This window comes from Salmo salar, chromosome 23, assembly GCF_965601325.2.
Source record: "Salmo salar chromosome 23, fSalSal1, whole genome shotgun sequence".
Taxonomy (NCBI): domain Eukaryota; kingdom Metazoa; phylum Chordata; class Actinopteri; order Salmoniformes; family Salmonidae; genus Salmo; species Salmo salar.
In genome coordinates, this window is record NC_138313.1 from 24,964,905 (window position 1) to 25,036,993 (window position 72,089).

The window sequence follows — 72,089 nt, forward strand, 5'->3', positions numbered from 1 at the left end:
GAACAGCATCTAGTAGAGATGAGGTCAAGCGTATTGCCTGCCTTGTGAGTAGGGGTGACGGTGAGATGGTGAGGTCAAAAGAGGAGAGGAGTGGAAAGAAGGAGGCAGAGAGAAATTAGTCAAAGGTAGACGTAGGGAGGTTAAAGTCACCCAGAACTGTGAGGGGTGAGCCATCCTCAGGAAAGGAACTTATCAAGGCGTCAAGCTCATTGATGAACTCTCCAAGAGAACCTGGAGGGCGATAAATGATAAGGATGTTAAGCTTGAATGGGCTAGTGACTGTGACAGCATGGAATTGAAATGAGGAGATAGACAGATGGGTCAGGGGAGAAAGAGAGAATGTCCACTTGGGAGAGATGAGGATTCCAGTGCCACCACCCCGCTGACCAGATGCTCTCGGGGTATGCGAGAACACGTGGTCAGACGAGGAGAGAGCAGTAGGAGTAGCAGTGTTTTCTGTGGTAATCCATGTTTCCGTCAGCGCCATGAAGTCGAGGGACTGAAGGGTAGCATAGGCTGAGATGAACTCTGCCTTGTTGGCCGCAGACCGGCAGTTCCAGAGGCTGCCAGAGACCTGGAACTCCACGTGGGTCGTGCGCGCTGGGACCATCAGGTTAGAGTGGCAGCGGCCACGCGGTGTGAAGCGTTTGTGTGGCCTGTGCAGAGAGGAGAGAACAGGGATAGGCAGACACATGGTTGACAAGCTACAGGAGAGGCTACGCTAATGCAAAGGAGATTGGAATGAACACTCAATGACACTCAAATATAACTTTCCAACTTCCACTTTAGAAATTATAATTGATGTAAGCTCCAGTGGTTCAATGTTACCAGGAATAGGCTCAAACTTAGTTTATTCAGCTAAATAACTTGGTACAGTATTCTTCCAGTGCACCGTATCCTATGACGCCGTAGCTAACTAGCATGCTAGCATCCAATAACACACGGTTAGCACCAATACTTGGTTACAATAAACTACCAATGGATCATTCGTGTCCGTGTCTAGTACCTTTCATAACGCAGAAGTGATTACTTTACTGATTTCATGAAACGGGAGGAAGAGCAGGATGTCGGAGGAAAAAATAGAACTAACGACCTTGTGTCTATAACAACAACGTTATCAACTGCTCTAAGAAAGCTAGCTCCCTTGGGGGGTTGTAATCATGCTTATAAACTGGGTGGATCAAACCCTGAATGCTGATTGGCTGGTACAGGTATGACAAAACATTACTTTTTACTGTTCTGATTACGTTGGTGACCCATTTATAATAGCAGCAAAGCACCTCTGAGGTTTGTGGTATATGGCCAATATACTATGGCTAAGGGCTGTATCCATTGACCATATACCACACCCCCTTGGGTCTTATTGCTTAATTATATAACGGGTGGGTCTAATCCTGAATGCTGATTGATTAAAACCGCATTTCAGATGGTGTCTATTCCACAAGTTACCACCGGCTAAATCTACGATGTTAAAGTGCTTATTTACTCTGTTCCATCTGACTGTGCAATCCACTGTCTCATCAGCCCAGCCAAGCAATTTATAAACTTGATCTCCACTATAAAAAGCATCTAGACATTATCTCACATTTCTATTAGACTAACATTTAGTTTTCAACAGCAGAGATTTGTATAAACCTGTCTGTCTCTCCGACTTTTGCAACATTGTTTCAATATTCAAATTCAAGCTGTCCCATAGTAATGAACGTGTCAGGAGTCGGGATTACACGGACAGACAGGCAGTGTTTCTCAGCCAGTCGAAATCATGAATCAGCTGGCATACTTTTTATGGATATATAAAAAAAATTATGTAAAGGTAAAACTAAACGAAGTGCAGCTAGTTTGCAATCTTTCCAGCTTCAGTTTGAAGTGATTCAAATCAAATCAAATCTAATTGTATTGGTCACATACACACGGTTAGCAGATATTGCGTTATTGCAGTTATTGCGAGTGTAGCTAAATGCTTGTGCTTCTAGTTCCGAAAGTGCAGCATTATCTAACATGTAATCTAACAGTTCCCCAACAACTACCTAATACACACATATCTAAGTAAAGGAATGGAATAAGAATATATACATATAAATATATGGATGAGCAATGACAGAGCGGCATAGGCAAGGTGCAATAGATGGTATAAAATACAGTATATACAGCAGCAGCCTCTCTGTGTTAGTGATGGCTGTTTAACAGTCTGATGGCCTTGAGATAGAAGCTGTTTTTCAGTCTCTCGGTCCTAGCTTTGATGCACCTGTACTGACCTCGCCTTCTGGATGGTAGCGGGGTGAACAGGCAGTGGCTCGGGTGGTGGTTGTTCTTGATGATCTTATTGGCCTTCCTATGACATCGGGTGCTGTAGGTGTCCTGGGTGGCAGGTAGTTTTCCCCTGGCGATGCGTTGTGCAGACCGCACCACCCTCTGGAAAGCCCTGCGGTTGTGGGCGGTGCAGTTGCCATACCAGGCGGTGATACAGCCTGACAAGATGCTCTCAATTGTGAGGGTTTTAGGTGACAAGCCACATTTCTTCAGTCGCCTTCTTTACCACACTGTCTGTGTGGGTGGACCATTTCTCATCAACGGGGCTGTAGTGGAGCAAGTTGAGAGCTTCAAGTTCCTTGTTGCCCACATCAATAACAAACTAGAATGGTCCAAACACACCAAGACAGTCGTGAAGAGGGCACGAAAAAGCCTATTCCCCCTCAGGAAACAAAAAAGATTTGGCATGGGTCCTGAGATCCTGAAAAGGTTATACAGCTGCAACATCTAGAGCATCCTGACTGGTTGCATCACTTCCAGGTACGGCAATTGCTCGGCCTCTGACTGCAAGGCACTACAGAGGGTAGTGCGTACGGCCCAGTACATCACTGCCTGCCATCCAGGACCTCTACACCAGGCGGTGTCAGAGGAAGGCCCTAAAAATTGTCAAAGACCCCAGTCATAGACTGTTCTCTCTACTACCGCATGGCAAGCGGTACCGGATTGCCAAGTCTAGGACAAAAAGGCTTCTCAACAGTTTTTACCCCCAAGCCATAAGACTCCTGAACAAGTAATCAAATGGCTACACGGACTATTTGCATTGTGTGCCCCCCCCCCAATCCCTCTTTTACGCTGCTGCTGCTCTCTGTTTATCATATATGCATAGTCACTTTAACTATACATCCATGTACATACTACCTCAATTGGACCGACCAACCAGTGCTCCCGCACATTGGCTAACCGGGCTATCTGCATTGTGTCCTGCAACCCGCAACCCACCACCCGCCAACCCCTCTTTTACGCTGCTGCTACTCTCTGTTCATCATATATGCATAGTCACTTTAACCATATCTACATGTGCATACCACCTCAATCAGCCTGACTAACTGGTGTCTGTATGTAGCCTCGCTAGTTTTATAGCCTCGCTACTGTATATAGCCTCGCTACTGTTATTTTTCACTCTCTTTTTACTGTTGTTTTATTTCTTTACTTACCTATTGTTCACCTAATACCTTTTTTGCACTATTGGTTAGAGCCTGTAAGTAAGCATTTCACTGTAAGGTCTACACCTGTTGTATTCGGCGCACGTGACAAATAAACTTTGATTTGATTTCAGTTTGTCCGTGACGTGTACGCCGAGGAAATTAACTTTCCACCTTCTCCACTGCTGTCCCGTCGATGTGGATAGGGGGGTGCTCCCTCTCCTGAAGTCCACTATCATCGCCTTTCTTTTTTTGATGTTGAGTGAGTGGTTGTTTTCCTGACACCACACGCCGAGTGCCCTCACCTCCTCCCTTTAGGCTGTCTCGTCGTTGTTGGTAATCAAGCCTACCACTGTTATGTCGTCTGCAAACTTGATGATTGAGTTGGAGGCGTGCATTGCCACGCAGTCATGGGTGAACAGGGGGTACAGGAGCATGCACCCTTATTGGGCCCCAGTGAGGATCAGCGAAGTGGAGATGTTGTTTCCTACCTTCACCACCAGGGGGCGGCCCGTCAGGAAGTCCAGGACCCAATTGCACAGGGTGGGGTTGAGACCCAGGGCCTCAAGCTTGATGATGAGCTTGGAGGGTACTATGGTGTTGAATGAGGAGCAGTAGTCAATAAACAGCGTTCTTAAATAGGTATTCCTCTTGTCCAGATGGGATTGTGCAGTGTGATGGCGATTGCATCGTCTGTGGACCTATTGGGGCGGTAAGAAAATTGAAGTGGGTCTAGGGTGACAACGTAAGGTGGAGGTGATATGATCCTTAATTAGTCTCTCAAAGCACTTCATGATGACAGAAGTGAGTGCTACGGGGCGATAGTCATTTAGTTCAGTTATCTTTGCCTTCTTGAGTACAGGAACAATGGTGGCCATCTTGAAGCATGTGGGTACAGCAGACTGGGATTGGGAGAGATTGAATATGTCCGTAAACACACCAGCCAGCTGGTCTGCGCATGCTCTGAGGACGCGGCTAGGGATGCCGTCTGGGCTGGGAGCCTTGCGAGGGTTAACATGTTTAAATGTCTTACTCACGTCGGCCATGGAGAAAGAGAGCCCACAGTCCTTGGTAGAGGCCGTGTCGGTGGCTCTGTATTATCCTCAAAGCGGGCAAAGAAGGTGTTTAGTTAGTCTGGAAGCAAGACGTCGGTGTCCGTGATTGCCTGTAGACCCTGCCACATACGTCTCATGTCTGAGCCATTGATTTGCGACTCCACTTTGTCCCTATACTGACATTTTGCTTATTTGATTGCCTTGCGGAGGAAATAACTACACTGTTTGTATTCGGCCATATTCCCGGTCATCTTTCCATAGTTAAATGCGGTGGTTCGCGCTTTCAGTTTTGCGTGAATGCCACCATCTATCCACGGTTTCTGGTTAGGGTAGGTTTTAATAGTCACACTGGGTACAACATCTCCTATGCACTTCCTTATAAACTCACTCACCGAATCAGCGTATAAATCTATATTATTCTCTGAGGTTACCCGAAACATGTCCCAGTCCGCAGGATCAAAACAATCTTGAAGCGTGGATTCTGATTGGTCAGACCAGCGTTGACTGGTCCTTGTCACGGGTACATCCTGTTTGAGTTTCTGCCTATAGGAGGGGAGAAGCAAAATGGATTTGTGGTCAGATTTGCCGAACGGAGGGCAGGGGAGGGCCTTGTATGCATCAAGGATGTTAGAGTAGCAGTGATCCAGTGTTTTGCCAGCTCGGGTACTACAATCGATATGCTGATAGAATTTAGGTAGCCTTGTTCTCAAATTTGCTTTGTTAAAATCCCCAGCTACAATAAATGCAGCCTCAGGATATATGGTTTCCAGTTTGCATGGAGTCCAGTGAAGTTCCTTGAGGACCGTCACAGCTGTGACAATAACGGTAGAGAATTCTCTTGGGAGATAATATGGTCGGCAATTGATTGTGAGGAATTCTAGGTCAGGTGAACAGAAGGACTTGAGTTCCTGTATGTTGTTACAATTACACCATGAGTCGTTAATCATGAAACATACACCCCCCCACCCTTCTTCTTCCCAGAGAGATGTTATTCCTGTCGGTGCAACGCACAAAGAATCCCGGTGGCTGTACCGACTCTGACAACATGTCCCCAGAGAGCAATGTTTCCGTGAAACAGAGTATGTTACAATCCCTGATGTCTCTCTTAAAAGCAACCGTTGCCCTAATTTCGTCTACCTTGTTACAGTCTCTAGAGACTTGACATTAGCGAGTAATATACTCGGAACTGGAGGGTGGTGTGCGCGCCTCCGAAGTCTGACCAGAAGGCCGCTCCGTCTACCTCTTCTGTGGCGATGTTTTTTTGGGTCAGCCTTTGGAATCAGTTTGAATTCCTTGGGTGGTTCGAACAAAGGATCCGCTTCGGGAAAGTCGTATTCCTGGTCGTAGTGCTGGTAAGTTGACGTCGCTCTGATATCCAATAGTTCTTCCCGGCTGTATGTAATACGCGGGCAATATAGGAGTATCATGGCAAAAAATTGTCAGACTAGCCAATAGCTTCTTCCCTCAGACATTCAGGTTGTTAAATAGCCACTAGGCACTTAACTGCTCCCCCTATTCCCCTCTTGCCCCCCAGACTTCATACCCCCCCCCCCCCAAATACTATGAGTTTATTAATGAAATGATTAGTGTATAAAACTCAGAGATCACAAGACTAAGATATGCAAATAACAGGGTAGGGGTGTGCAGCAAATAGCTGGATATAGGTTATTCTTGGTGACTTGAGGAATACAGGGCTAAGGAAAATGGGTAAGAGGGCTGAGATAGGCAATTAACAGGAATGAGATGCTTTGGCAAAGGAAATGGGGTCTATGAGTAACAAATAGGGCATTTAGGGATAGGATATGGGTGATTGTATCAATATTAGGGTATTGACATGTGGCTGTCTAGCAATGGGGTAACAGGGCTGGGGTGTGTGGGTAATAGGGTTTAGGTGTATGGGTTAGTGGGCACAGGAATATACAGTAGATATTGGGGCTGAGGAATAGGTTTAAATGTCTGTTAATGTCTGTTATTATAGGCAGACCACTGGAGAGGAGAGGAGGAGGGGGCTAAAATGTGTTTGTTGATATTGAAGGAAAGGCTAGCTGTGTATTATGTAACAAGTAGGGGATAACTGGTTTGAACTTTTACAAATCTCTGAGGACAGTCGCCATCATTTATTCTCATTCTCTCCCTCGTCTTTTGAACCGCATGTGTTTCAAATTACAGACACGTACACATGCACTCACACACACACAGACACACAAATACAGAATGGATCTTATGTGCTGCATAAACTACCACCACTACTACTGAAACAAACTTTTCTTTGTCTTTGTTGCCCCTTAGAAGAAATAATTCCAAAGGGGTATTTGGCTATCCCCATAGGAGAACCCTTTTTGGTTCCAAGTAAAACTCTTTTGGATCCCATGTAGAACCCTTTGTGGAAAGGGTTCTACATGGAACCCAAAAGGGTTATACCTGGAACCAAAAAGGGTTCTTCAAAGGGTTCTCCTATAGGACAGCCGAAGAACCCTTTTCAGTTCTAGATAGCCCAGCTATAAGGATGCACTTTCATGATAGATTTAGGACCTAATATTGTAGCTTAAAGAGACCTGAACTGAAGTATAAAGTAGTCTTAAAACTATATACTTTTGTTTCGATACAAGTATCATGAAACCTGTAACACAAATTAAATTGACTTTGTGAAAATCTGTCTTTTGGACCTAATTTGCTTACCACATTTTCCATGTGCTTTCTTCCTTCACAGACTCCATGAAATGATGACCTCTTCCTACAGTGCCTTCAGAAAGTATTCACACCCCTTGACCTTTTCCATATTTTGCTGTGGGATTATAATTTATTTAATTGTAATTTGTCAACAATCTACACAAAATACTCTAATGTCAATGTGGAACAAAATTCTAAAATGTTCATTAAAAATAATGGAAAATAAACACGAATATATCTTGATTCAATAAGTATTAAACCCCCTGAGTCAATACATGTTAGAATCACCTTTGGCAGCGATTACAGCTGTGAGTCTTTCTGGATAAGACTAAGAGCTTTGCACTCCTGGATTTTACATTCTTTAAAAAAATCTGAAAGCTCTGTCAAGATGGTTGTTGATCCTTGCTAGACAGCCATTTTCAAATATTACCATAGATTTTCAAGACGATTTACGTCAGAACTGTAACTAGACCACTCACGAACATTCAATGTTGTCTTGGTAAGCAACTCCAGTGTATATTTGGTCTTGTGTTTTAGGTAATTGTCCTGCTGAAAGGTGAATTTGTCTCCCAGTGTTTTTTGGAAAGCAGACAACCAACTTTTACTCTAGGATTTTGGCTGTGCTTTCTGTAGCTCTATTCCATTACTTTTTATCCTAAACAACTCCCTAGTCCTTGCCAATGACATGCAAACCCATAACATGATGCAGCCACCACCACGCTTGAACATCTGAAGAGTGATACAAATTTTTTTTCTGCAAAAGCTTTTGCAGTACATACCTTATTGCAAACATGATGCATATTAGGGACATTTGTATAATGTACAGACTTCCTTCTTTGCACTCTGTAATTAATGTTAGTAGTGTGGAGTAATTACAATGTCATTGATACATCCTCAGTTTTCTCCTATCACAGTCATTAAACTCTAACTGTTTTAAAATCACCATTGGCCTCATGGTTTCCTTCCTCTCTGGCATCTGAGTTAGGAAGGGTGCCTGTATCTTTGTAGTGACTGGGTATATTGATACCCTATCCAAAGTGTAATTAATAACTTCACCATGCTCAAATGGATATTCAATGTTTTTACCAATCTACCAGTAGGTGCCCTTCTTTGCGAACCATTGGAGAACGTCTCTGGACTTTGTGGTTGAATCTGTGTTTGAAATTCACTGCTCGACTGAGGGAACTTACATATAATTGTATGTGTGGGTTACAGAGATGGGGTAGTCATTAACAAATCATGTTAAACACTACTATTGCACACAGAGTGAGGCCATGCAACTTTGTGACTTGTTAAGCAAATGTTTACTCCTGAACTTATTTAGGCTTGCCATAACAACAGGGTTGAATACAAAACGACTCAAGACATTTCAGTTTTTCATTTTAAATTAAATTAGTTAACATTCTAAAAACATAATTCCACTTTTGACATTATGGGGTATTGTGTGTAGATCAGTAAAACAAAATATTTTAAATTCAGGCTGTAACGCAACAAAATGTGGAAAAAGTCAAAGGGTGTAAATACTTTCTGAAGCCACTGTAAATATTTAGTCACACAATTCATTTTGTGTATGGTTTCCTAGAAACATGGGGTGGTTCAGCTAACCCTTTGGCACGATTTCCCCACTCTCCCCTACTGACCATAACTAAACACAGGTCACTACTTTCAAATCAACCATTAGTCATTCACCTCTGCATATCTTTATTTGATACAAAGTACACAGTTGTATGACAGGGAAATCAATACTCTGTTCAAAAGTGTAAAAAAAAGAAAGAAAAAGAAACACCACAAACACTATGTTCAGTACGTATATTGAGAGAATCTATAATTGGACCTGGAAAATGTGTAATTTTAGTAAATCTGCATTAGTAAATTGCTATTAGTTCAATATTGAGTTCTCTATAAATTGCAGTTACCTGTAGTTGAATCAATAAAATACACAGTACAAAAAATATATTATTTCGTAATGATATCCTGTAGTCTACTTCTCTCTGTCTGGTGAATCTCAACACTCACAGCTGTTTCCTGCTTCTTCCAGCCAGCCATTGTTTGGAGACACCATGTGTTGCTCTATGTTTTGATCAGAGTGAGGGGGAAGTGGTCAATGTGAGGAGGTGGTCACCGTGGCAGGGCTCGGACCAGGAACTCCGCTGGGGAGTGAGTGAACCCCAGGACACCGTCCAAACTGGGCATGGCTCCAGAGACCGGAGACAAGGAGAAACGCTGGAGCAAGGAGGAGAAGAACAGGAACAGTTCCATACGAGCCAGATGCTCCCCCACACACGCACGCTTACCTGGAGAGACACACACATTTAATCTGAGGAGACACACACGCTTACCTGAGGGCGAAAGATGTGTGACTGACTGGGTTTGAATCATTTGTCAAAAGCTCAGGAGTGGCAGATACCCTAGTGGTTTGAGAGGCGAGCCAGCAACCGGAGGGTTCAACTGAACAAAATTTGTCTGGAAGTGAGCTGGCATCAAATTCTAGATGCTATTGCCTACCGTTGTGACCTTGAGCAATGCACTTAACCCCACAAAACAACAGCTCCCTGGGCACTCAGTGTGGCAGCCCCCCCACCTCTCCAAAAACCTGTATACGTGTATCTTTCGGACAGGTTGTGTTAAAAGCAGATGTCAAATTTCAGTTGGACTTTCTGTACATTTGACCAATAAAGGGATCTTAATGTTAAGTTTTCCGGTCACAGGCAAGGTTATTCATCACACAAGTTTGTAATGAAAACATGAAAACAAACCCACAGAGATCATAACCTAAGCAACGAATAATAAATGTTGTACGGATAGTTTGTTGTATGACCTGCTGAGAAAGGCAGGAAGGCATCTCTCCTTCTGAACTGTCCTTCAGAATCCAGGAAGTGCTCTGGGTTGAAAGTGTTTGGAGTTTCCCACTCGTCTTTGTCAAACAGCACCGAAGACAGGTTGGTGTTGACAACCGTCCCCTGAATAGCACAGAGATACTGTAACTCACAGACTGCCCACCTGCCCAGCAATGTGCAGAGCAAGACTATAGCTTATAATCAGTTGTAGCAGCCATATGGTTAAGTTGGTACATTAATGACTAACTGTACAAATCATCCATGGATTTTGGTAGCTATTGTTTGTATTCCGCTAGCCTTGAGAGCTGAATGTCACAAAAGTTCAGGGACAACAAGTATCATTCACTTGATACATGGAGGGACTCAGGAGTGTTAATGCTGTATCTTACCTTGGGTATGAAATATTCCCCAAGTTTCGTGTCTTTGCTGGCCATCTTGGGGAAACCCAGCGGCAAAATGTTTCCTATCCTCTGTGTCTCATGGATGACAGCGTCAGTGAAGGGCATGTTGGGTCTGTCAGCCATGGTGGGCTGGCGGGACTGTCCTATCACTCTGTCTATCTCAGCCTGGACCTTCTCTGGAGGGATAAAGGAGAAGGGATCAATCAATAGATTAAATCAAACACAGGGATGCTGTGGAAGAGTCGACTCACCCTGTATCTCTGGGTAGTTCATCATGTAGACCAGGACCCAGCGTAAGGTGGTGGCAGCGGACTCCATCCCAGCCTCGATCAGGTCCAGAGTACACACCACCAGGGTCTCTGTGTTGAAGCCAGCTTTAGGGTCCTCCTTCCTCTGAGAACGTTGAAGGAGAAGGTGGATTGGAATGTGGCAAAATAAAAGAAAACATGACTTGTCTGGTAGAAGTGGTTCGCTACATTCACGTGATGTGTGTCTTTGACCTTTGTCTTAGTGTTGGCTACTATTCTGGTACCATACCTTGTCAATCTCTGTGAGGTATGTGTCTATGTAGTCCCGGGGGTCCTCTGGATCCCAGTCCTCCTGATGCTTCTCTATCTCTGCCTGAAGGAAGTCGGTGATCTGTTGGTAGTTGGAGTGGATGGTCTGGTGGGGACCAGGCAGATATTTCATGATGTGTGGGAAGGCATCATACAGCTGGAACAGGGAGGGACAGAGTTACACATACAGATCAAACTACAGGAGAACAGTTATGTTTATTTTCCTGTTTATACTGTATGTGCATAATAGTTAAGATAAAAGGATAGGATTTCTCAGGTAATTCCCCAAAATAGTTTTGTGATGGACAGGGACATGAGCTCTGACCACTGAGAGCTAGGCTCTAAGTTTAACATCCCATCTGAAGGAGTTAAGACCATTAACCTGCCAACAACTTGACACCCACCTGAGCCCGAGCAGAGCCGGATAGTATCACAACCTCGTTGTCCAAGCGTAGGACCTTCTGGAAGGTTTCATCGCTGTACTCGAAGCGATGGCCGAACACCACACAAGAGATAATGTTCCCCACCGCGTTGTTCAGGATGTAGTGGGGGTTGAACCCTCCCCCTGACAGTAACACATACTGGCTATGCAAAGCTTGCATGGATTCTCTCATCAACTGTTGTCCTGCATGTGTCTTTATTATTTTATTATTAGTAAGTTAAGTATAAGTGGACCAAAGGCACATGAAGGTTACACGTATTCTATAGGGGACACAGTTGACATGATATATTGATAGAGTGTGTTCTCACAATGTTACGACAGAAATGTGTACAGTACATGTCTGGTGTATGTCTACAGTGCAGTGTTGTTATTTCTATAAAATAAAAAGCAGTAACCCTAACCCTAAATATACATACCCTGCTCCTCTCTGAAGGCCTCACACAGGAAGTTGCTCTCCAGCTGGATGTAGTGCTCCAGTCCCTTCTTCCCTTCTCCGAAGTATCGCAGGTGGGTATGGGCAAACTTTCTCTGGTTCTTCCACATGTGACCGTTGCTTAGAGTGATACCTGAAGCCAGAGGAGAGGTGGAGATTAAGAGCCAGGTATTGGGTGGATCTCAATAGTCTAAAATGTCCTTCATCTCCTTGTCTCCTTTCCCCCCACCTGCAGTGATAGGTGCATTGGGCAGGTGGAAAGTTCATTCCTGGTAGGCATCCTTTTTCAGCTATTTCAGATGAAGGAGAGGAAGCGAGGTAGGCAAGCATTTTTAGATTATTGACAATATATACAGTACCAGTCAAAAGTTTAGACACATACTCATTCAAGGGTTTTTCTTTATTTTCACTATTTTCTACATTGTAGAATAATAGTGACGACATCGAAACTATGAAATCATGTAGTAACCAAAAAGTGTTTGTGTTATATTTTATATTTGAGATTCTTCAAAGTAGCCACCCTTTGCCTTGATGACAGCTTTGCACACTCTTGGCATTCTCTCAACCAGCTTCATTAGGTAGTCACCTGGAATGCATTTCAATTAACAGGTGTGCCTTGATAAAAGTTAATTTGTGGAATATCTTTCCTTCTTAATGCGTTTGAGCCAATCAGTTGTGTTGTGACAAGTTAGGGTGGTATACAGAAGATAGCCCTATTTGGAAAAAAACCAAGTCCATATTATGGCAAGAACAGATCAAATAAGCAAAGAGAAATTACAGTCCATCATTACTTTAAGACATCAGAAGGTAGGTCACTTTTATTAGAGTTAACTGCACCATTGCAGCCCAAATAAATGCTTCACAGAGCTCAAGTAACAGACACATCTCAACATCAACCGCTCAGAGGAGACTGTGTCAATCAGGCCTTCGTGGTCAAAATGCTGCAAAGAAACCACTACCAAAGGACACCAATAAGAATAAGAGACTAGCTTGGGCCAAGAAACACAAGCAATGGACATTTGACCAGTGGAAATCTGTCCTTTGATCTGATGAGTCCAAATATGAGATTTTTGGTTCCAACCACCGTGTCTTTGTGAGACGCAGAGTAGGTGAACGTGTAGCGGTATTTATTAGAGAGGGGTAAAGATAAAGATTTTGTTGGGGCGCCAGGCAGGTATTAACCATGCCGAAAGGAAAAGAGTAGAACAGAGAGAGTACCACTACCAGACCCACACACACGTCAGCAGAAGAGACTGCCTAGAGTGTTGCCTGTTAGCCAGTGGAGGGAAAAGAGAATACACACCCTATAAAACCCACATCACAGCACAGGGGTAACCCCACCAAGAATACCTCATATAATAATAATAATAATAATAATAATAATAATAATGGCAGAGCAATTGAACACCAACTTCATAGAAACAATTTACAAGAAAGAACCCAGTCATCAACAGAAGATTTGCAATAATCTGTATTATCTTCCAGGAGAGGAGTGCAGAGGGTATGAATGTGGGGGGTGTTCATAGACAAAACAAAGGCCTTAAAAATATCCACAATCTTCTCGGCCACATGTCATTAGTACACCCCACCTCAATACAATTCAAATAACAATCCACAACTTGCAAGTAACCTCCCTTTTAACTAAAATGTCGACCCAAATACTTCTGGCAGGGCAATAATAGTCAAGCTTTAATGAACATCAATGGGAGGTGCATTTGAAAAATAGAAAGTCTGTTGCAGGGTAAAGCACTGGAACGAGAGGGAAGAGAAAGAGAACAAGAGAGATCTTAGCTGTGGTCTTCAGGCTTGTAGTTGTCCTGTCTGACCCTCCGATGGTTTGTATGTCAAAGCTTCGCAACAATGTTGCTACTAATCCAGGTGATCCATAACAGCTCCTCCCCAGAGAACGGAAAGAGCTGTCTTTATTTCCTCCTTCCTTACTGCTGATGCGCTCTTAAAGTGGCAGCGCACACTTTTGCCACAAACGGATGATCTCCGTATGTGTGGTTCCCACCACGAAGCATGGAGGAGGTGTGATGGTGTGGGGGTGGTGAAGGCTCCGTGCAGGATTTCGCCACTATATATATAATATATATATATATATATATATATATATATATATATATATATATATATATATATATTTGGTCGTCTTACTACGATTTGCTTATGTCAAATGAGGTTTTTGGTTGAGAGCCTTGATACATTTTACTTATTTTCTCTCTCAATACCTGTTATAAGACTGGGAATATAATTATATACATCTGCAAGTGGTGCTTTTCTAATTTCAATTGCACACGGGATTCACTTTTTATTTTTTCTCTCTTTTTGCTGCTTCATCCACTAACACAAAATGCGCCTTTAAAGAGTTTGGGTTTAACACCGCACTCTCACAGACATACTGTGCGAAGAGAACATGTCCTATTTAGGCTTGTACCTTGTTTGGGGAGGTACTATCAAGGCTCTCAACCAAAAACCTAATTTGAAGTAAGCAAATCGTAGTAAGACGACCAAATATATAAAAAAAATAATTGTCTAGTTGGATGATAAGACAACTTACAGCCAAGACCAAAAAATGACGTTCAGTGCCTTGCGAAAGTATTCGGCCCCCTTGAACTTTTCGACCTTTTGCCACATTTCAGGCTTCAAACATAAAGATATAAAACTGTAATTTTTTGTGAAGAATCAACAACAAGTGGGACACAATTATGAAGTGGAACGAAATGTATTGGATATTTCAAACTTTTTTAACAAATAAAAAACTGAAAAATTGTCCGTGCAAAATTATTCAGCCCCTTTACTTTCAGTGCAGCAAACTCTCTCCAGAAGTTCAGTGAGGATCTCTGAATGATCCAATGTTGACCTAAATGACTAATGATGATAAATAGAATCCACCTGTGTGTAATCAAGTCTCCGTATAAATGCACCTGCTCTGTGATAGGCTCAGAGGTCCGTTTAAAGCGCAGAGAGCATCATGAAGAACAAGGAACACACCAGGCAGGTCCGAGATACTGTTGTGGAGAAGTTTAAAGCCGGATTTGGATACAAAAAGATTTCCTAAGCTTTAAACATCCCAAGGAGCACTGTGCAAGTGATAATATTGAAATGGAAGGAGTATCAGACCACTGCAAATCTACGAAGACCCGGCCGTCCCTCTAAACTTTCAGCTCATACAAGGAGAAGACTGATCAGAGATGCAACCAAGAGGCCCATGATCACTCTGGATGAACTGCAGAGATCTACAGCTGAGGTGGGAGACTCTGTCCATAGGACAACAATCAGTCGTATACTGCACAAATCTGGCCTTTATGGAAGAGTGGCAAGAAGAAAGCCATTTCTTAAAGATATCCATAAAAAGTGTTGTTTAAAGTTTGCCACTAGCCACCTGGGAGACACACCAAACATGTGGAAGAAGGTGCTCTGGTCAGATGAAACCAAAATCGAACTTTCTGGCAACAATGCAAAACGTTATGTTTGGCGTAAAAGCAACACAGCTCATCACCCTGAACACACCATCCCCACTGTCAAACATGGTGGTGGCAGCATCATGGTTTGGGCCTGCTTTTCTTCAGCAGGGGCAGGGAAGATGGTTAAAATTGATGGGAAGATGGATGGAGCCAAATACAGGACCATTCTGGAAGAAAACCTGATGGAGTCTGCAAAAGACCTGAGACTGGGACGGAGATTTGTCTTCCAACAAGACAATGATCCAAAACATAAAGCAAAATCTACAATGGAATGGTCTTGATGTGATTGGCCTGACTGAAACATGGCTTAAGCCTGATGAATTTACTGTGTTAAATGAAGCCTCACCCCCTGGTTACACTAGTGACCATACCCCCCGTGCATCCGGCAAAGGCGGAGGTGTTGCTAACATTTACGATAGCAAATTTCAATTTACAAAAAAAAACAATGACGTTTTCGTCTTTTGAGCTTCTAGTCATGAAATCTATGCAGCCTACTCAATCACTTTTTATAGCTACTGTTTACAGGCCTCCTGGGCCATATGCAGTGTTCCTCACTGAGTTCCCTGAATTCCTATCGGATCTTGTAGTCAGAGCAGATAATATTCTAATTTTTGGTGACTTTAACTTTCACATGGAAAAGTCCACAGACCCACTCCAAAAGGCTTTCGGAGCCATCATCGACTCAGTGGGTTTTGTCCAACATGTCTCTGGACCTACTCACTGCCACAGTCATACTCTGGACCTAGTTTTGTCCCATGGAATAAATGTTGTGGATCTAAATGTTTTTCCTCATAATCCTGGACTATCGGACCACCATTTTATTACGTTTGCAATTGCAACAAATAATCTGCTCAGACCCCAACCAAGGAGCATTAAAAGTCGTGCTATAAATTCTCAGACAACCCAAAGATTCCTTGATGCCCTTCCAGACTGCCTCTGCCTACCCAAGGACGTCAGAGGACAAAAATCAGTTAACCACCTAACCGAGGAACTCAATTTAACCTTGCGCAATACCCTAGATGCAGTTGCACCCCTAAAAACTAAAAACATCTGTCATAAGAAACTAGCTCCCTGGTATACAGAAAATACACGAGCTCTGAAGCAAGCTTCCAGAAAATTGGAACGGAAATGGCGCCACACCAAACTAGAAGTCTTCCGACTAGCTTGGAAAGACAGTACCGTGCAGTATCGAAGAGCCCTTACTGCTGCTCGATCATCCTATTTTTTTCAACTTAATTGAGGAAAATAAGAACAATCCAAAATTTATTTTTGATACTGTCGCAAAGCTAACTAAAAAGCAGCCTTCGCAAATGGAGGATGGCTTTCACTTCAGCAGTAATAAATTTATGAACTTCTTTGAGGAAAAGATCATGATCATTAGAAAGCAAATTACAGACTCCTCTTTAAATCTGGGTATTCCTCCAAAGCTCCATTGTCCTGAGTCTACACAACTCTGCCAGGACCTAGGATCAAGGGAGATACTAAAGTGTTTTAGTACTATATCTCTTGACGCAATGATGAAAATAATCATGGCCTCCAAACCCTCAAGCTGCATACTAGACCCTATTCCAACTAAACTACTGAAAGAGCTGCTTCCTGTGCTTGGCCCTCCTATGTTGAACATAATAAACGGCTCTCTATCCACCGGATGTGTACCAAGCTCACTAAAAGTGGCAGTAATAAAGCCTCTCTTGAAAAAGCCGAATCTTGATCCAGAAATTATAAAAAACTATCGGCCTATATCGAATCTTCCATTCCTCTCAGAAATTTTTGAAAAAGCTGTTGCACAGCAACTCACTGCCTTCCTGAAGACAAACAATGTATACGAAACGCTTCAGTCTGGTTTTAGACCCCATCATAGCACTGAGACTGCACTTGTGAAGGTGGTAAATGACCTTTTAATGACGTCAGACCGAGGCTCCTTATCTGTCCTCGTGCTCCTAGATATTAGTGCCGCTTTTGATACCATCGATCACCACATTCTTTTGGAGAGATTGGAAACCCAAATTGGTCTACATGGACAAGTTCTGGCCTGGTTTAGATCTTATCTGTCGGAAAGATATCAGTTTGTCTCTGAATGGTTTGTCCTCTGACAAATCAATTGTAAATTTCGGTGTTCCTCAAGGTTCCGTTTTAGGACCACTATTGTTTTCACTATATATTTTACCTCTTGGGGATGTCATTCGAAAACATAATGTTAAATTTCACTGCTATGCGGACGACACACAGCTGTACATTTCAATGAAACATGGTGAAGCCCCAAAATTGCCCTCGCTAGAAGCCTGTGTTTCAGACATAAAGAAGTGGATGGCTGCAAACTTTCTACTTTTAAACTCGGACAAAACAGAGATGCTTGTTCTAGGTCCCAAGAAACAAAGAGATCTTCTGTTGAATCTGACAATTAATCTGGATGGTTGTACAGTCGTCTCAAATAAAACTGTGAAGGACCTCGGCGTTACTCTGGACCCTGATCTCTCTTTTGAAGAACATATCAAGACTGTTTCAAGGACAGCTTTTTTCCATCTACGTAATATTGCAAAAATCAGAAATTTTCTGTCCAAAAATGACGCAGAAAAATTAATCCATGCTTTTGTTACTTCTAGGCTGGACTACTGCAATGCTCTACTTTCCGGCTACCCGGATAAAGCACTAAATAAACTTCAGTTAGTGCTAAATACGGCTGCTAGAATCCTGACTAGAACCAAAAAATTTGATCATATTACTCCAGTGCTAGCCTCCCTACACTGGCTTCCTGTTAAGGCAAGGGCTGATTTCAAGGTTTTACTGCTAACCTACAAAGCATTACATGGGCTTGCTCCTACCTATCTTTCCGATTTGGTCCTGCCGTACATACCTACACGTACGCTACGGTCACAAGACGCAGGCCTCCTAATTGTCCCTAGAATTTCTAAGCAAACGGCTGGAGGTAGGGCTTTCTCCTATAGAGCTCCATTTTTATGGAATGGTCTGCCTACCAATGTGAGAGACGCAGACTCAGTCTCAACCTTTAAGTCTTTACTGAAGACTTATCTCTTCAGTAGATCCTATGATTAAGTATAGTCTGGCCCAGGAGTGTGTAGGTGAACGGAAAGGCTGGAGCAACGAACCGCCCTTGCTGTCTCTGCCTTGCCGGTTCCCCTCTTTCCACTGGGATTCTCTGCCTCTAACCCTTTTACAGGGGCTGAGTCACTGGCCTACTGGTGTTCTTCCATGCTGTCCATGGGAGGGGTGCGTCACTTGAGTGGGTTGAGTCACTGACGTGGTCTTCCTGTCTGGGTTGGCGCCCCCCCCCTTGGGTTGTGCCATGGCGGAGATCGTTGTGGGCTATACTCGGCCTTGTCTTAGGACGGTAAGTTGGTGGTTGGAGACATCCCTCTAGTGGTGTGGGGGCTGTGCTTTGGCAAAGTGGGTGGGGTTATATCCTGCCTGTTTGGCCCTGTCCGGGGGTATCATCGGATTGGGCCACAGTGTCTTCTGATCCCTCCTGTCTCAGCCTCCAGTATTTATGCTGCAGTAGTTTATGTGTCGGGGGGCTAGGGTCAGTCTGTTACATCTGGAGTATTTCTCTTGTCTTATCCGGTGTCATGTGTGTATTTAAATATGCTCTCTCTAATTCTCTCTTTCTCTCTTCTGTCTTTCTCTCGGAGGACCTGAGCCCTAGGACCATGCCTCAGGACTACCTGGTATGATGACTCCTTGCTGTCCCCAGTCCACCTGGCTGTGCTGCTGCTCCAGTTTCAACTGTTCTGCCTGCGGCTATGGAACCCTGACCTGTTCACCGGACGTGCTTGTTGCACCCTCGACAACTACTATGATTATTATTATTTGACCATGCTGGTCATTTATGAACATTTTAACAATTTAACATCTTGACCATGTTCTGTTATAATATCCACCCTGCACAGCCAGAAGAGGACTGGCCACCCCTCATAGCCTGGTTCCTCTCTAGGTTTCTTCCTAGGTTTTTGGCCTTTCTAGGGAGTTTTTCCTAGGGAGTTTTTCCTAGCCACCGTGCTTCTTTCACATGCTTTGCTTGCTGTTTGGGGTTTTAGGCTGGGTTTCTGTACAGCACTTTGAGAATATCAGCTGATGTACGAAGGGCTATATAAAAATAAATTTGATTTGATTTGAATTTTGAATGGTTCACAAATAAACATATCAAGGTGTTAGAATGGCCAAGTCAAAGTCCAGACCTGAATCCAATCGAGAATCTGTGGAAAGAACTGAAAACTGCTGTTCACAAACGCTCTCCATCCAACCTCACTGAGCTCGAGCTGTTTTGCAAGGAGGAATGGGCAAAAATGTCAGTCTCTCGATGTGCAAAACTGATAGAGACATACCCCAAGCGACTTACAGCTGTAATCGCAGCAAAAGATTGGTCAGTTCTAATGTTGTCATTCTGTCTTCTTTTTAGTTTTTTTTCATGTACTTTTTCCAAGTATTTTACACCGTACATTATTACTCTGAGACAAGTTATTCTGGGGTTTTGGTCACTCTGCTTTTCCACACTATGCTCTAATGACAGGGTTGTATAATGGTGAGCTTTCAGTTTGGCCGAAATAATACGATCAAGTACATTTTGTGGAATATCAAAGGGGCTAACAACCATGTGAAGCGTAAGAGGATGCTGACATACGTAATTTGAATGCAAATTTTTCATTTCTACAAGAGACTCACTTGAGGACTGGTGAGCACTTTAGGATGCGTAGGGACTGGGTTGGTCAACTGTTCCACTAGTAAATCAAGAGGTGCTGCCATTTTGGTTGATAAATCTACTCCCTTTGTAGCTTCTTCCTAACCTTTGGAGGTGTACTTATGAGAGTATTGTTATTTCTGACCATTCACCATTAGTGCTTGACCTACAGTTTCCCCAGCAACCTCCTATGTGTTATCAATGGCGTCTTAACCCCATTTTACTCTCAGGTAAAGAGTTTATCAATTTAATTTCTTCTGAAATCACCCTATTCCTAGAAATTATTTCAACGCCAGGTATGTCCTGCTCTACCATGTGGGAGTCTCTCAAAGCATACCTAGGTGGCCAAATTATTTCTTATACAGCCAACAAAATCAAAGCTCGCTCTCAGCAGCTTTGAGACCTGAGTGAAGCCATAGCTACATTGGAAGAGAAGTATGCTACAGCTATTACCTCTGATCTACACTTGAAGTCGGAAGTTTACATACACCTTAGCCAAATACATTTAAACTCAGTTTTTCACAATTCCTGACATTTAATCCTAGTAAAAATGCCCTGTCTTAGGTCAGTTAGGATCACCACTTCATTTTAAGAATGTGAAATGTCAGAATAATAGTAGAGAGAAAGATTTATTTCAGCTTTTATTTATTTCATCACATTCCCAGTGGGTCAGAAGTTTACATACACTAAATTAGTATTTCGTAGCATTGCCTTTAAATTGTTTAACTTGGGTCAAACATTTTGGGTAGCCTTCCACAAGCTTCCCACAATAAGTTGGGTGAATTTTGGCCCATTCCTCCTGACAGAGCTGGTGTAACTGAGTCAGGTTCGTAGGCCTCCTCGCTCACACACGCTTTTTCAGTTCTGACCACAAATTTTCTATAGGATTGAGGTCAGGGCTTTGTGATGGCCACTCCAATACCTTGACTTTGTTGTCCTTAAGCCATTTTGGAAGTATGCTTGAGGTCATTGTCCATTTGGAAGACCCATTTGCGACCAAGCTTTAACTTCCTGACTGATGTCTTGAGATGTTGCTTCAATATATCCACATAACTTTCCTTTCTCATGTTGCCATCTATTTTGTGAAGTGCACCAGTCCCTCCTGCAGCAAAGCACCCCCACAACATGATGCTGCCACCCCCGTGCTTCACGGTTTGGATGGTGTTCTTCGGCTTGCAAGCCTCCTCCTTTTTCCTCCAAACATAAATGGTCATTATGGCCAAACAGTTAAATTTTGTTTCATCAGACCAGAGGACATTTCTCCAAAAAGTACCATCTTTGTCCCCATGTGCAGTTGCAAACCGTAGTCTGGCTTTTTTAAGGTGTTTTTGGAGCAGTGTCTTCTTCCTTGCTGAGCGGACTTTCAGGTTATGTCGATATAGGACTCGTTTTACTGTGGATATAGATATTTTTGTATCTGTTTCCTCCAGCATCTTCACAACGTCCTTTGCTGTTGTTCTGGGATTGATTTTCACTTTTCACACCAAAGTACGTTCATCTCTAGGAGACAGAACGCGTCGTCTTCCTGAGAGGTATGACCGCTGTGTGGTCCCATGGTGTTTATACTTGCGCACTATTGTTTGTTCAGATGAACGTGGTACCTTCAGGCATTTGGAAATTGCTCCCAAGGATGAACCAGACTTATGGAGGTCAAAAAATAAAATTCTGATGTCTTGGCTGATTTCTTTTGATTTTCCCATGAGGTCAAGCAAAGAGGCATTGAGTTTGAAGGTAGGCCTTGAAATACATCCACAGGTACACCTCCAATTGACTCAAATGATGTCAATTAGCCTATCAGAAGCTTCTAAAGCCATGACATCGTTTTCTGGAATTTTCCAAGCTGTTTAAAGGCACAGTCAACTTAGTGTATGTAAACATCTGACCCACTTGAATTGTGACACAGTGAATTATATGTGAAATAATCTGTCTGTAAACAATTGTTGGAAAAATGACTTGTGTCATGCACAAAGTAGATGTCCTAACCAACTTGCCAAAACTATAGTTTCTTAACAAGAAATTTGTGGAGTGGTTGAAAAAACAGTTTTAATGACTCCAAACTAAGTACATGCAAACTTCCGACTTCAACTGTACATAAAGAACGCCAGCTACTCCAATCTGAATTTGATGAGCTTCTACCAGACAAGCTGAACAATTAATCTAACGAGCTCCATACAGAGTGTATGAATAAGGAGACAGGGCCAGTAAACTCCTTGCACGTCAGATCCGTAAATCTGAGGCCTCACGTTTAATCCCACCAATAAAGACCCTGTCTGGTGCTACCACAGTTATGCATAAAGAAAGAAATGATCAATTCAAAAATTTTACTCTGAGCTATACACCTCTGAATCTCATCAAGACCCTTTGCTGATTGATTGATTATTAAATGGTCTGAATATGCCTTCAATTGATACAGACTCCCATTACTGTTTAGAAGAAGAATTTACACCTGAGGAGATTGCAACAGCAGTGTCCGCAATGAAAAGTGGTAAATCACAGGACGTTTTCCGGTCTGCTTTGCACATTCCTGTCTCGATTATTTGCAGAGTGCCTTAATACATCAAAAGCTACCGCCTAGTCTTTATCAGGCTTCAATTTCATTACTATTAAAGAAAAAACAAAGACCCCCTGGAATGTGGATCCTATAGCCCAATCTCGCTTTTAAACTGTGATTACAAAATCCTAGCCAAGCTCTTATCCACCCGTATGGAAGGCTCACTACACCAAGTAATACACTCTGACCACACTGGCTTTATGAGAAATAGGCATTCGTTTTTCAATATTAGATGCCTTATGAATGTACTGTACTGTACTCCCCAGCGTCGGGGGACCCAGAGGTTGTGGTCTCGCTCGATGCGGAAAAAGCTTTTGACCGCGTTGAGTGGGACTACCTAATAGCTGCCCTTTATAGATTTGGCTTTGGCCCCAAATTCATTGCGTGAATAAAGATTCTTCACTGCTGATGACCTCCTTTTGTTTATCTCCAGCCCTGATTCCACATTACCACATGCCTTATCTATTCGTAAAAAGTTTGGATCAATCTCAGGGTTGCCTAGCTGCATCTAGGCAAGAGTGAGCTTTTTCCTGTAAATCAGGCTGCTTTAAAGTGCTCTTTTACAAGCTTTCAGTTTAGGATTGTCTGGGATCAATTCACCTACTTGGGAGTTAAAGTGACAAGGACATATTCAAATTTATTTAAGGAAAACATTGTTGCTCTAGCAGACAGTTTGAAACAATCTTTTACTTTTTGTAAGTATCTACGTCTTTCTCTTATTGGAAGGATTAATGTCATTAAAAGGAATGTGTTCCCCAAATGTTTATATTTATTTCAATGTTTATCCTGTTTTATTCCAAAATCTTTTTTTTATTCACTGGATCAAACATTCATGTATTTTATTTGGGATGGCAAGGTACCACGGATTTGTAGAAAACATTTACATAAGCCTAAGGCATTGGGTGGTTTAGCTCTACCAAATTTTCAAACATACTATTGGGCTGCAAATTTCAGAACCCTTTTGTACTGGCTGCAGACCGATCCTACTGGCCCAAGACCACTCTGGGTCCAGATGGCGTCTGAATCGTGTAAACCTGCTGCACTTTCTTCTGTGTTGTGCTCGTCTCTCCCAGTGTCCCTAGGCAAAAGGTTGAGTGTGTAAAGCAGTCTCTTAAAATGTGGAATCAGTTCCATTTAGCCTTTGAGGCTTTTCTCTATCAGGCCCAATCAATCAGAACATGTTATTCATTGGGACTCTCCTCTCTAGCCCAATTATTCTTTGATGATACATTTGCCTCTTTTGCTCGGCTACAGGAAGAGTTCAACCTCCCCCAATCCTACTTTCGTCCGCTATCTTCAGACTAGGAACTTTGTCAGAGCTAGCACACCTGAATCTCCCCATAGGCCTGCGAATACAGCTGTAGAGAGCATCTTTGAGCTAAACAAGCTTCCTAGTGGTGCAGTTTCAGATGTACATGCAATCATTAATGACTTACAGAACCCTTCTTTGCTGCCTTTAAAGACTCAATGGGAAAAGGATTTGGGGGAGGAACTTGGGGAGACACCTGGGAATCTGTGCTGCACAGGGTACATTCGTCCTCTTTTAGCACTAGACACAGCCTCATTCAATTCAAGGTGGTTCACCGTATCCACTGGTCCGGGGCCAAACTTGGAAGAATATTCTCTGATTTTGATCCTACCTGTGTCCGATGTAAAACGGAACCAGCCACACTGTATCATATGTTTTGTGGCTGTCACATATTTAAATGTTTCTCTGATATATATGACACTGTTATAGATGCGTCTCCCATTAAAACCCTTTTTGGAGTACTGCTCATCAAGAATTCAGTTGGACACTGTTGCTTATACAACTCTTTTAGCTAGATGGCTAATACTCCAGAACTGGAAGTTGGCAGTTCCCCCATCTTATAAATATTGGGTGGGAGATGGGTTGTGCTCTTTGAAATTAGAAAAAATGTAATTCAATACAAGTGGGAATCCCAAACTGTTTTATGAGGCCTGGGTTCCATTCCAGTCTTACTTTGAACAGTCAATCCTCTGATGGCATTCTTATTAAAACAAAAATAACTCTGTATTTGACACCCCTGTGACTTAAGGGTTGGATGAGCATTTCTTTGTGGGGTTTTTTTGGGGGGAGGGGGGTGCATTAAGGTTGATGATGTGCCTATTGATTCTTATTGGATGTGACTTGTGGATGCCTTGTTCATCTTGCCCTGTCAGAGACTAAAAGGTGAGCTTGTTTTGCGCTGTTTTTTTTAATTTTGTTTACACCTACATTAAAAGAAAGCATTGTAAACTTTATTTTTCATCCAGTGGATGGTCGGTCTGTGGCCATGACTGTCTATGAGTGTGAGTGGTTGCATTTCTTCACCCATATCCCTTGTCTGTTTACAGGAACAATGGTGAGATGTCCACTCTGTCCCTGTACTACAGATTGCACTTTAACCTTTGTAGCCTTCTGCTCGGTGTGTTTAACTTGTCTAAAGTATGGTATCTTTATAGCTAGTCTTTTTTATTTTTTCTAGTTGTATATTATTTATATTGTTTTGTGTTGTCTTATGTGTGTAAAACTGAATAAACAGAGTAAAAAAACCCACCCTCTGTGTTCTGTTAGACAAATAACCATTTATCCACATTATAGCAGGGGGTGTAAAGCCATAACACATACATTTTTTTCTGCAGCAGACTATGACCGATAATGTCAAAAGCTGCACTGAAGTCTAACAAGACAGCCCCCACAATCATTTTATCGTCAATTTCTTTCAGACAATCATCAGTCATTTGTGTAAGTGCTGTGCTTGTTATGTGTCCTTCCCTATAAGCATGCTGAAAGTCTATTGTCAATTTATTTACTGTGAAATAGCATTGCATCTGGTCAAACAATTTGTTTTCCAGAAGTTTACTAAGGGTTGGTAACAGGCTGATTGGTCGGCTATTTGAGCTAGTACAGGGTGCTTTACTATTCTTAGGTAGTGGAATGACTTTAGCTTCCCTCCATGCCTGAGGGCACACACTTTCTAGTAGGCTTAAATTGAAGATGTGGCAAATAAGAGTGGCAATATCATCTGCTATTATCCTCAGTAATTTTCCATCCAGATTGTCAGACCCCGGTGGCTTGTCATTGTTGATAGGCAACAATCATTTTTTCACCTCTTTCAAACGGACTTTACGGAATTCAAAAGTACAATTCTTGTCTTTCATAATTTGGTCAGATATACTTGGATGTGTAGTGTTAGCATTTGTTGCTGGCATGTCATACCTAAGTTTGCTAATCTTGCCAATGAAAAGGTTATGCAAGTAGTTGGCAATATCAGTGGGTTTTGTGATGAATGAGCCATCTGATTCAGTGAATGATGGAGCCGAGTTTGCCTTTTTCCCCAAACATATCATTTAAGGTGCTCCAAAGCTTTTTACTATCATTCTTTATATCATTTATTTTTGTTTCATAGTATAAGTTATTTTTCTTTTTATTCAGTTTAGTCACATGATTTCTTAATTTGCAGTACGTTTGCCAATCAGTTGGGCTGCCAGACTTATTTGCCATAACTTTTGCCTCATCCCTCTAAACCAGGTATCCCCAAACTGGAGTTCGCGTACCCCCAGGGGTACGTACAATGCCGTCGGGGGTACGCCAAATATTTTTTTGTTTTTTATTCTCACATTTTCAAACAGTCCATTTATATTTTCCAATGGGGCTATACATTTGGGTGAGGTTTTTTTCTTGCCTGAGTAGCCTCGTTTCACTGCCAAATATTAAATGAAACCATCTAGTGTTCAGCGAAATAACAACACAATGTCAAATACAGGTAGCCTAGTCAAATAATTAACCTGTTGAGGACCCCTTCCCGCTCTGATCCCGGTACCGGGATTTATTGACAAGATACCATGGCGGGAAATTCAAAACTGCAAGAATCTAATCATTTCAATTTCTCAAACAATCAACTATTTTTCACCATTTGAAAGATAAATATCTCCTAAATCCAACCACATTGTCCGATTTCAAAGAGGCTTTACGGCGAAAGTATAAAGTTAGGTTATGTTAGGAGAGTACATTGAAAATAGCTGTGTGTAATGTTTTGTCAATTCAAAGACAGGCGTCACCAAAAGCAGAAAACCAGCTAAAATTATGCACTAACCTTTGACAATCTTCATCAGATGACACTCCTAGGACATTATGTTATACAATACATGCATTTTTTGTTCCACCAAGTTCATATTTATATCCAAAACAGCATTTTACAGTGGCGGTGAAATTCAGAATTTTTTTTCCCTCAAATGCTTCCGGTGAATCAGCGTTACAATTTACAAAATTACTATTCGAAAACATTGGTAAATTATAATATTGTCATTCAAAGAATTATAGATTAACATCTCGTAAATGCTACCGCATTGCCAGATTTCAAAATAACTTTACTGGGAAATCACACTTTGCAATAAACGGGGTGCTATGCTAAGAACAATAGGCTAGGATATACAGGTTAGCACCATCTTGGAACCATCTAATATCAATAATACTATTGTAAATAATCCCTTACCTTTGATTATCTTCATCAGAAGGCACTTCCAGGAATCCCAGGTCCACAACAAATGTGGTTTCTTTCGACAAAGTTAATAATTTATGTCCAAATAACTCCAAGTTGTTCCATGTTGTTAGCGCGTTCAGTAGGCTCCTCAAAATGTAGGGCGGGGGGGAAAAGTCACGACGAAAAGTAAAAAAAAAAATCTATTTACGTTCGTTCAAACATGTCAAACGTTGTTTAGCATCAATCTTTAGGGCCATTTTTAACGTGAAACATCAGTAATATTTCAACCCGACCTCTCCTGTGTCTTGAAAAACGTTTTGAAAAATGTCTCGCCTCACATGAACGCGCATGTGCGCGCAATAATGAAGTGAGGACATCCCAGGGACGTCAACTTCTCTTCCTTGTCATCCGGTCTCTGTTCATCATAGACGCTTCAAACAACTTTATAAAGATCGTTGACATCTAGTGGAAGCCGTAGGAAGTGCGAAATGAATCCTTTGTCACTGTGTGATCTATTAGCAATGACTCGAAAATAGTACAGCCACAAAATTCTCATTTCCTGCTTGTATTTTTCTCAGGTTTTTGCCCGCCATATGAGTTTTGTTATACTTACAGACACCATTCAAACAGTTTTAGAAAATTAAAGTACTGGACAGCTTTGTGACATCAAATGAACTTTGGTGGTCAAGATGTGTTGGTATCTGTACTGATGGCGCAAAAGCCATGACAGGGAGACATTGTGGAGTGGTAATGCTCGTGCAAGCAGTTGCTCCCAACGTCACTTGGGTACACTGCAGCATCCACCGAGAGGCTCTTGCTGCCAAAGGAATGCCTGACAGCTTGAAAGACATTTTGGACACCACAGTGAAAATGGTTAATTTTGTTAAAGCAAGGCCCCTGAACTCTTGTGTATTTTCTGCACCATGCAATGATATGGGCAGCGACCATGTAACGCTTTTACAACACACAAAAGTGCGCTGGTTATCAAGGGACAAAGTATTGACATGTTTTTTTTTAAATTGAGAGACGAGCTTAAAGTTTTCTTTAATGACCATAATTTTCACTTGTCTGACAGCTTGCATGATGATGAGTTTCCCACACGACTGGCCTATCTGGGTGATGTTTTTTCAAGCCTGAATGATCTGAATCTAGGATTACAGGGATTCTCCGAAACTATTTTCAATGTGCGGAACAAGATTGAGGCTATGATTAAGAAGTTGGAGCTCTTCTCTGTCTGCATTAACAAGGAAATACACAGGTCTTTCCATTTGTGTAAAAATGAACTCAAGCTAACGGACAATGTCAAATGTGATATAGCGAAGCACCTGAGTGAGTTAGGTGCGCAATTACTCAAGTACTTTCCCCGAAATGGATGACACAAACAACTGGATTCGATATCCCTTTCATGCCCTGCCTCCAGTCGAGGACCGATATCTTACCGATATCTGAACAAGAGAGCCTAATCGAAATTGCAACAATTGGTTCTGTGAAAAATGTATTTAATCAGAAACCACTGGCAGATTTCTGGATTGGGCTGAGCTCAGAGTATCCTGCCTTGGAAAATCGTGCTGGTAAGACACTGATGCCCTTTGCAACCACGTACCTATATGAGAGTGGATTCTCGGCCATGGCTAGCATGAAAACTAAATACAGGCACAGACTGTGTGGAAAATAATTTAAGACTGAGACTCTCTCCAATACAACCCAACATTGCAGAGTTATGTGCATCATTTCAAGCACACCCATCTCATTAACATGTGGTGAGTTATTCACAATTTGATGAACAAATAAAGTTTTATATGTAAGATGGCTAAATAAAGAGCAAAATGATTGATTATTATTATATTATTATTTGTGCCCTGGTCCTATAAGAGCTCTTTTTCACTTCCCACGAGCCGGGTTGTGACAAAAACTCACTCATTCTTATGTTTAAAAATGTATCTTATTGTGTATGTGTGACAGGCTTACAATGATAGTAAAAAACTACATTTGAGAGTGCGCTGACCCTGGTGCTAGAGGGGGTACGCAGCTGGAGTTTGAATGTTTGAAGGGGTACGGGACTATAAAAAGTTTGGGAACCACTGCTCTAAACCATACCATTTTTCAATTCCTCATCAATCCAAGGGGATTTAACAGGTTTTACAGTCATTTTCTTAATGGGTGTGTGCTTATTAGTAACTGGAATGAGCAATTTCATAAATGTGTCAAGATTAGCATCTGGTTGCCCTCATTACACCCCACAGACCAGCAAATATTATTTACATTATCAACATACGAATCACTACAAAACTTATTGTATGACCTCTTATACACTATATTAGGCCCAGCCTTCGGAACTTTGGTTTTCCTAGATATGGCTACTATATTGTGATCACTATATCCTATGGATTTGGATACTGCTTTAAAGCAAATTTCTGCACCATTAGTAAAGATATGATCTATGCATGTTGATGATTTCATTCCTGTGCTGTTTGTAAATACTCTGGTAAATTGACTGACAACCTGAACCAGATTGCAGCCACTGGTTACAGTTTGAAGTTTTTTTTGGAGTGGGAAGCTTGATGACAGCCAGTCAATATTTAAATCACCCAGAAAATATAGCTCTGTTGATATCACATACATTATCAAGCATTTCACAGATATTACCCAGTCTGGTGGCAAAAGTGCAAGATTATGTTATAAAAACTTTTATTGCATCAAATGGTTATTTTATTTCAACGGAATAGAGTATTCTTAACTTCTCAGGGCTACGTGGGACGCTAGCGTCTCACCTGCGGGACACACTATTCAACAGCCAGTGAAATAGCATGGCGCGAAATACAAAACAGCAAAAATCTCATCATTTCATTTTCTCTAACAATCAACTATTTTACACCATTTTAAAGATAAGACTCTCGTTAATCTAACCACATTGTCCGATTTCAAAAAGGCTTTACGGCGAAAGCATAAAATTAGATTATGTTAGGACATAAACTTCACAAGAAAAACCACACAGCCATTTCCCAAGCAAGGACATGCATCACAAAAACCAAAAGTACAGCTAAAATATTCACTAACCTTTGATGATCTTCATCAGATGGCACTCATAGGACTTCATGTTATACAATACATGTATGTTTTGCTCGTTAAAGTTCATATTTATATCCAAAAACAGCATTTTACATTGGCACGTGATGTTCAGAAAATGTATTCCCACCAAATTTACAAAAATACTCATCATAAACGTTGATAAAATTTACAACAGTTATTGAAAGAATTATAGATACACTACTCCTTGATGCAACCGCTTTGTCAGATTTCAAAATAACTTTACGGAGAAAGCACATTGTTCAATATTCTGAGTACATAGCTCAGCCATCGAAGCAAGCTATACAGCTACCCCGCCAAGTTCTGGCATCAACAAAACTCTGAATTAGTATTATAAATATTCTCTTACCTTTGCTGATCTTCGTCAGAATGCACTCCGAGGACTCCTACTTCCACAAGAAATGTTTGTTTTGTTCAAAATACTCCATATATATATCCAAATAACTCCATTTTGTTCGTGCGTTCAGATCACTAGAGACGAAAAGTCTCAGTACCAGAGACGAAAAGTCAAATAGTTCCATTACCGTTCATAGAAACATGTCAAACGTTGTTTACAATCAATCCTTAGGGTCTTTTTAACATAAAACATCGATAATATTCCAACCGGACAATAGCGTATTCATTCAAGAAGAAAAAGAAGGAGGGGCGCGCTGGCGGGCTCGCGCATCACCAAGTCCTTTGTCCATAGGCAGTCCACTCATTGACTGAGGTCCTATTTTCTGCCCAGTAACAGGAAAAGGATGAAACATGTTTCTAAAGGCTGGTGACAGCCAATGGAAGCCTTAGGAAGTGCAACATGACCCCACAGACACTGTAGTTTCGATAGGGATTCAAAAGAAGAACTACAATTCTCAGATTACCCACTTCCTGGTTGGAATTTTCTCAGGTTTTTGCCTGCCATATGAGTTATGTTATACTCACAGACATCATTGAAACAGTTTTAGAAACTTCAGAGTGTTTTCTATCCTACTAATAATATGCAAATATTTGACTCTGGGCCCGAGTATTAGGCAGTTTACTCTGGGCACGCTTTTCATCAGAAAATGAAAATACTGCCCCCTATACCTTATAAAGTTAACTATTGTGTGTGTGTTCTACTAAGGATGGGTCTCTGGGAGATAACACTGACAGGAGATTTACGATGTCGTTTGGGTGATAACACCTAAAGAGCATGAGTTAATATTTCTTTTCTAAACCGTACCAGGGAGAGATGGTTCCAGTTTGGAATCGGCGGGCCAGACACTGGTCTATAAAATGAAAACTGTTGACACAGCAGATACTGTCTGCTATGTATTATAGGTATCTTTCATACAGATCTTAACCTTGTGACCCATTCTATATATCTGTTGTTCATCATGTAGGTTGAAAGGGGTGTATCTTGGCTATAAAAGACCTTTGTACTTTTGTCTCATCACTCTCAATGAATCATCAGAGACGGTGATTCATCGACCAGCCATCGCTATTGCAAAGCTCTCACTATTAAAGATTTAGTTTAAGTATAACTCTAACTTGTGTGATAAGTTTGTCTCTCCTCATTTGATAGTAAAGAAATGAACCACCACACCAGTTACTGACTGTTGGCACTTGGTGGTCTATAGCAGCTTCCCACAAGAATAGGCTTAAGGTGAGGCAGATGAACCTGTAGCCATTTTACTTCATCAGTGTTTAACATGAGATCCTCTCTAAGCTTTACAGGAATGTAGTTCTGAATATAGACCGCAACACCGCCCCCGTTGGCATTTCTGTCTTTTCGGTAGACGTTATAACCATGTATTGCTACCACTGTATCATCAAAGGTATTATCTAAGTAAGTTTTAGAGATCAGAATATGAATGTCATCTGTTACAAGCAAGTTATATACTTCATGGACCTTGTTTCTCAGGCTGCACATGTTAACATTGGTTATTTTTAGCACTTTTCTGGTTTGCTTGAATGTTTTTAATGCTTTACTGGGAAGCTTATCAGAAGTAGACTTGCACATGTTATTTATATTGGAGCTGATAGTGAAGGGTGAGCTGCACACAGTGGTCTGCCTACTAGGGCACACCACCTAAATGCTAACAGTATAACTGTTGGACCGCAGAGTGAAGGAAAAGCAGCCAACAAGTCCTCAGCATAAGTGTCCTTCAAGACTGTTGGAAAAACATTCCTCATGAAGCTGGTTGAGAGAATGCCAAGAGTGTGAAAAGTTTTCATCAAGGCAAAGGGTGACTACTTTGAAGAATCTGAAATATATTTTGATTAACACTTTTTTGGTTACCACATGATTCCATATGTGTTATTTCATAGTTTTGATGTCTTCACTATTATTATAGAATGTATAAAATAGTAAAAAATAAAGAAAAAACCTTGAATGAGTAGGTGTATCCAAACTTTTGACTGGTAATGTACATAATGCAGAATTTTCATATCTGACATATTTATCCTCTCCAAAAAAGCAACAGGAGTATATTCTAGTGCTCACAGCCTTACTCACTGGAGCCTGGCCAGGTCAGAAGTGGTGCACTATGTAGGGAATAGGGTGACACTCACTCACCAATGCCTTTGAAGGTGACATGAAACAGAGGGACAATGGGCCGGTCATAGAAACTGTCCAGTTGGTTGACCAGAGCTTCCTTCACCATCTTATACCCTGAGATAAACACTACCCTATCACTGCCTCGACGCAGGCTGAACACTGGACCATAGTCCTTAGCCATCTGCAGGGAAGGAAGGAATGGTGGTGACACATTTATTAAATTTTTATAAAAAATTGAACCTTTATTTAGAGAATCCCAATTAAGACCACAGTTTATTTTTCAATTGTGCCCTGTGTAAAACACACCACATGCAAGTCAAATCTGTGTCAATGATTTCACTGCACTAGTAAAGATATAGTGTTGGTAACATAAGTCATTAGTAACCAAATATTACTGATTAATATTAGCAATGATTATATGAGTATTTATCTGACCTTGTCAATGGTCTTGAAGTCGAGCCCTGTGAAGACATTACCCAGGAAAGGTACAGACCAGGGTCCAGGGGGGAAGTTAGTTGGAGTTCTGTTTCTGACGATGTCCACCACCAAGAGAAACACAAAGATAAACACCAGCCAGCCCTTCACATCGAAACAGTCCAATACCGCCAGCAGAATCATGGTGAGAACATCTGTTTTTGCAGATACTCTCTCTCTGTCTTTCTCTCTCAGTAGCCTCTCTCTCTCTCTGTTTCTGTCTTTCTCTCTCTCTGAAGCCCTCCTCTTTCTGTCTCTCTTTCTCTTAGCAGCCTCTCCACTATCAAGCCTATCCTTAGCAGTGGTAACTATAAGAGTCAGTGACAAGGATGAAAACGAGGCTGCTCGACCATTAACTTGTGGTCTCAGGAGGAGTGTTGTTCTGTAATGGGGCCCCTTTCAGAGTTTCTGAGAAAAACAAAGGAATACCAGACACGCAGGAGAGGGAGCACGAACTTTCTCCCTAACATGCACTTTTGTTAATTTTTTCAGAAGCTGTAAAACTAGCAGTGATCTTGTTACAAGAAGGCTATCTACAGAATAAACCAACAGACAAGTTTAACTACAATAACATTCTCAGTAACATTTATTTGTCGTTGCTATTACTGTGGAATGTTGGTGTTTATATACAGTTGAAGTCGGAAGGTTACACACACTTAGGTTGGAGTCATTAAAACTTGTTTTTCAACCACTCCACAAATTTCTTGTTCACAAACTATAGTTTTGGCAAGTCGGTTAGGACATCTACTTTATGCATGACAAGTAATTTTTGCAACAATTGTTTACAGACAGATTATTTCACTTATAATTCACTGTATCACAATTCTAGTGGGTCAGATGTTAACATACACTAAGTTGACTGTGCCTTTAAACAGCTTGGAAAATTCCAGAAAATTATGTCATGGCTTTAGAAGCTTCTGATAGGCTAATTGACATAATTTGAGTCAACTGGAGGTGTACCTGGGGATGTATTTCAAGGCCTACCTTCAAACTCAGTGCCTCATTGCTTGACCTCATGGGAAAATCAAAAGAAAATCAGCCAAGACCTCAGAATTTTATTTTTTGACCTCCACAAGTCTGGTTCATCCTTGGGAGCAATTTCCAAATGCCTGAAAGATACCCCGTTCATCTGTACAAACAATAGTATGCAAGTATATACACCATGGGACCACGCAGTCGTCATACCGCTCAGGAAGGAGATGCGTTCTGTCTCCTAGAGATGAACGTACTTTGGTGTGAAAAGTGCAAATCAATCCCAGAACAACAGCAAAGGACCTTGTGAAGATGCTGGAGGAAACAGGTACAAAAGTATCTACATTCACAGTAAAACGAGTCCTATATCGACATAACCTGAAAGTCCGCTCAGCAAGGAAGAAGCCACTGCTCCAAAACCGCCATAAAAAAAGCCAGACTACGGTTTGCAACTGCACATGGGGACAAAGATCGTACTTTTTGGAGAAATGTCCTCTGGTCTGATGAAACAAAAATAGAACTGTTTGGCAATAATGACCATTGTTACGTTTGGAGGAAAAAGGGGGATGCTTGCAAGCTGAAGAACACCTTCCCAACCATGAAGCATGGGGGTGGCAGCATCATGTTGTGGGGGTGCTTTGCTGCAGGAGGGACGGGTGCACTTCACAAAATAGATGGCTTCATGAGAAAGGAGAATTATGTGGAGATATTGAAGCAACATCTCAAGACATCAGTCAGGAAGTTACAGCTTGGTCGCAAATGGGTCTTCCAAATAGACAATGACGCCAAGCATATTTCCAAAGTTGTGGAAAAATGGCGTAAGTACAACAAAGTCAAGGTATTGGAGTGGCCATCACAAAGCCCTGACCTCAATCCCATAGAAAATTTGTGGTCAGAACTGAAAAAGCGTGTGGGAGCAGGGAGGCCTACAAACCTGACTCAGTTACACCAGCTCTGTCAGGAGGAATGGGCCAAAATTCACCCAATTTATAGTGGGAAGCTTGTGGAAGGCTACCCGAAACGTTTGACCCAAGTTAAACAATTTAAAGGCAATGCTACCAAATACTAATTGAGCGTATGTAAACTTATGACCCTCTGGGAATGTGATGAAATAAATAAAAGCTGAAATAAGTCATTCTCTCTACTATTATTCTGACATTTCATATTCTTAAAATGAATTGGTTGTTATGGCTGTCGAAAGGAGGGGACCAAATCGCAGCGTGGTGAGTGTTCATTATATTTATTTAGACAATGAAAACACTATAACAAAGAAACAAACCGAAAACAGCCAAACAGTTCCGTCAGGTCACAGAATAACAAAAACTGAAAATAACTACCCACTACCCAGGTGGGAAAAGGCTGCCTAAGTATGGCTCCCAATCAGAGACAACAACGATAGACAGCTTCCTCTGATTGGAAACCATACCCGGCCAAAACATGGAAATAAAATACATAGAATGCCCACCCCATATCACACCCTGACCTAACTAAACAGAGAAAAACGTCTCTCTCAGGTCAGGGCGTGACATTGGTGATCCCAACTGACCTAAGATTTTTACAAGGATTAAATGTCAGGAATTGTGAAAACATGAGTTTAATGTATTTGGCTAAGGTGTATGTAAACTTCCGACTTCAACTGTACCTTAGTTGAATACACTGACGACTAAGTTGCTCTGAATAAAAGTGTCTGCTGAATGAACAAAATGTAACGGTGAAAAACAAATCCTTGCACAACATGCTGGGTATTATTGTAATGAGCTCCTACCCCAAACAACTACACAATTGGTCGGTGCGGACCAGATCCAAATCTGAACAAATCATAGACATCTAGGCTGTTGCACAAGTTTGAACATCACATCACTACAACACATCACTACTGTGCTCCCCTGCATTGCACTGTACTATAATCTACTTTTCTTTACTGTACTGTGGACTGTAATGTACTGTACTCTGCTGTGCTTTACTGTACTGTACTGTGCTGTCCAAACTTGTGAAACATGGATGTACATGATTGGTTTAAATTTGGTCTGAACAGAAACCAATCTGAACCAACTATATATGTCTATGTTTGGGCCAAATCAAGGCTGGACCAGACCAAATCTAAACCAATTTGTAACGGCTGTCGAAGAGATGAGACCAAGGCGCAGCGGGTACCTGAATACTCATACTTTAATATTATTATTTAAAGTGAGTAACAGGAAAAAACAAGAAACAGAACGACAGCTAACAGCTTTGCAGGCTAAACAAACAGCAGTGCAAATACAACTACCCACAAAAACCCAAACCAAACACACACCTATATATAGGACTCTCAATCAGAGGCAACTAGAAACACCTGCCGCCAATTGAGAGTCCAACACCCAAACCTAAACATAGAAAAACTAAACTAGACAGAACATAGAAATACATACAAAACACAAACCCTCTGCCCCGTCCTGACCAAAACTAATACAATTACTCCCTCTGCTGGTCAGGACGTGACACAATTATAGACGTGCATGTTTACTTTGGGCAAATATAGGCCGGTACGGACGTCTGTGGACGTTGAAATCCAAGATGGTCCAGACCGGACCAAATCTGAGCCAAATATAGACATCTGATTGATTTAGATTTGGTCCGGTCCGGACCAAAAATCGACATCCTTGGATGTTGAAATCAAGGCCGGTCTGGATCAAAAAAATACCAAAAAAGATGGTCGGTCTGGACAGGACCAGAAAAATAAGTTGTTAATGCTAAGTGGGAGGGTTTATGCGCGCTAGCAGGCACCGACTCATAGGTAAGAGCGGGGCTAAATGTAACACTGTAGGCCTACATTATAACTACAGTGTATCCTTGGTTGGCTGTGTCAGTGAAATGTTTTTTGGGGACATTCAAGTCATCAATATGTTGCTATAACTAGCCTAATGTTTAGACTTCAGAGTTTGTGATCTAGCTAATGATTATCCCAATGGGGGTAAATGCAGACGGGTAACCCTCAGACTATTTATTTATAGCCACTATGCTGCATCAGTTGGGCTAAATCATGCGATGCTATGCTCAGATGACGCAGATGCTAAGCTACAGGACTGTTTTGCAAGCACAGACTGGAATATGTTCTGGGATTCTACCGATGGCATTGAGGAGTACACCACATCAGTCACTGGCATCAATTACGTCATCCCCACAGTGACCATACGTACATACCCAAACCAGAAGCGATGGATTACAGGCCACATCCTCACTGAGCTAAAGGGTAGAGCTGCCACTTTCAAGGTACGGGACTCTAACCCGGACTCTTATAAGAAATCCCGCTCTGCCTGTTTGATGGTTCGTCGGAGGGCAAAGTGTCAAAACAGGACTAAGATTGAATACTACTACACGGGCTCTGATGCTCGTCGGATGTGGCAGGGCTTGCAAACTATTACCGTCTACAAAGGGAAGCACAGCCTTGAGCTGCCCAATGACACGAGCCTACCAGACGAGCTAAATTACTTCTATGCGTGCGTCGAGGCAAGCAACACTGAAGCATGCATTAAAGTACCAGCTGTTCTGGATGACTGTTTGATCACACTCTCCGTAGCCGTTGTGAGTAAGACCTTTAAACTGGTCAACATTCACAAGGCTGCAGGGCCAAACGGATTACCAGGATGTGTACTCCGAGCATGCGCTGAACAACTGGCAAGTTGTCTTCACTGATATTATCAACCTGTCCCTGACCGAGTCTGTAATTCCAACATCTTTCAAGCAGAGCACCATAGTCCCTGTGCCCAAGAACACCAAGGTATCCTGCCTAAATGACTACAGACCCATAGCACTCACATCTGTAGCCATGAAGTGATTTGAAAGGCTGGTCATGGCTCACATCAACACCATTATCCCAGAAACCCTAGACCCACTCAATTTGCATACCGCCCAAACAGATCCACACTGCCCTTTACCACCTGGACAAAAGGAACACCTACGTGAGAATGCTATTCATTGACAACAGCTCAGCGTCCAACACCATAGTGCCCTCAAAGATCATCAATAAGCTAAGGACCCTGGGACAAAACACCTCCCTCTGCAACTGGATCCTGGACTTCCTGACAGGCCGGCCCCAGGTGGTAAGGGTAGGTAACAATACATCTGCCACGCTGATCCTCAACACGGGGGCCCCTCAGGGGTGTGTGCTCAGTTCCCTCCTGTACTCCTTGTTCACCCATGACTGCATGGTCACACACACGACTTCAACACCATCATTAAGTTTGCAGACGACACAACAGTGGTAGGCCTGATCACCGACAACGATGAGACAGCCTATACGGAGGAGGTCAGAGACCTGTCAGTGTGGTGACAGGATTATAACCTCTCCCTCAACGTGATCAAGACAAAGGAGATCGTGTACTACAGGAAAAGGAGGGCCGAGTACGCCCCCATTCTCATCGACAGGGCTATAGTGGAGCAGGTTGAGAGCTTCAAGTTCCTTGGTGTCCACATCACCAACTAACTATCATGGTCCAAACACACCATGACAGTCGTGAAAAGGGCACGACAACACCTATTCCCCCTCAGGAGACTGAAAAGATTTGGCATGGGTCCTCAGATCCCCAAAAAGTTATACAGCCGCACCATCAAGAGCATCCTGAGTGGTTGCATCACCACCTGGTATGGCAACTGCTCGGCCTCCGACCACAAGGCACTACAGAGGGTAGTGCGTACGGCCCAGTACATCACTGGAGCCAAGCTTCCTGCCATCTAGGACCTCTATTCCAGGCGGTGTCAGAGGAAGGCCCTAAAAATTGGCAAAGACTCCAGCCACCCTAGTCATAGACTGCTCTCTCTGCTACCGCACGGCAAGCGGTAATGGAGCGCCAAGTCTAGGTCCAAAAGGCTTCTTAAGAGCTTCTACCCCCAAGCCATAACACTCTTGAACAGCTAACCAAATAGCTACCCGGACTATTTGCATTGACCCCCCCCCCATTTTTACACTGCTGCTACTGTTTATTATCTATGCATAGTCACATTACCTGTCACGAACTTTGTTGTAATGATCGGACCAAGGTGCAGCGTGGAATGGTTTCATCATCTTTATTCGAGTGAAACACACAGAAAACAATAAAGAGCAAAATGAAACGTGAAGCCAATGTAGTGCTTGCAGGCAACTATACATAGGCAAGATCCCACAACAAACAGGTGGGAAAAGGCTGCCTAAATATGATCCCCAGTCAGAGACAACGATAGATAGCTGTCTCTGATTGGGAACCATACCAGGCCAACATAGAAATACAAAACTAGAGTACCCACCCTAGTCACACCCTGACCTAACCAAACCAACCATGCTTATTGCTAAATAGCACACCTGCCTGATAATATGGACCATTTTATTTTTCTTCATTTTGGAGTAGAATTTCCTTCACCAGAACTGACCTTCTCACACTCATAACCCCCAAGAAAATTGCATGTTCCTCCGCGACCTGTACAACACTGTTATATGTGCTTTTGTCAGTATATATTTAGGTGGATGTATAATATAACAGGGAAATAAATACTCTGTTCAAGGGTGTAAAAAGCAGGGAAACACTGTATGTGTACAGTACATATATTGAGATAATCTATAATTGGACTGGAAAACATTTAGTAAATCTGCAGTAGTAAGTTGCTTACCCAACCTCCCACCTCTGTCTGTATAAATGTCCTCAGAGTCAAGCGCTCTTTTCTTTATAGAAAGGAAAGCTAGACAGCTGTATATTTTGGTTAATAATTAAATGAATGACTCATGCATCACATGATTGCCTCTTCATCCCTTATTGTCATTAGGTTAAAATGTATGTGTCACGACTTCCGCCGAAGTCGGCTCCTCTCCTTGTTCTAGCCATCGCCGCTCCATTTTTCCATTGTTCCACTTGTTTTGTCTTGTTCCCTGCACACCTGGTTTTGATTCCCTAAACACACTCACTAGCGGTTCTGGGGGGGACAGGGGGGGCCAGTGCCCCTGTGACAACAATGTTGGACCCCCTTGTGGCCCCCCTAAATGTGGAGTATGAAATCATTTTTATAACACATTTTTGCTGTCGTTCTTTTTTTACATCCGTTATTAGACAGTGGCAACGATGATGATTATGAGCATGGTCTTTTGCCTGCTAATGCCTGCAATGCAGTGAAGAAAATGATATGACAACAATAACGTCTAATGTTATATCTAGCCTAGCTGTAGAAGAACGCACATCTGCACAGTTTCACATTGTACATCACTCTGTTGTTCAACCCATTCATCCGTAAAGCAGCACACTGTCGTAAACCATAACAACGTACGGTATGACGTACAGCACGTCGTACCATACATAACATTTCCCCCCCCTTTCCAAAACCTGGGACTGGTACCATATATAAAAATGTCCATAGGGCAAGAACCTAGAGTGATACCTGTAAGAAATAAAACATGAACCCTTAAACGGAAGGACTCTCCAAACTAGCCAGCTCAGTCCATTAACCTGGAGGATGACTAAGACACCTACCGGAGCCTAAGAATGAAAAGAGGTTAAGTAGTCCCCCAGATGAGCAGGGCGAGTTCGTGCCCGCATAGGCCTTTCTTCAACCGCCACCGCTTGTGGCTCTGGCCCTTGGGGAGCCCACAGAGGCTGGGGCTCGGGTGGTAGTGGTGGGGGAGGTCCATCCGGTGGCGTCTCTGGCCTGCATGTCTGTTCTGTGTGCATTCGTATTCCTTGAGGGGCAGGGACTTTTCTGAGGCGGCTGGCGTGCCAGCGTGATCCATTGCTCAACATGAATGTGGCGAGCCCCAGTTGTCGACTGACCTGCAGGGGTTGCGACCAGAATGAGGCCATTTTGTTGCACCGCTGAGGCCGTCGGGCTCGGACCCAGTCAGACACTTGGATGATCGACTTCTTCACCCTGTGTGCCTTGTCAAAACGCTGTTTCATTGCTCTTTGGTGCCTGGTCACTGCCTGCTTTTCTTGGGTGCACCTAGTCGCCGGTTCTGCAACTCTCTGTGTTCTGAGTCTGTCCAGTGGCAGTTCCATCTCACGACCTAGCATGAGGGATGCCGGGGAGACCTGTGTTGTTGTGTGTTTGCTTGCTCTGTAGTGCATTAGCGTTTGATTCAAAGCAGTTTGGAACGTGCACCCCTGGACCAGGTGCACTCTGATGCCGTTCTTCAGCGTTTGGTAGAAGCGTTCCACCCCTCCGTTAGCTTGTGGGTTGTAGTAGGCCGTGCGGATGTGTTTGATTCCCTTGTTGCTGAGATATGAGGAGTACTCGGCAGAGATTAGCTGGGGCCCATTGTCCGTGGTAAGGGTGAGGGGCAGGCCCCACCTTGTGAACAGGCTGTCTAGGATGTCCACGATGGCCTGTGCTGTGACAGTTCCGACAGGAACCACTTCTGACCACTTAGAGTGGAGGTCATACACCACCACCAGGAAGCGCTGATGGTGAGGGACTGCGTGACCATGGATCTCGCAACAGATGTCCAGTTGGATGTGCTCCCAGGGGCGGGACGGCCATGCGAGAGGCTGCAGGGGGGGTGGGGCGGACTGTCCTGTTTTCCCACTGAGGAGGCATGCAGCACAATCCCTGACCAGGGCTTCAATGTCGTGGTCGATGCCTGGCCACCACACAAGGTCTCGACATCGCTGTTTGACCTTCACTATGCCCAAGTGCCCCTCGTGCGCCATGGATAGAACACGCGCACGCAGACCACTTGGGACCACAGTGCAAAACCCTCGAGAGACACAGACTTCTTCCCAGCAAGACAGTTCGTGCTTCACCCTGGCGAAAGTCGCCAGCTCTTCCGGCACGTGTGCTGGCCATCCAGTGCATATGTAGGTGCGCAGGGTAGACAGTGTGGGATCCTGTTCCGATGCTTGCTTCAGCTCCTCCAGTGAGACGACTGACTGAAGAGGAGCGTAAAGCATTTGTACGAGCTCTGTTTCGTTGTCGTCTGGCAAGACGGTCGGAGTAGGAGCGTCAAAGGAGCGTGAGAGGAGGTCTGCCACCACGTTATCCCTCCCTGGAGTGAACTTCAGCTGATAGTCGTACTGTCTGAGGCGGTCGGCCCATCTGTGCAGCCGAAGTGGCTTGTGGCCAGTTCCTGATGCCGACAGTAGCGGTGTGAGGGACTGGTGGTCGGTTCGGAGCGTGAACAGATGGCCATAGAGGTGCCACCTTTCGCACGCCCAGACACAGGCCAGTGCTTCTCGTTCGCCCACAGAGTACCGTTGTTCTGTGGGGCTCAGGGCCCTTGAGGCGAAGGCGACGGGCCTCTCAATGCCATTCTGCAGCTGTGAGAGGACAGCTCCTAGTGCTCCAGCTGAGGCGTCACATGTGACAATGGTGGGGCAGACGGGGTCAAAGTGAGCCAAGACTGGGGCTGTGGTGAGCTGGCTCTTCAGTGAGCGGACCGCGTCTGAGCAGGCTGCCGTCCAGGCCCATGGCTCATCCTTCTTGAGGAGCTGGTGAAGGGGCGCTGTGGTTTGGGAGTAGTGGGGCAGAAACCGGAGGTAGTAAGCTGTCATGCCCAAGAATGATGCCACCTGAGAGGCTGAGGTCGGTTCCGGGATCCTGTGGACAGCTTCAATGTTCGACATGAGTGGGGCGATGCCTTTGGCCGACAGGCGGAACCCCACAAACTCGACGGCTGGAGCTGCAAAGGTGCACTTTCCACCGTTAAGGGTCAGGTTGTTCTGCAGTAGAGCGCTGAATACTCTGTGGAGTCGATAATCATGGATGTGGAGGTCAGGGCCGTGGACCACGATGTCATCCAGATAGACCGCCACCCCAGGTATTCCAGCGAGGATGGTGCTCATCACCTTCTGGAAGCAGCTGGGGGCGGAGCTAAGTCCAAAAGGCATGCGTGTATATCTGAACACGCCAGCATGTGTGACAAAGGTAGTGAGATCTCTGCTAGCTGCATGGAGGGGTACCTGAAGATAACCCTGACGAAGGTCAAGCTTCGTGAAGGTCGTGGAGCCATGGAATTGTGCGGTCAGCTCCTCAGCTGTAGGCAAGGGGTACTTATCCGGGACAACGGCCTTGTTCACAGCACGGAGATCCACGCAGGTCCGGATTCCACCTGACTTTTTGGTTGCAATGACTAAGTTTGAAATCCAGGGGGCAGCGTTGACTGGCTCAATGATGCCTGCATCCAACTGTGCCTGGAGATCTTTTGTGACGTCATCACGCAGTGCAAAGGGAATGCGCCGCAGGGGCTGCATGACTGGGGTCACTTCCGGATTCACTAGGGGCCTGTGAGTAAAGGCTGTGAGGCAGCCCAGTCCATCAAACAGAGTTGGCCAGTTCTGTTGCCATGTGCAGGTAACCTGGTGGATAGCTGACACACTGTCATCTCTCAGTGTGAATCCCAAGCCTGTGAAGAGGTCGAGGCCCAAGAGGTTGGCACCCCGCTTTGCAACATGAAATGTGAATGATGGCAGATGCTTGGTGCCGTAGTGTACTGGGACCTGGAGGGTGCCTACAATGTCTATCTTGGATCTACCGTACCCACACAGGGCAGTGGAGGGCTGTTGGAGTGGTAGGTGACTGAAAAACTTGTAGTAAGTGGCAAGGTTGAGCAATGACACCGCAGCGCCAGTATCCAGCAGCAAAGGCAAACCCACCTCACCCAGCTGCACAGTGCATGTCCTGAATGACGCATGGTTGGTGGAGACAGTTCGAATTTCTGTGCAGTTGAAATGGTCTAGAACCGCCACTGATCACACTGATCACACTGCATGTATTTATTCTTTGTCTTTGTGTAAAATTGTATTTGTTACGTGTTTCGTGTGTACGCGCCAGGCTGGGTTTTTTCCCGTTATTTCCGTGGTATTTCACGAAGGTTGTTTATTGTAACATTTGCTCATTTTTTTGTGACTGTTTCGCGCCTTGCACTTTATCCTTTGGCTGGAGGTTTTGATGCAGTGGCGTTTGTCTGTTTTATTGCCTCTGCCCAAATAAAGTGTGTGCCTGTTCACAACTCTCTGCTCTCCTGCACCTGACTTCTCCACCAGTAGTGCTCACCGTGACAGTATGGAGCGATTTAATTGCAAACAAAAATTGTATTTGAATTCCATAATTTTGAATTAATATTAAGATTTTATCATTGAATTTACAAATTGAACTTGTATTTCGTGATTTGAAACGGAATCAAATTAATATTGTATTCAGTAAAAAAAATCTATTTCAGTTTAATTCCATTTTCAAATTCAATATTTATATATTAGTTTTGATATGGTAAACATTGCATTCATTTTCTGCATTTAACTTCTCAGATGCATTTAGATTCAGTTTTCAAATGTAGTTATCTAAATTCAGATTAAAAACCTAAAAACAACATCCTGGTACTTTGCCAGCCAGGAAAGCTACCGGAGAACAGATAGAATCAAATGCTGTCTGGTAAACAGAAGCTAGCGGTAGGTATGGTTTCTGAAGCCAATGTGGCATGTAGAATTTATTTTCTTTGTATGAATATGGCTCTAGGATTTTAGATCCAACTTCAGCAGCACCATTGTAAAGGATATCACGCTGCGAGTAACGCTTCCTCCTGATTCAACTAATATCAAGACTCAAACTCAGGACCTCTGCCTCGCAAACATGTGACCTCTTTCCTGAAGCAATCCAACCCATCGTGCTATTGAAAAATGCCAGTTTCAATTGTGCAAGGGGCAACACTTCAGGCTGAGGATTGAGTTTCACAGATTCCCATCGATTACACCAGGGGTAGTCAACTAGCTGAATTATTAGCATTCTTTTGACTAAAAACTACACTCAAAACTTTGGGGGGCCCCAAAAAATTACTTACAGACTGGTTTTGGCCACAAGTCTTCAAGATCCAGCAAGGTTACTTATCAAGAGAGCATGGTTTGGTAATCTAGTTTGACATGCTTTAGTTTGTGTTAGATATGTTAGTTTCAAGTCTCCGGCAAGGGTAGTCATTGTAAGGGTAACATGTGACTGACTGGGTTATGACTGTGTTAGCCTGCTAAGCTAAAGTACAGGCATTGGTCCTGTTACTTGGATGGGTCTCTTCAAGGAGGTCAAAGGGGGGTGATGTGTAACACAGGTAGTTCAGTGACCGCGCTTGCGTAATGAGTAGTCCGTGTGGTCCTCTGTAGCTCAGTTGGTAGAGCATTACGCTTGCAACACCAGGAAAGTGGGTTTGATTCCCTGCACCACTCATATGTGAAATGTATGCATGCATAAGTCGCTTTGGATAAGAGTATCTGCTTAATGGCATATATTATTATGAGCAACTTGGAAAGTTGAATTGGCTGTCTGACACACAGGAGACGTGGGTTAGAACCCCATCAGTCAAACTAACACCTGTCTTCAGGTCACAGACAAGGTTGCTCATCAAATTCATGGATCACCAGACCACCTCGGTTGCACTCTCATTACATGGGTTGCGCAAATCCTTCACCTTCTGTTTGCCACGAAAGGGTTGTTGCTGTTGTGCAGTAGGCCTGATTTTGAACCCAGTCAGTTACATTGGTGCCGTAATCTCAAATCGCAATATTTACCATATTGAAGCTGAATATAAATATTGAATTTCAAAATTGAACTACATTTAAATTTAATTTCAAAACTGAATGCAATTTTCATTCGATTCAGTTTCAAATCATGAAATATAAGTTACATTTGTGAATTCAATTATTACGTTTGTGCATTACAAATTCAAAAATATCTAATTCAAATTCAATGTTTTAATTCAAAATGATTGAATTCAAATAAATGTTCTGTTGGCACGGAAATCGCGCCATACAACTGCCATGTCTGACTGGGAGTCAGATGGAACACATCAATGTGAATCCTGGGTCTTAGTGCTGGGTTGGAGGAGAAGGGGACCAAAATATGGTTGTTGATGTATAGTAGGAAATGCTAGCTTTGTATTATATAACAAGTAGGGGTTTCCTGGAAAGAGGGGAAAAGTGCTAATATTGGTTTGAAATTTTACAAATCTCTGAGGACAGTCTTCATCATTCTCTCTCTCTGTTTTCTAACTGCTTGGTCCTCAAATTACAGACAAGCACACACACACACACACACACCAAATGGATCTTACAGTGCTGCGTAGACTACCGCAACTACTACTGAATCTACAATGACTCTTTGCCTTTGTTGCCCCACTATAACTAATAATTAACAACTGATGAATAATTTACAGTGCAATATAATTTACAGCACAAATAACTGCACTTTATCTTCTCTCTAATATTATACAGTCAACACTATCTGCCCTTTGTATGGTACCTATACCTTACTGAGCATAACTAATGACAGGTCACTGCTTTCAAATCAACCAGAAGTCATTCACCTTTGCATATTTTGAATGGATACAAAGTACACAGCGGCATGACAGGGAATCAACACTCAGTTCAAGAGTGCAAAAAGCAGGAAAACACCATGTTCAGTTCAATCGAGTACAGGCTTAACTGAGTGAACAATAACAGAGTAGAAGAAACAAGAGGCTATGCTCATGATGATACGTTTGTATTCATTAGAAAGGTTTGTGGTCATAAAAACATAGGTGCTGGGCTAATAAAGAATACTAGCATAGAACAAGAAGGCCCGCACACTGTTAAAGCTCCCAATTCACCGCCTTATTGACAACGTTTCGATCCGAACGGATCTTTGTCATGTCAAACACACTGAGTGTTAACATCCCAAAATATTGCAGCGACCCGCACAGACAGCTGTGGGTTATGTGTTATGCTGTTAGTTGGTTGTGTTGTACTTACCAGTACTCAGTGTTCGCGGGGTCCGACATACCAATCAGCCTGCTATCTGCCAATCACAGGAATGCCTGGATTGTTCTGATGCTGGGCATCCTGGTGGTTGATGTAGTGGTGGGGAGGGTTGGCAGGGGGATGGAGCATTGCAAGTTAAGACCGTTTAGCCATTGTTCTCTCTCTTACGTCTGGTCTTCACAAGAGAAGGTCACGGTTGTTTTATACGGGTATCTTTCATTTATTTGGCTCACTCAGAAGTAAAAATGTAGATAAAAGTTAGCCAGCTAGCTAGCTGACTACCGTGGCTAGCTAACGTATGTGACAACGGTGGTTGAAAATTCTTCGAGGGAATCCTGTCACACCCTGATCTGTTTCACCTGTCTTTGTGATTGCCTCCACCCCCCTCCAGGTGTCACCCATCTTCCCCATTATCCCCTGTATATTTATACCTGTGTTTTCTGTTTGTCTGTTGCCAGTTCGTCTTGTTTTTCAAGTCAACCAGCATTTTTGTTCTCAGCTCCTGCTTTTCCAGTCTCTCTTATTCTCGCCCTCCTGGTTTTGACCCTTGCCTGTCCTGACGCTGAGGTGCCTGCCTGACCACTCTGCCTGACCCTGAGGCTGCCTGCCGACCTGTACCTTTGCCCCACCTCTCGATTATTGACCTCTTCCTACCCTGACCCTGAGCCTGCCTGCCGTCCATTGCCCCACCTCTGGTCACTAATCCCTTCCTTCCTTGACCTGTCTATTGCCTGCCCCTGTTGCATTATTAACCCATTGTTAATTCGACGTGTCTGCATCTGGATCTTACCTTCATACCGGATAAAGTGAAGGTGGAGGTAGGGGACAATTATGGCCAAGGAGGTGTGTGTGCATGGACATCGGAGGATCTGGCTGAGGAGATCACCAGGGCATTGGAGCACAGAGGCCGCTTGAGGGAGACCGCTAGAATGATGGCAGCTGAAGCGGGCATGAGTGCTTTGTCGATTGTGCTTAGTGCGGATTCTGGTGGGCGGACCGACGGGATTACGTCGACGCTGCGGGACGAGTAATCTGGGGCTCAGGATGTAAACAAACATGGCGACGCCCAGTTCCCAATTGCGTCCATATCTGTTAAGACCCTGAAGTACTCCGGTAAGGCGGATTGGGAAGCTTTTCATTCTCAGCTTGAACTGGTAGCTCATTTTGGGGGGTGGTCGAATGAAGATAGTCAACTGCAGTGCCCTTTGTGCCTCACGGATAATGTTCTGTCCTGTATGAAATTGATTAGCCCTGAGGACAGACGTGATTATGGGGCTTTAGTGCGAGCACTAAGGAAGGTCTTTGGACAGTGTTTTCAGCCCAGGTTGCTGTGCTCCGAACTGAGTAATAGACGCAGGCAGCCTGGAGAGCCACTACAGGTGCTAGCTAATGACATTGAGAGTTTCTCTCGGCAAGCATATCCTCACAAGCCCCCCTCCGTGCAGAGCGAGCTAGCATGAGACCAGTTCAAACTTGCACTCTCTCCTGCGGAGCTGCGCATACAGAGCCATCTGGCTCATCCTGAGTCAATGCAGATAGCCTTGGAGAGGGAGCTCGTGTGGGCTGGGGCTTCAGTTGGGGCTTCGGTGGGGGTGCAGGGAGACAGACCCAATGTGCAGGCTGGGGGGCAGAGCAGACCAGAGCCAGAAGAGCATAAATGGGTAGCAGAAATTACTGAACCCATTCGTGCTGTGTCGCTACAGGCAACAGGAAACACATGCCCTGGTCCCAGGGTCTGCTGGGGGTGTGGCCAGCCAGCCCATCTGCGCCGGGATTGCCCCATGTCCCCTAGAACTCAAGGAAACGGCTCGGGTCCGCATAACGGGGCAGTGCGAACCCCTGGCTCTCTTTCCCAACCACCACCATCTTCAGGAGGAGCCCACTGACACGGACCAGGGAGCAAATCTCCCCCAGAAGCAGACGAGGGCAAGCGTATGGAGCCTGTTGTGGTGGGCCGGACCTGTGTTGGGGACTTTTGTCATGTCCCTGTCAATGTGGAGGGGGTGCCCTGCTCTGCCCTGGTGGACACTGGGTCCACAGTAACCCTAGTGAGGCCAGATATAGTGCTAGGTTGGACTCAGTTTGAGCCCACAACTTTGCTGCTCCGCACAGTCACAGGTGAGCTGGCACCCACGAAGGGTGGGAATAATGACTCTGACAGTAGGGGGCAGGACTGTGCCTCATCCTGTGTGGGACCCTTGTATCCTGGTGTTGGACTTTCTTAGGAGCACAGGCTGCCAGTTAGACCTGTAGACAGGCGGCTGAATGAGGTAACCAGGAAGGACTCAAACCCCATGTCACATATCGATGAGTCGCTGGACCTGGTTAAGGGGTCCTCCTGGTTCTCCTCACTAGACCTCCGCAGTGGCTACTGGCAGGTGCCCCTATCCCCAGAGGCCAGAGCCAAAACTGCCTTCTCCACTAACAGAGGACACTGGCAGTTCAAGGTCCTGTGCTTCGGGCCTGTGCAACGCTCCAGCTACTTTTGAGCGTTTGATGGACAGGGTGCTGGATGGCATCCTCTGACAGGAGTGTCTGGTATACCTCAACAACATCCTGGCCCAGTGTAGCTCCTTCCAGTCAGCCCTGGGGGTGCTAAGGCGTGCTCTGGAGAGGGTGGCTGGCGCAGGCCTGAAGTTCCACCCCAAGAAGTGCCACTTCATGAGGAGAGATGTGTCCTTCTTGGGCCACCGAGTGGGGAAGGAGGGTATCAGCACCATGGGCGACAAGGTGGGGGTTGTCCGAGACTGGCCCACACCCACCAACCAGCATCAGCTGAAGAGCTTCTTGGGCCTGATCTCATACTACAGGAGGTTTGTACGGGGCTTCTCAAACACACACACACAAATACAACATGGATCTTACAGTGCTGCGTAGACTACCGCCACTACTACTGAATCTACAATGTTTCTTTGTCTTTGTTGCCCCACTATAACTAATAATTAACAACTAATGAATAATGTACAGTGCAATATAATTTACAGCACAAATAACTGCACTTTATCTTCTCTCTAATATTATACAGTCAACACTATCTGCCCTTTGTATGGTACCTATACCTTACTGAGCATAACTAATGACAGGTCACTGCTTTCAAATCAACCAGAAGTCATTCACCTTGGCATATTTTGAATGGATACACAGTACACAGCGGCATGACAGGGAATCAACACTCAGTTCAAGAGTGCAAAAAGCAGGAAAACACCATGTACAGTTCAATCGAGTACAGGCTTAACTGAGTGAACAATAAAGAGTAGAAGAAACAGTAGAAGAGGCTTTTTCCCCCAAGACGGCATAGCAGTGCAGACATGGTTTGTTGTCCTCTCGTTTACTTTTTTATTTTGTCTTTTTTGTATATATTCCAATTTATTTTTCAAACTCTTTTTCCATTTTTCAATTAAATATACCTTCTGGTAACCCGCCTCACTCAATGTGACACGGATCCGCTATTTTCTTTAGACCTTATAGCCAAAACTTTCATCGGAAGCTAGCCTGCTAATTAGCTACTAGCTATTTAGTCATTGTTAGCCACTGCTAGAGGCCTTTACCCTCTGCTCAGGCACCAGCCTTTTTTTAGCCTGGATAATACCTGCCAGCCTCGGACTGTTTTTCTCCACTACAACACCGGATTCCTGCCGTTAACCCTGGACCATTACTCCTGATCATCACAGCTAGCTAGCTGCCACTGAGTGACCCAGCCCCGACGCTAGCCCTGAGCCAGGCGCATCTCCCGGCTAGCAAACGAACTTACCACAACTACAATACCTCTTTCGCCATCTGGCCCGGTCCCTTCGTCGACACGGCGCCCCGCCGCACCACCATGACTGGTCCACAGACGTAATTCCATCCGCTGTGCCTTCAACCGGCCTTTGCCGGACGTCAGAGCAGACGCTTCTACTTACCCCGGCCAGCTAACTTTAAACGCCGTGTCTCCCGCGTGCTAGCATAGGAACGACTACCCCGCGGCTTCCCTGTTCCATCTATTGCTGTACACTGGACCCTATGATCACTTGGCTACATAGCTGATGCCTGCTGGACTGTTCATTTATCACGGTATTCCACTTTGTTTACCTTTGTTTATCTGTCGGCCCTAGCCCCGAACTCAGGCCCTGTGTGTAGTTAACCGACCCTCTCTGCCCATTCATCGCCATTTTACCTGTTGTTGTTGTCTTAGCTGATTAGCTGTTGTTGTCTTACCCGTTGTTGTCTTAGCTATCTCTCCCAATCAACACCTGTGATTGCTTTATGTCTCTCTCAAATGTCAATATGCCTTGTATACTGTTGTTTAGGATAGTTATCCCTGTTTTAGTTTACTGCGGAGCCCCTAGTCCCACTGTACATGCCTCAGATACCTCCTTTGTCCCACCTCCCACACATGCGGTGACCTCACCCAGTATAACCAGCGTGTACAGAGATGCAACCTCTCTTATCATCACTCAGTGCCTGGGCTTACCTCCACTGTACCCGCACTCCACCATACCCGTCTGCACATTATGCCCTGAATCTATTCTACCACACCCAGAAATCTGCTCCTTTTATTCTCTATCCCCAACGCACTTGACGACCAGTTTTGCTATCCTTTAGCCGTACCCTCACCATACTAATCCTCTGTTCCTCGGGTGATGTGGAGGCTAACCCAGGCCCTGCGTGTCCTCAGGCACTCATTTGTTGACTTCTATAATCGAAAAAGCCTTGATTTCATGCATGTTAACATCAGAAGCCTCCTCCCTATGTTTGTTTTACTCACTGCTTTAGCACACTCCGCCAACCCTGATGTCCTTGCCGTGTCTGAATCCTGGCTTAGGAAGGCCACCAAAAATTCGGAGATTTCCATACCTAACTACAACATTTTCCATCAAGATAGAACTGCCAAAGGGGGAGGAGTTGCAATCTACGGCAGAGATAGCTTGCAAAGTTCTGTCATACTTTCCAGGTCTATGCCCAAACAATTCGAGCTTCTAATAAAAAAATTCATCTCTCCAGAAATAAGTCTCACTGTTGCCGCCTGTTATAGACCCCCCTCAGCTCCCAGCTGTGCCCTGGACACCATATGTGAATTGATTGCCCCCCATCTATCTTCAGAGTTCATTCTGTTAGGTGACCTAAACTGGGATATGCTTAACACCCCAGCAGTCCTACAATCTAAGCTAGATGCCCTCAATCTCACACAAATTGTCAAGGAAACCACCAGGTACAACACTAAATCCGTAAACATGGGCACCCTCATAGATATTATCCTGACCAACTTGCCCTCTAAATACACCTCTGCTGTTTTCAATCAGGATCTCAGCGATCGCTGCCTCATTGCCTGCATCCGCTATGGGTCCTCGGTCAAACGACCACCCCTCATCATTATCAAACACTCCCTAAAACACTTCTGCGAGCAGGACCTGGCCCAGGTTTCCTGGAAGGATATTGACCTCATCCCATCAGTCGAGGATGCCTAGTCGTTCTTTAAAGGTAATTTCCTCACCATCTTAAATAAGCATGCCCCTTTCAAAAAAAATTGAACTAAGACCAGATATAGCCCTTGGTTCACTCCAGACCTGACTGCCCTTGACCAGCACAAAAACATCCTGTGGTGGACTGCAATAGCATCGAATAGTGCCCGCGATATGCAACTGTTCAGGGAAGTCAGGAACCAATACACACAGTCAGTCAGGAAGGCAAAGGCTATCTTTTTCAAACAAAAATGTGCATCCTGTAGCTCTAACTCCAAAAAGTTTTGGGACACTGTAAAGTCCATAGAGAACAAGAGCACCTCCTCCCAGCTGCCCACTGCACTGAGGCTAGGTAACACGGTCACCACCGATAAATGCATGATAATCGAAAATTTCAATAAGCATTTCTCTACAGCTGGCCATGCTTTCCTCCTGGCTACCCCAACCCCGGCCAACAGCTCCGCACCCCCCGCAGCTACTTGCCCGAGCCTCCCCAGCTTCTCCTTCACCCACATCCAGATAGCAGATATTCTGAAAGAGCTGCAAAACCTGGACCCGTACAAATCAGCTGGGCTAGACAATCTGGACCCCCTCTTTCTAAAATTATCCGCCTCCATTGTTGCAACCCCTATTACCAGTCTGTTCAACCTCTCTTTCGTATCGTCCGAGATCCCTAAAGATTGGAAAGCTGCCGCAGTCATCCCCCTCTTCAAAGGGGGTGACACTCTAGACCCAAACTGTTACAGACCTATATCCATCCTGCCCTGCCTTTCTAAAGTCTTCGAAAGCCAAGTTAATAAACAGATCACTGACAATTTTGAATCCCACCGTACCTTCTCCGCTGTGCAATCCGGTTTCTGAGCTGGTCATGGGTGCACCTCAGCCACGCTCAAGGTACTAAACGATATCATAACCGCCATCGATAAAAGACAGTCCTGTGCAGCCGTCTTCATGGATCTGGCCAAGGCTTTCGACTCTGTCAATCACCGTATTCTTATTGGCAGACTCAATAGCCTTGGTTTCTCAAATGACTGCCTCGCCTGGTTCACCAACAGCTTCGCAGACAGAGTTCAGTGTGTCAAATCGAAGGGCCTATTGTCTAGACCTCTGGCAGTCTCTATGGGGGTGCCACAGGGTTCAATTCTCAGGCCAACTCTTTTCTCTGTATATATCAACGATGTCGCTCTTGCTGCTGGTGATTCCCTGATCCACCTCTACGCAGACGACACCATTCTGTATACATCTGGCCCTTCTTTGGACACTGTGTTAACTAACCTCCAAACGAGCTTCAATGCCATACAACACTCCTTCCGTGGCCTCCAACTGCTCTTAAACGCTAGTAAAACCAAATGCATGCTTTAACCGTTCGCTGCCCGCACCCGCCCGCCCGACTCGCATCACTACTCTGGACGGCTCTGACCTAGAATACGTGGACAACTACAAATACCTAGGTGTCTGGCTAGACTGTAAACTCTCCTTCCAGACTCATATCAAACATCTCCAATCCAAAAGCAAATCTAGAATCAGCTTTCTATTTCGCAACAAAGCCTCCTTCACTCATGCCGCCAAACTTACCCTAGTAAAATGACTATCCTACCGATCCTCGACTTCAGCGACGTCATCTACAAAATAGCTTCCAATACTCTACTCAGCAAATTGGATGTAGTCTATCACAGTGCCATCCGTTTTGTTACCGAAGCGCCTTATACCACCCACCACTGCGACCTGTATGCTCTAGTCGGCTGGCCCTCGCTACATATTCGTTGCCAGACCCACTGGCTCCAGGTCATCTATAAGTCTATGCTATGTAAAGCTCCGCCTTATCTCAGCTCACTTGTCACGATAACAACACCCACCCGTAGCATGTGCTCCAGCAGGTATATCTCACTGGTCATCCCCAAAGCCAACACCTGATTTGGCCGCCTTTCCTTCCAGTTCTCTGCTGCCAGTGACTGGAACGAATTGCAAAAATCGCCGAAGCTGGAGACTTACATTTCCCTCACTAACTTTAAACATCAGCTATCCGATCGCTGCAGCTGTACATAGTCCATCTGTAAATAGCCCACCCAATCTACCTACCTCATCCCACATATTGTTTTTATTTACTTTGCTGCTCTTTTGCAAACCAGTATCACTCCTTACACACCATCTGCTCATCATCATCTGCTCATCTATCACTCATGATAATCTGCTAAATTGTAATTACTTTGCTATTATGGCCTATTTATTGCCTTACCTCCTCATGCCATTTGCACACACTGTATATAGACTTTATTTTTTTCTATTGTGTTATTGACTGTACGCTTGTTTATTCCATGTGTAACTCTGTGTTGTTGTTTCTGTCGCACTGCTTTGCTTTATCTTGGCCACGATGCAGTTGTAAATGAGAACTTGTTCTCAACTAGCTTACCTGGTTAAATATTGGTGAAATAAAAAATGCTCATGATGATACGTTTGTATTCATTAGAAAGGTTTGTGGTCATACGCACATCCTTAAAAACATAGGTGCTGGGCTAATAAAGAATACTAGTATAGAACAAGCAGGCCCGCACAGTGTTAAAGCTCCCAATTCACCGCCTTATTGAAAAGTTTTGATCCGAAATGGATCTTCGTCAGGTCAAACACACTAAGTGTTCGCATCCCAAAATATTGTAGCGACCCGCACAGACAGCTGTGTTATGTGTTATGCTGTTAGTTGGTTGTGTTGTACTTACCAGTACTCAGTGTTCGCGGGGTCCGACATACCAATCAACCTGCTATCTGCCAATCATGTGGATGCCTGGACTGTTCTGATGGGGCAGGGGGGGGTTTGCAGGGGGATGGATCATTGCAAGTTAAGACCGTTTAGCCATTGTTCTCTCTCTTACGTCTGGTCTTCACAAGAGGTCACAGTTGTTTTATACGGGTATCTTTCATTTGGCTCAATTCTCAGTCTGGACAATTGTTCCTTTATGATCTATCTAGGTCATTACATTGGTGTCAGAAGTAAAAACGTAGATAAAAGTTAGCCAGCTAGCTAGCTGACTACCGTGGCTAGCTAACGTACGTGAGAACGGGGGTTGAAAATGCTTCGAGGGAATCCGGTCACACCCTGATCTGTTTCACCTGTCTTTGTGATTGCGTCCACCCCCTCCAGGTGTCACCCATCTTCCCCATTATCCCCTGTATATTTATACCTGTGTTTTCTGTTTGTCTGTTGCCAGTTCGTCTTGTTTTTCAAGTCAACCAGCATTTTTGTTCTCAGCTCCTGCTTTTCCAGTCTCTCTTATTCTCGCCCTCCTGGTTTTGACCCTTGCCTGTCCTGACACTGAGGCGCCTGCCTGACCACTCTGCCTGCCCCTGAGCCTGCCTGCCAACCTCTACCTTTGCCCCACCTCTCGATTATTGACCTCTTCCAACTCACTGCCTTCCTGAAGACAAACAATGTATACGAAATGCTTCAGTCTGGTTTTAGACCCCATCATAGCACTGAGATTTTCTGTCCAAAAATGACGCAGAAAAATTAATCCATGCTTTTGTTACTTCTAGGCTGGACTACTGCAATGCTCTACTTTCCGGCTACCCGGATAAAGCACTAAATAAACTTCAGTTAGTGCTAAATACGGCTGCTAGAATCCTGACTAGAACCAAAAAATTTGATCATATTACTCCAGTGCTAGCCTCCCTACACTGGCTTCTTGTTAAGGCAAGGGCTGATTTCAAGGTTTTACTGCTAACCTACAAAGCATTACATGGGCTTGCTCCTACTTATCTTTCCGATTTGGTCCTGCCCTACATACCTACATGTACGCTACGGTCACAAGACGCAGGCCTCCTAATTGTCCCTAGAATTTCTAAGCAAACGGCTGGAGGTAGGGCTTTCTCCTATAGAGCTCCATTTTTATGGAATGGTCTGCCTACCAATGTGAGAGACGCAGACTCAGTCTCAACCTTTAAGTCTTTACTGAAGACTTATCTCTTCAGTAGGTCCTATGATTAAGTATAGTCTGGCCCAGGAGTGTGAAGGTGAACGGAAAGGCTGGAGCAACGAACCGCCCTTGCTGTCTCTGCCTTGCCGGTTCCCCTCTTTCCACTGGGATTCTCTGCCTCTAACCCTTCTACAGGGGCTGAGTCACTGGCCTACTGGTGTTCTTCCATGCCGTCCATGGGAGGGGTGCGTCACTTGAGTGGGTTGAGTCACTGACGTGGTCTTCCTGTCTGGGTTGGCGCCCCCCCCTTGGGTTGTGCCATGGCGGAGATCGTTGTGGGCTATACTCGGCCTTGTCTTTGGACGGTAAGTTGGTGGTTGGAGACATCCCTCTAGTGGTGTGGGGGCTGTGCTTTGGCAAAGTGGGTGGGGTTATATCCTGCCTGTTTGGCCCTGTCCGGGGGTATCATCGGATGGGGCCACAGTGTCTTCTGATCCCTCCTGTCTCAGCCTCCAGTATTTATGCTGCAGTAGTTTATGTGTCGGGGGGCTAGGGTCAGTCTGTTACATCTGAAGTATTTCTCTTGTCTTATCCGGTGTCCTGTGTGTATTTAAATATGCTCTCTCTAATTCTCTCTTTCTCTCTTTCTGTCTTTCTCTCGGAGGACCTGAGCCCTAGGACCATGCCTCAGGACTACCTGGTATGATGACTCCTTGCTGTCCCCAGTCCACCTGGCCGTGCTGCTGCTCCAGTTTCAACTGTTCTGCCTGCGGCTATGGAACCCTGACCTGTTCACCGGACGTGCTTGTTGCACCCTCGACAACTACTATGATTATTATTATTTGACCATGCTGGTCATTTATGAACATTTTAACATTTTAACATCTTGACTATGTTCTGTTATAATATCCACCCTGCACAGCCAGAAGAGGACTGGCCACCCCTCATAGCCTGGTTCCTCTCTAGGTTTCTTCCTAGGTTTTTGGCCTTTCTAGGGAGTTTTTCCTAGGGAGTTTTTCCTAGCCACCGTGCTTCTTTCACATGCTTTGCTTGCTGTTTGGGGTTTTAGGCTGGGTTTCTGTACAGCACTTTGAGAATATCAGCTGATGTACGAAGGGCTATATAAAAATAAATTTGATTTGATTCCTACCCTGAGCCTGCCTGCCGTCCATTGCCCCACCTCTGGTTTACTGACCCCTGTCTGCCTTGACCTGTCTATTGCCTGCCCCTGTTGGATTATTAAACCATTGTTAATTCGACGTGTCTGCATCTGGATCTTACCTTCATACCGGATAAATCCTAAAGTGAAGGTGGAGGTAGGGGACAATTATGGCCAAGGAAGTGCGTGTGCATGGATGTCGGAGGATCTGGCTGAGGAGAACACCAGGGCATTGGAGCACAGAGGCCGCTTGAGGGAGACCGCTAGATTGATGGCGGCTGAAGCGGGCATGAGTGCTTTGTCGATTGTGCTTAGTGCAGATTCTGGTGGGCGGACTGAAGGGGTGACGTCGACGCTGCGGGACGAGGAATCTGGGGCTCAGGATGTGAACAAACATGGCGGCGCCCAGTTCCCGATTGCGTCCATATCTATTAAGACCCTGAAGTACTCCGGTAAGGCGGATTGGGAAGCTTTTCATTCTCAGCTTGAACTGGTAGCTCATTTTGGGGGGTGGTCGAATGAAGATAGTCAACTGCAGTGCCCTTTGGGGCTTCGGTGGGAGTGCAGGGAGACAGACCCACTGTGCGGGCTGGGGGGCAGAGCAGCCCAGAAAAGCATGCATGGGTGGCTGGAATTACTGAACTCATTCGTGCTGTGTCGTTACAGGCTGCACGAAACACATGCCCTGGTCCCAGGGTCTGCTGGGGATGTGGCCAGCCCATCTGCGCCGGGATTGCCCCATGTCCCCCAGAGCTCAAGGAAACGGCTCGTGGTCTGCATAACGGGGCAATGTGAACCCCTGGCTCTCTTTCCCAACCACCACATTTTCAGGAGGAGCCCACTGACATGGACCAGGGAGCAAATCTCCCCCAGAAGCAGACGAGGGCAAGCGTATGGAGCCTGTTGTGGTGGGCCGGACCTGTGTTGGGGACTTTTGTCATGTCCCTGTCACTGTGGAGGGGGTGCCCTGCTCTGCCCTGGTGGACACTGGGTCCACAGTAACCCTAGTGAGGCCAGGTATAGTGCTAGGTTGGACTCAGTTTGAGCCCACAACTTTGCTGCTCCGCACAGTCACAGGTGAGCTGGCACCCATGAAGGGTGGGAATAATGACTCTGACAGTAGGGGGCCGGGCTGTGCCTCATCCTGTGTGGGACCCTTGTATCCTGGTGTTGGACTTTCTTAGGAGCACAGGCTGCCAGTTAGACCTGTAGACAGGCGGCTGAATGAGGTAACCAGGAAGGACTCATACCCCAGCCAAAACTGCATTCTCCACTAACAGAGGACACTGGCAGTTCAAGGTCCTGTGCTTCGGGCCTGTGCAACGCTCCAGCTACTTTTGAGCGTTTGATGGACAGGGTGCTGGATGGCATCCTCTGACAGGAGTGTCTGGTATACCTCAACAACATCCTGGCCCAGGGCAGCTCCTTCCAGTCAGCCCTGGGGGCGCTAAGGCGTGTGCTGGAGAGGGTGGCTGCCTCAGGCCTGAAGCTCCACCCCGAAAAGTGCCACTTCATGAGGAGAGATGTGTCCTTCTTGGGCCACCGAGAGGGGAAGGAGGGTATCAGCACCATGGACGACAAGGTGGGGGCTGTCCTCGACTGGCCCACACCCACCAACCAGCATCAGCTGAAGAGCTTCCTGGGCCTGGCCTCGTACCATGCTCTAGTCGGCTGGCCCTCGCTACATATTCATCGCCAGACCCACTGGCTCCTGGTCATCTATAAGTCTATGCTAGGTAAAGCTCCGCCTTATCTCAGCTCACTGGTGGCAGGGGGATGGAGCATTGCAAGTTACGACCGTTTGCTCTCTTACGTCTGGTCTTCACAAGAGAAGGTTACGGTTGTTATATATGGGTATCTTTCATTTATTTGGAGTGGGCTACAGCCAAACAGTAGCCTGTGTGGAGTTGGGTTAATAAACTGTGAATTCGTAAACTCAAACCTCCGACTGGACAATTGTTCCTTTATGGTCTAGCCAGGTCATTACAATATACACATTTCACCTCACATAACCATTGCGGATAAGACGTATGGTGGGTGCAAAAAACATTTGGATATCTCTAATAATTAAATAAGAATGAGATGGGTACAGGTAATGGTTCCAGAAAATAATATAAATTTACAAAATGACCAAGTGGGTAACCTGGAAGGCAAGACAAATCAAAGTAAAGTAACATATTCAGGTAAGAAATGGTCTGATATCAAACTCGGTTCAGACCTCTTGGAGACATGGCACATAAACGGTGAATCCAATACAATGCTTTTAGTCTTTTAGTCATGTTCGATGCCAATGTATCTCAAAGAGCTAATGTTGTGATGAGCCTCCATGAAATGCACAGCCACAGGGTTTCTCTGGTCAAGGGTCCTGATAACACGTTCCTGTGTTCTGCTAACCTTGTTTTCAGAGCTCATTTTCTTTTTCCTTCATAGCATAGACCACAAATACACCTGATCAGGTATATCACATTAATCTTAATGGCCTTGCCCATAATAGGGTGATTGAATATTTTGCATTTGTTCGTGAAGTTACACTGTGCATCCGCCACATCTAGTTACCGTCCGGCACATTGTCTAGAAAGGTACTGCGTAGCACTGGTGGAAGATCAGACCTCATCACCATTTGACTGATGTTGGGGGCGCATCTGAAGACTACCCGCGGGTGTTCTTTAAACGTCTTTTGCACTTGTGGATCAGTGCTCAAGATGTATCAGTGTTTTTTTAATGATGTGGTTGAACTGTTTACCAAGTGGGGAGTACTGAAGGAAGCATTAAATGCGTTGGTCAGCAGGGCGGGGATGTTTGGGCGTGAGGCTGTCATCCTGGGGGATATTTTTATAACATTACCTTGCGTCATGCAGCCATTCCTCTGCGTAACCCCGCTGTCTGAAACGCTCATCCAGATGGTCGGTTTGTTTGACATAGGATTTGTAGTACACAGAGTGACTATGTATGCAACTGTATTGGCTAATGGGGAGGCTCTTTTTTATGGGTGTAGGGTAGAAGCTGTCTCCGCATAACAGGGAATTCCTCCCTCCATCCCTCTTAATCAATGTGAGGGTGAATTTCAAATGTTCACTGCTTGTTTTGATGAAGGAGTGGAATCGATTAAGTTTGTATTCATTCCCACTATGTCAGTAGAATAGGAAACAAAGTGAATTAGGTTATGCTTACTGGATGAAGTTAAATAAGCATTTGGACCAGCCTTCCCGATTGAACCTTCGTAAACTAAATTTCAATAGAGTACAGGATAAACCGAATGAACAATAAAGCCCTATGCGGGGCTGCTGGCATGGGAACCCTCCAAAAATATAATGTTACTTACCAGGGAGAATGGACACAACGAAACAACAATTGGATCTAAAGATTGAACACAATTATTAATTGCATTTACTAGACACTCTTATTCAGAGCGACTTGCAGTAGTGAGTGCATACATTTTCATATTTTTTCGTACTGGTCCCCCATGGGAATCGAACCCACAACCCTGCTCTACCAACTAAGCTACACGGGACTAATTAGATGTAAAATAGATATATGTGAAGAATAGAACAAAAGTGAGATTATGCTGTAATGGAAAGTATTATATACACATTTTCAATAAAGCATGACAGATGGTATACTTAGATGAAATTCTATGTATACATGTATGTAGAACCCAACCATGCATTATGTAATGCGATTTGTATTATAAAATTTGACGTTTCCTTTGCGTCGAACCCAGTCATGCATGCGATAATATGAAGCGATACCCTTACAAAAAAAGATTGCAGTTTTGAAACTGCAGTAAAAATGCAGTAACTGCAGTCAACTGTGGTAATGTGGACGCAGTAATTACAGAATAACAACTGCAGTTATACTGCACTCTGATTGCAATCTTTTTCATAAGGGTAGGGACACGTGCCAAATAGTGTCTGACCGAGTGCCGGTGTTGTGCCGAAAATCTCCCCCCTGCCAGAATTCTCCCCCTTGAGTCAAATACTTTCTGTGGCACACATCAGAGTCAAATACTTTCTATAGAACAAACTTCATGTCAGGATAGGCAAACTAAATTAATAATTAATGTATGTGTGTTATATTAAACATAGAGGAGGGAGTAAAATGTTGGAAAGCAATAAACAAACTATGGCTGAATTATTATCCTACACTTTCAAAAATACTAGTCGAATAAGACATGGGAGCGATGACGAATTTTGACAAAGAGATTTATTTATAGACTAATACAAATCAGTAGCGGATTTAGGTACGGGCGGCATCTTGAACCCACCCCCGGGTGCGGGCGCTGAAGGGGGGGGGGTTCGCCCAGGGCGCCATACAAGCTAGAACCATCATATACACTTGAAACAAATAGCCAAACCGAAAACTGCAGACAAAAATGCTTTCTGCTCCTAAGATCAGTGAAATTGTGTTCGCCTTCCAAGCCAGCAACCTGGGTTCTATTCCCCGCCCCGCCGTTCACTACAATATCATGACTTTATAAATCAAAAAATGGATGTAACAACTCCAGATTGACCCTTTAATAAGAGGCCAGTTTTTTGATGACATCACCGTTTTAGTGACATGCCATGCTGCGGGACTGCAGCTGGATGCGTCTATAAAAATGTAGTCTTTATTACAAGGAATGGTATTCTTCTTTTGGACATCTTCAGCATCTTACTGACATATCATCAGTAACCACATACGTCACTGAAAGGTGGTAGCATAATCATAATATTATTACTCTCCTTATGTTCGAAATAAATGTTTGTAACCTGTGTCGCTTCCTCCACTGTAACTGCCCCCCTACTGGGCTTGAACTAGCGGTCCTCTGATCGCAAACACATGTGATCGCCTGCCTTGCAAACAGACCAGGGGTGCATTCAGCAGTATGCAACGTTTTGGAACGACATCATCTGATAACAAGATATATGTAAGAATGATAACATTCAATCAATCTATACAGTTGCAATCAGAAAGTATCCAGACCCCTTGACCTTTTCCACATTTTGTTATGTGACAGCCTTATTCTAAAATGGATTAAATAAAATGTTTTCCTCATCAATCTACACACAATACCCCATAATGACAAAGCGAAAACAGGTTTTTACAAATGTATTTAATATAAAAAACATACATACCTCATTTGCATAAGTATTCAGACCCTTTGCTATGAGACTTGAAATTGAGCTCAGGGTCACCCTGTTTCAATTGATCATCCTTGAGATGTTTCTACAACTTGATTAATTTACCCCAGGTGGACCAAATTGATTGGACATGATATGGAAAGGCACACACCTGTCTATATAAGGTCCTACAGTTGACAGTGCATGTCAGAGCAAAAACCAAGCCACGAGGTCGAAGGAATTGTCCGTGGAGCTCCGAGACAGGGTTGTGTCGAGACACAGATCTGGGGAAGGGTACCAAAACATTTCTGCAGCATTGAAGGTCCCCAAGAACACAGTTGGCTCCATCATTCCTAAATGGAAGAAGTTTTGAACCAACAAGACACTTCCTAGAGCTGGCCACCAAGCCAAAATGAGCAATCGGGGGAGAAGGGCCTTAGTCAGGGACGTGACCAAGAACCCGATGGTGACTCTGACAGAGCTCCAGAGTTCCTCTGTGGAGATGGGGGAAACCTTCCAGAAGGACAACCATCTCTGCAGCCCTCCATCAATCAGGCCTTTATGGTAGAATGGCCAGACGGAAGCCACTCCTCAGTAAAAGACACATGACAGCTTGCTTGGTACTTGCCAAAAGGCACCTAAAGAACTTTCAGACCATGAGAAACACGATTCTCTGGTCTGATGAAACCAAGATTGAACTCTTTGGCCTGAATGCCAAGTGTCACGTCTGGAGGAAACCTGGCATCATCCCTACGGTGAAGAATGGTGGGGGCAGCATCGACTGTGGGGATGTTTTTCAGCGGCAGTTACCGGGAGACTAGTCAGGATCGAGGGAAAGATGAACGGAGCAAAGTACAGAGAGATCCTTAATGAAAACCTGCTCCAGAGCAGGTTCACCTTACAACAGGACAACAACCCTAAGCACACAGTCATGAAAACACATGTCATTCCTGAAGAAGACTCAAGGCTGTAATCACTGCCAAAAGTTATTCAACGAAGTACTGAGTAAAGGGTCTGAATACTTATGTAAACGTGATATTTTCATTTATTTGCATACATTTGCAAAAAATTCTTAAAACCTGTTTTTCCTTTGTCATTATGGGGTATTGTGTGTAGTTTGATGGTGATAAAAAACAGTCAATTCTTAGAATAAGGCTGTAACGTAACAAAATGTGGAAAAAGTCAAGGGGTCTGATACTTTCCGAATGCACTGTATATAATTTTCAGATTTTAAATAAGCATAAATCCTTTAAATGAAATAAATCCTTTAAATGAAATAAAAACTCAATTCAACTCCCACTGAGACTGACAACTCCCGCTGACAAAACTCTTATTGACGCTGATAACTGTTTTGTCTGTCTCAGCTGGTGTTGCGTCATTTGGACTTCGGGGAATCTGCATGCGGAAATGTTCCTGCAGAGGGCACTCAACTCCCACTGACACAACTTTTACTGAAGCAGACAACAGCTTTTGTCTGTCTCAGCTGGTGTTCCATCATTTGGACTTCAGGGAATCTACATGCAGCTATTTTCTTAGAGGGGGCTCTCAACTCCCTCTGACACAACTTTTACAGACGCTGATAACAGCTGACCGACATGTGACAGCACCATACCACCCCTCCTCAAATGTACAGGCTGAAAGGATGGTGCAAACCACCATGACGCACTGAAGAGGATTGCAGCAGGGCACTGTCAGACACGCTTGGCCAAGTTCCTACTAGCCCAACACACAACCCCCAACTCAGCCACAGGGAAGAGCCCTGCATAGCTGCTGATGGGTCATCGGCTGACAACTGCACTTGACTGCTTGCACCCTGATCTCCAAGAGGATATGCACCACAGACAAGAAGAGACAGGAATGAGGCACCAGGAAACATTCAGGCAGTTCCAACCAATGGAGACTGTGTTTGTCCACAGTGTTGTAGGATGAACTAGATGGATGCCTGCTGTGGTGGAGCAGGCCACAGGTCCGGTGTCATGCAGAGTCTCTGGACACAAGTACATTTTAGTATTTCATTATAACTTAAAGATTGCATACAGGAATGCACCAGGTGTCGGCTACCTGAGGCCTAAGGGACATTGCTCGTCCATATATTAAAATATTCTTAATTACATTCCTTACTTAGATTTTTGTGTACTGGTTATATGTTGTGAAATTGTTAGATATAACTTGTTAGATATTGCTGCACTGTCGGAACTAGAAGCACAAGCATTTCACTACACCCGCAATAACATCTGTATGTGACCAATAAAATTTGATGGTCAGGTTCACAGGCACCATGTTGACCAGCTTTGAGGGCGCACTTCTGTGGCAGGGACCGAAACAACACTGCCCGTCCCAGCCGACTCACAGCTTCCTCTCAGAAGTACCACTGAAATGACTCCTGCTTCTGCCCCACCAGATTCACGAACTGCTGGAGCAGAGTCCTGCTACTGTGGGAGGCCCTACGAAGGTTAGTAGCTCAGTTTCTCAGCGATCCCGCTGGGTCAGAGTTCACCCTAAGCATTTTGAGGACTAGGGTGGTCTAATCTGGGGGAAAGGAGTGTTATGTATAGAGTTACTTGCTGCCCAGCTACAAGCGGCTATGGGGTGGGGGGGCATGGTTCACAGTTGAGACTGTTCTGAAGTTCTTAGTAAAAACCCATAAATGTTAAATCGGTCTTCAGCCATCCTTCCTACTTATTGAGAGACGTTATACCTCCTCTGTCTCTCTTTCTCTGAGCAGCCCCTCCACTGCCAAGCCTACACTGCCTATAGTTGGCAGGGGTTATTATAAGAGTCAGTGACAGGGATGAAACGAGGCTGCTCGACCAACAACTTGTGGTCTCACGTAGTATCTTAGGATGCTTCTTAGATCGTGGAATTTCCTTCCTTCTTAATGCGTTTGAGCCAATCCGTTGTGTTTTGACAAGGTAGAGGTGGTATACAGAAGATAGCCCTATTTGGTAAAAGACCAAGTCCATATTATGGCAAGAACAGCTCAAATAAGCAAATAGAAATGACAATCCATCATTACTTAAAGACATGAAGGTCAGTCGATCCAGAAAATGTCAAGAACTTTGAAAGTTTCTTCAAGTGCAGTTGCAAAAACCATCAAGTGCTATGACTTGGTTAGACCCTGTAAGTAAGCATTTCACTGTAAGGTGTGGTATTCGGCACACGTGACAAATAAACTTTTATTTGATTTGAAACTGGCTCTCATGAGGACCGCCACAGGAAAGGAAGGTTTATTGATCACAGAGAAATGGGGAGTGCAGAACTGGGGTAGCTCAGATGAGTTGCAAACACCAGGAGTGTAGAGTGAGGTTGGAGTTGGCTGAGTAGAACAGGGGAACAGGTCCGGAGGGGAATCCAAGGCAATGGTGGTGAGTGATATCCAGAGCAAGGTGGTTGGTGGTGAGATGTGGAACAGGAGACAAGAGCCAGAGACAGAGCAGTAACTGCAAGGAGAGGACAAAAATGGTGTAAGGCAGGAAAACAAGCAAAGCAGAGCAACAGGAGCTTGAGAATAGACAAAATGCTAGAGTGATAAGTGACTGAGCAGAGATTACAATCTGGCAGAGTGGAGGTGGCAGGGATGAGTATATGTAGAGGTCTTGATTTATGGGACGATTTGCAGCTGGTAGGGATCTGCTCTGACTCCAGCACACCTGTCTCCAACCACACCAAGAGAGAGAGAGTGTATACAGGGGGAGAACTGAAGGTTTGGACGACACCGGATGAACACCAGAGGGCGTAGTGGGCGCCGATGTGATATGTCTCCCCTTTTTTTTGCCGATCCGAAAAATGATCCAATCCGTGACTCAAAATTGTGATCTGATCCGAACCATGAGTTGTGTGACCCCGTTGCACCACTATTAGGCACCTACAGTAGAACGTCATGATGGGGGAAACAAAATTGGTCATGCTCCTTGTCCTACCAGATCCGCGAAGAGAAGGTTCTAACTAGTGTATCCCGCTGTCCTTCGACTCTTGTTGAGTGTAGTTGTCCAGTTTATCGGGTCCCAGGCTCCCATGGCTGTTGTAATTAACTTGTAAATACAGAATCATAACAACAACCAAAAATTGTAGGGGCTCATAATATTTGGGGGTCCTTGATATTAAGAAGTTTGAAAACCCCTGGCTCAGAGGAAGCTGGGCAGAACCTTCTCTGTTGTCAGTTATATGAAATGGTGCCAATTTTGTACTGTCACTAAGTATGACATTTATTTTACAGTTATAAGGTGAAATATTATATTAAGTTGTTTATCATTTGATTGTTACTGTATTTAAAAAAGCATTTAAATAAGTTCAAGCCACTTTTGTTGAATAGGAAAAAAATAGATCATTTTTCATAATATTGGTGTGTACCCCTCAGCAGTTTATAACTTTTTTTTTTAGCAGAGACCTTTCTAGAACTATGCAGCATTACTAGTTATTGTTTATAGCCCTCCCATGATAAATAATACATTTTGGGATTACATAGGTTACATCTAACAGGTTTTAAGCATTGCGTTTTCGAACTGGCACTGGTCACCTTAGATATGAAAACGAAAATACACCTATTTCACTTTTGCATGTAGAATCACCACCAACCACCGTGCTGCGCAAGCTGCCACTGTTTCGATCGCCAAAGTTTGTTTTATTTTTAGAACAAGCAGTGCACAGCCAGCTCATGGGTGCATTGGTGCCACAAGCAAAGGGAAAATGCAACAAGCACAGATGCCACAAGTTAAAAAAAACGTATCTAACTGGGGATAGCTATCGGCATGCAAACTAGAAAGCTAGCTTCCGGTAGCTAGCATACTGGAGCTGGTATAAGTTAATGTACAAAGCACATTCAGCTTGTCTATATGGTATAGTCTGTCTCCATCCTGTCTCCATTCTCATTCTAGTCCTCATCTGGCAGGGAAAACAAATTGGGCACAGAGCCATGTTTTTTTTTGTCCTACCAGATCCGCGAGACGGTTCTAGCGTATCCCTCAGTCCTTTGACTGTTTATGGATGTGGATAAAGATATAAATATTTGATGTGGTTGTCAGATTTAGGTCCCAGGCTCCCAATGACTGTCATGATTATTTATTTACAAGTAAATTACAACTTGCTCTTTAGCGCCATCTGTTGAGTAGCCTACCTGAGAGCCAAGTACCCCTGACTGCTGTGTGCAAGTCGGGGCCAGGCTCAATGTGGGCGGGGTCAAATGGTTGACTCCACCCACCGTTTTTTGTGTGAGCTTTGACAAACACACATGTTTGTGCAAGGCACATGTTGAATACAAACGTATTTCATTTTTGAAGATTGTAAGCAATATTATATAAAGTGGTACCAGCACATGAGTTGTAACACTTATTTGAGACAAGCTACTGATATTGTTGCAGTGAACAGACTTATGCATGTCATGTAGTGTTAAAATTGTGTGTGTGTGTGTGTATGTATATATACACATACACACACAGTTACTACCTATCCTGATTTATAATGCCATTTACTTTCCTCATGAGAATGGAGACAGACTATACCATATGGACAAGCTGAATGTGCTTTGTACATTAAGTTATACCAGCTCCAGTAAAGAGTTCAGAGACTCGGGTGACTTCTACGTCATCTTTACTAAACAACAGAACACAATTAACACAGCAGACAAAAATAAGGTTTGAACACTCCTATAAAATTGCTTCACTCCTGCTCTTCAAAATGGGCAAAGACAGTAATTTTCTTGTTGTCAACTGCCTCCACATAGAACATCTCATAATCTCTCTGTAACGACAACATGAATGGTTCCTTGAGGAGAATATTTTCCTCTTCATCCAGGCCATCATACAACCGTAGCACTTGAAGGGTTGTAATGCGGTCTTCCCCGTCCATCCCAATTACACTAGGGAGGGAAACAGTGCCTTTAAATGTTTGGCATGTGCCAAACATTAAGAGTAGTGCCTCATTGGGTGATCCAAGTCAAATTACACCCCACTTTCACAATACCACCATGCAAACAAAAGCCACTATTACTAAAGGGGTTTTCAGTGATATCTATAACTACTCAACAAGTCATCACAACTATTATACATTGCCATGCATCAAGCCTTCAGCATTACACACAGTAGACTACATACCCAGTTCACAGTGCATTTTGCTTTCAGTATCGTCTAGAAAGAAAACAGATTGTGGTCATTAAGTAATGTAAGAGAACCTCTCGGGATGTGTGTACAAGAATGCACCTTACTTTAGCTAATAGCCTATACAGTACCTGATCCTGCAGAGCTGGATGCTGATGTGACATACTGTGACTTATTGGGGAGGACATCTTCTACATCATCCTGAAATATATTGGAGAGGGGTGGGTTTAACCTCTCTGGGCCAGTGGGACCCACCCTAGTCAACAGCCAGTGGAATCGCGTGGCGCGAAATACAAATACCTAAAAAATGCTATAACTTCAATTTCTCAAACATATGACTATTTTAAACCATTTTAAAAGATAAGACTCTCGTTAATCTAACCACGTTGTCCGATTTCAAAAAGGCTTTACAGCGAAAGCAAAACATTAGATGTCAGGAGAGTACCCTGCCAAAAATAATCACACAGCCATTTTCAAAGCAAGTAAATATATATATATATATATATATATATATATATATATGTCACAAAAACCAAAACCACAGCTAAATGCAGCACTAACCTTTGATGATCTTCATCAGATGACACGCCTAGGACATTATGTTGTACAATACATGCATGTTTTGTTCAATCAAGTTCATATTTATCAAAAACCAGCTTCTTACATTAGCATGTGATGTTCAGAACTAGCTTACCCACCGAAAACTTCCAGTGAATTTACTAAATTACTCATGATAAACGTTGACAAAATACATAACAATTATTTTAAGAATTATAGATACAGAACTCCTTTATGCAAACGCTTTTCGGGGGAAAGCACATTTTGCAATATTCTTAGTACATAGCTCAGCCATCACAGGCTAGCTAATTTGACACCCACCAAGTTTGGGACAACCTAAACTCAGAATTACTATTAGAAAAATTGGATTACCTTTGCTGTTCTTCGTCAGAATGCACTCCCAGGACTTCAAAAACAAATGTTGTTTTGGTTCCAAATAATCCATAGTTATATCCAAATACCTCCGTTTCGTTTGTGCGTTCAGGTCACTAGCCGAAGGGTAACGTGCGAGCGCATTTCGTGACAAAAAATGTCAAAATATTCCATTACCGTACTTAGAAGCATGTCAAACGCTGTTTAAAAATAAATTTTTATGCCATTTTTCTCATAAAATAGCAATAATATTCCAACCGGACAACGTTGTATTCATTCAAAGACTGAAAGAAAAAAATTGAGAAGTCTCGTGAACACGCATCTCAGTCTCACTGTCCCCAGGCAGGCCACTTACAAACTCTGCTGCTGTACTTTGCCCAGAGACAGGAGACACGTCATTCCATTTTCTGAACGCTTTAGAGAGCCAATGGAAGCCTTAGAAAGTGTCACGTAACAGCACAGATGCTGTATTTTCGATAGAGATGCAACAGAAGGACAACAAATTGTCAGACAGGGCACTTCCTGCATGGAATCTTCTCAGGTTTTGGCCTGCCATATGAGTTCTGTTATACTCACAGACACCATTCAAACAGTTTTAGAAACTTTAGGGTGTTTTCTATCCAAAGCCAATAATTATATGCATATTCTCGTTTCTGGGCAAGAGTAGTAACCAGTTTAAATTGGGTACGTTTTTTATCCGGCTGTGAAAATACTGCCCCCTAGCCCCAACAGGTTAAGTTTGATAGTTCTGATAACAATAATGATAATAGTAAATAATAATACCACCCCCTCACCAGGAATATATTTCAAGATGTAGAAGACACACACACACCCCCCCCCCCCCCCCCCCCAACAAGTCACAGCATGTCACATCAGCATCCAGCTCTGCAGGAGTTTGATGTATGAATTGTGTTTGCAGTGTAAAAGCTGTAGGAAATAGGTCCTAAAGTGTCAAGAATAATAAACAAGAAAAAGTATGAGCAATAACAATAGTGTGCTTTGCTTGCTGCAAGCACAGACATATTGATAACTTTTCATATGTTATAACAGAAAGTAGGACTAATATAATATAGTGAATAGCCAGCATCTTACCATCAAAACAAACCTTGCTTTGGTAGGCCCTGTGGTGTGAACAAGGTACAATTTTCAATAAAGGAATGACAATCAAAACGTACAGTTCAGTGGAATAATTTGAAGGAATATCTAACCTGATCATCATCCACACCAAAAGTCCTCCAAGGTCCAGGGGGCAAGATCTGAGCAATGTTTCTGTCAACACAGTGTATGTGAAAGTAAAGAAAAATTACAATTCAACAGCTTTTTATGCTCCAGCATGCATAACAGTTTTGAACACCGCAGTCAGCGGCTTCTCGAAATAGCAGGTCCAGAAGACCTGGGTGTTCATCTGAACTCCCCCAGGACAGTAATTTACTTTGTGCTGTGAAAGTCATATGATAAAATATTTTTGGAACAGTAAAATGTACACAAATTAACCACGCTTTTATGGACAATTTAAACATAATCCAATTATATATTATTCATTTTTCACCAGAAAAAGTCATGTTTTTTTACCACTCACAAGTGGAGTACCACCCCTAATGCCCTACTGGATGGGTCCCGACTGCAATCAAATCAATATTTAATATTAAGGAAATTGTCACATTCATTACCTTCATCTGAAGATATCTCGAAATCACTGTCAGACCAATACGCAGCGGGTTGCGTGCTCCACATCATGTTATTTAAATATGATGTACACGAAAAACAATAAACACGACAGATGACAGTTTCACAGGCTAAAGCAATAATACTTAGCAGTGCAAAATATAACTACCCACAAATGACAAACCAAACACACACCTACTTATAGGACTCCCAATCAGAGGCAACTAGAAACACCTGCCTCCAATTGAGAGTCCAGTACCCAAACCTACACATAGAAAAACTAACCTAGAACATACTAATTCAGAAACATACACCCAAAACCCAGGAACACATAAATAACACACCCCTCTAAACCACACACACACAAAAAAACACCATACAAAACAAATATACCTCTGCCACGCCCTGACCAAATATAATACAAATAATACCTAAATACTGGTCAGGACGTGACAGAGATATAACCCTGGCCTACAGACAAGACAAACATTTATTTTTGCGTATTTAGGAAAATGATTCACCTCATCTTCTATTAAACATATCATTTACACCATGCGAATCTGGTATTCTACAGGTACAGTATATAAAGTATAATATACGTAAATTAGGCATAGTAATAATTAGACAATGGTGAATAACCATGAGTGCATTTGTATCTATTTTATTACTCTCTCTCTCTCTCTCTCTCTCTCTCTCCCCCGTCACACAGGCAGACCTTCAACTTGTGCTGTTGGGGAAGGGATTTCTGGCAAAAACTTGGCAGGAAACACAATCCTGGGTGAGGAGGAGTTTGACACAACCAAGAGGACTGCCCAGTGTGCAAGCTGACAGACAGGTCCCTGTGGTAGACACACCTGGCTGGTGGTGGAATCACTTGTTGGCGGTGACCTCAGCACAGGACAAGCAGGAAATTGCTCTTGCTGTGTCCCACATGCCTTCCTCCTTGCGCTTTCCTTGCACATACTGCACGCAGACACAGTGGAGGAACA

General features: G+C 43.9%; 1 protein-coding gene and 1 long non-coding RNA gene across 2 annotated transcripts; one reads left to right on the forward strand and one right to left on the reverse strand.

Annotated features, from left to right (window-relative positions):
• Window positions 1–8,861: 8,861 nt before the first annotated feature.
• LOC106584291 (cytochrome P450 2J2) lies at window positions 8,862–33,418 on the reverse strand. The gene is made up of 9 exons (XM_014169365.3): window positions 33,083–33,418; window positions 32,666–32,828; window positions 11,831–11,980; window positions 11,377–11,537; window positions 10,953–11,129; window positions 10,667–10,808; window positions 10,404–10,591; window positions 9,996–10,137; window positions 8,862–9,471 (listed from the first exon to the last, which is right to left on the reverse strand). The coding sequence occupies exons 1-9, from the start codon at window positions 33,263–33,265 to the stop codon at window positions 9,296–9,298; spliced, it is 1,482 nt and encodes a 493-aa protein (XP_014024840.1). The 5' UTR covers window positions 33,266–33,418; the 3' UTR covers window positions 8,862–9,295.
• A 12,045-nt stretch (window positions 33,419–45,463) lies between these two features.
• On the forward strand, window positions 45,464–59,255 carry LOC145862991 (uncharacterized). The gene is made up of 2 exons (XR_014382300.1): window positions 45,464–50,859; window positions 52,089–59,255. It is a non-coding gene; the product is annotated as an uncharacterized LOC145862991 (long non-coding RNA).
• Window positions 59,256–72,089: the final 12,834 nt, after the last annotated feature.

Coding starts and splice junctions, on each gene's coding strand:
- LOC106584291 (XM_014169365.3), bottom strand. CDS start 33,265: ATGATTCTGCTGGCGGTATTGGACTGTTTCGATGTGAAGGGCTGGCTG. Junction 32,829..33,082: donor ACTTCAAGACCATTGACAAG/GTCAGATAAATA, acceptor CCTTCCCTGCAG/ATGGCTAAGGACTATGGTCC. Junction 11,538..11,830: donor GGCCTTCAGAGAGGAGCAGG/GTATGTATATTT, acceptor TGTTACTGTCAG/GGGGAGGGTTCAACCCCCAC.